This window comes from Notechis scutatus, chromosome 15, assembly GCF_049901735.1.
Source record: "Notechis scutatus isolate UNSWTSFEM ecotype Mainland chromosome 15, rNotScu1.2, whole genome shotgun sequence".
Taxonomy (NCBI): Eukaryota; Metazoa; Chordata; class Lepidosauria; order Squamata; family Elapidae; genus Notechis; species Notechis scutatus.
Window position 1 is genome coordinate 7,472,775 of NC_142023.1, and position 60,948 is coordinate 7,533,722.

Below are 60,948 nucleotides of genomic sequence, written 5' to 3' on the forward strand. Positions count from 1 at the left end.
ACAAAACTGAGTTTCTGGACCTTGGTTGATTTGCACATTCTAAAGGGTCATCTTCTAACCACATGTGAACCAAAATTAATTTTCCCTGAAAAATTCAGATTTTTACAAATATTGCAAATTAGTTTGGCATTATTTTTTTATAATTAGCACAATTTCAGTTAAAAATGTTTATGTCCTTGAAAATAATGAAAAATGCTTTCTGTTATGGGTAAACATTTGACTGCAAAATGGGCAGCATATAAATTTAATAAGCAAACAAATTATGGAAACAAAACGGTATTCTTATGTTTGAAAAAATGAAGACAAAAATATAAATTGTAAAGCAAACATTAAAAAAACTTCAGTCAAATGTGTCAATTTATGGACACGGAAAGCTAAGAAAAAAAACAAAACCCTGATATAATCTCAAAAGGTAAAAATGAGAAGAAATTAAGATCAGCATTTTTATACATTTCTAATAAATACACCTAATTTTATCTAAACTACTAAACTAATGTTACTGGTTATACCAAATTATTCAAGGCTGTAAAATGACAACAGCCAATTCAAACTCTGGTTTGAATGTCCAGAGTTGTGAGTTGTGAGTATCAGCCAATCAACCATTTTAGTTTCACATCTACCGGGAAAGAGTGCGAATTAAGTAGAAAAAGGATCTTGATATAATAGTGAAGAAAGTGAAAATGTAATCAGTGCCTGCTTTTTGTAAAGTGTGCTTGGGAAATTGCTTTCAAAGGAGAAGAGGATTTTTATTGATGTGGGGTGTCTTTGCACTATGATAGGGACGCGGTAACCAAAACGTGTGCCAGACTGAACAACTCTAGTGGGTATAAATGTGAAACAAACATCAACAGCAGAAAATAAAATTAGCATTGCACGTTTACACATCAGGATATACCTGCACCTACAAAGATCAGAAAATTCTGCAAGCGGTGGCTTTCTGTGTGACAGTCTGTGGATGTGAATGTTGGACTTTTGAAGAGCTAGGATGAGAAGCATGCTGAAGCCTTTGAACTTTGGGGTCCCATGAACCACCAAGAAATAAAAGAAATGGATCAGGACCAATCAATTCAGAGTCCTCACTCAAGGCACAAATGACCAGGCTCAAATCATCCTACTTAAAGACACATGATGCAAAGAGACCTACACAGCTCTCTGGAGGAGATACCAAGAAAGGTAGAAGAAGGAGAAGAAGACAACCATCAGCAAGATGGATGGACTTTGTTGTACCAATGATGAAGGTACTGTTGGAAGAGCTGAAGGATCAGGTTGGAGACAGATCATAATGGAGAAAACGGTGTGGTCATTAAGAGTTGACCCTAGTTTCATAGTATACAATCCATCCATCTACCCACCTACTTACTCACCCATCTACATATCCATCCATCCATCCATCAATCCACCCATTTCCTTAAGTCATTCACCTACTCTCCCACCCAATCCATCCATCCATCCATCCATCCCCCACCTACCCAATCCATCCATGCATCTACCCACCCACCCACCCAATCCATCCATCCATCCATCCCCCACCTACCCAATCCATCCATGCATCTACCCACCCACCTACCCAGTCCATCCATCCATCCATCCATCCATCCACCCATTTCCTTAAGTCCTCCACCTACTCTCCCACTCAATCCATCCATCCATCCATCCATCCATCCCCCACCTACCCAATTCATCCATGCATCCATTTCTATCTGGGGAAGCCATACAATTTCTAAATATGTCCATGTTTAGGTGGAAGGAAAGAGAAGAAGAGGATGACCAGCTCTAAGATGGATGGACTCAGTTGTAGCAGTGATGGGGGGGCAGGACCAGACTGGGGACAGCTCCTCCTGAAGGAAATTTATCTAGGTGCTCACTGACACCGTCTCCAGGGAATATAATCTGTCATAATGAATTCTCTTCCACCTCCAATGCTGGTCAGAAGCTTCAAGAGAAGATTGGAAATAAATTTGCCAGGCACCTTGCAGAAGAGAAAGGGAGAAAAAAAAAAGAGAATAGGGACCAGTGGGTAATGTTTCAAATTAGGAAACTAAGACTAGGAGTTTGGAGAAAGGCAATGCAGTGAATTTCACACACAAACACATAACCATATATTTTTCTGCTTGGAAATAAATGTTGAATGCAAAACCCCTTTCATTAAAAAGAAATGGCTGCTAGGAAAGAAATGCAGGGTAATTTTTCTGCCTGGCAACATTTCCACCCCGTTCCTTCCTTTCTGTCGGACCGTCATGCACCCTATTATTAGCTGCCCTGTGGCTGAATGCGGATCTAGCCACAACGAAGTCTGTTTGGGGCTCAGAAGTACCAGCTTGCGTGGCTAAATTCTGTATCCATCTCTTTCCTTTTCTGTTGTTCCTCAGACGAATGGTGCCATTTTCTAGCTAGAACAGGACTGGGCAATTAATTAGGGACTACATGAGAAATTGGGACTGTGGTGGAGGGCTGAACCAGCAGGGCTGTGAAGGCACAGAGGGACAAAACGCAGTCGAGTAGGAAGGTTGAAAAAAAAATACAGGTAGTCCTTGACTTACAACAGTTCATTTACTGACCGTTAGGCACTGAAAAAAACAGACATGACCATTTTTCACACCACCACAAGCAAAGTCAATGGGTTTGCTTAATGACCTACTATGATTCGCTTCGCCCACAGTGGGCAAAGCAAATCCTAGCATCAGATGTCCACTCGTTTAACAACTGCCTTGCTTAGCCATGGAAATTTTGATCCCCGATTTGCGGTCGTAAGTCAAGGACTCTGTGTAACTAACGCTCCGCGTAACGTGTGAATGCGGATGTTAGGTCCTTCCTGGACTCCGTTGAAGGCATAATGTCTGAACGCCAGCCAGGATGGTTGGGTCCTGCTTGCAGTTGAGGAAGGGAGCCGATGAACAGGGGGGCGGGGAGAGAGGAAAAATTCAGGCTAGGAGGTTCGGTTCTGCTCCGGGGCTCGCAAATCCATGCTCAGGAAGATGGGCACGGAGGAAGGACTCCATCGGCCTGGCGTTTGCAGCAGGACTGGCATTCACACCCGCGATCAGCAGCCTCTGCAGTGCCTGTTTGGGAAGGGAAAAAAGGGAGCAGAGAAAATGGGGGGAGGAGGGAGGAGGGAGGGGAGGGGGTGGGGTGGAAGGGGAGCGAGTGGCAATGACAGACTAATCCCCCTTGAGTGCCAAGCCTCATGAATATTAATAAGGTGGTAATTAAAATGCAGGGACATAGCAAGACAAATGCAGGCGCTGCCTTTGGTGCGCTGGGAATGGAGAGGACTCTGGCAGGGAGACAGGCAGGCGCTTCTTCTTCTTCGTCCTCCTTTCTCTCTCCCTCTCTCTCTCTCTCCCTCTGCTCTCCTTCTTCCTCCACCCTCTTCTTCCTCCCCTGATTCTGTTTTCACCCTCCTTCTCCTCTTTCTCCTTCTGCCTCTCCCTTCTCCATCCTTTCATCTTTCCCCTTCCCTTCCCTTCTTTATCCACTTGCTCCCTTCCCCTTCCTTTTTCATTTCCCCTTCCTCCTTCTCTTTCATCTCTTCCCTCCTCCCTTCCCTCCTCTCTCTTTCTTCCTAGGAGCCTCCTTTCATTTCTCTCTTTCCATTTTCCTTCCCCTCTGACTCCTCCTTCCTCCTCCTCTTTTTTCCTCCCTCTTTCCCTCTTCCTCCCCGTTTTCTCTTCCTTCTTTTCTGCTTCCCCTTTGCCTTCCTTTCCTCCCTTTTTTCCCCCTTTCCCTCCTCCAAGTAGAAGAAGGATTCTACTTCCAAAGGGGCGAGGGTCTCTTTTGCTCTTTTCTCCCCCCGCCCCTCAAATCTTTGGAGCTGCAAGCTACATATTTCCCCCTTTCACCCCCTGCTCCTTACAAGAGACCCTCTCAGCTGCATAAAACCCAGTAGGTGGTGGCTGAATTGGAGGTTAGGGAAGACCCAGGGGACACAGCATGACAGAGTTGGAAGGGACCTCGGAGGTTCTCTAGCCCAACCCCCTCCCCAAGACAGGAGTCCTTATACCACCCTGAACAAATGGCTGTCCAATCTCTTCTTAAAAACCTCCGTTGATGGAGCCCCCACAACCTCTAGAGGGAAGCCGTTCTATTGATTAATTGTTGGGAAATTTCTCCTTAGTCCCAGGTTGCTTCTCTCCTTGTTCAGTTTCCATCCATAATTCCTTGTCTGGCCTTCGGGTGCTTTAGAAAATAGATAGACTCCTTCCTCTCTGTGGCAGCCCCTCAAATATTGGAAGGCTGCTATCTTGTCACCCTTGGTCCTTCTCTTCACCAGGCTAGACATTCCCAATTCCTGCAACTCATGGCTGGGTTTGTCTTTGTCTGACCTTCTGAATCCTTTCGGAAGAAGCATGTTGTGGGGCACGCTCACAAAATGGCAGCATGAACTATTAGACAAGTAGCTGCAGAATTCAAGTATTTCTGATGGAATAATTGCACCCGCGAAGTCTATGGATTAGCAGAATGCCCCGTGAAAATGTAATCTTTCGTACGAATGCAGGAAAATAGGGGCACGGCTAGTCACAATTTCTATTTCTTGCTGACGGCATAAAAAATAGGCCAGCGATGCAGGCTGGCTGGGGAATTCTGGGAGTTGAACTCCACCCATCTTAATGTTTGAAAAGCGCCAGTCTTAGATGCTCCTTATTTTCCAGATGTTGATTAGCATGTATTTATTGCTGCTTGTATGCCATATCTATGGTGTGATTCGTTATAGGGGCATGAAAAATGAATTTACTATTCGTTCTACCGTTATGTACCTGGAGGGCAGGCACCACACAGCATCATTCCTCCATTCAGCGATACTTAAAAATGTAAAGATGACTTATTCTACCGACTGGCAAATTTCTTTCTTTACTTCTGTTCCTAATCATATTTCCTCATATAGCTCGCTGCTTGACTTAACTATTCATTTCGTGACCATTCAAAGTTACAACAGCCTTAAAAAAGGGACTTACGACCAGTTCTTACACTTAACGACCACTGAAGCATGCCCACAGTCACGGGATCAAAATGTGAGTAACTTGTGAGTATTTATGATGGTTCCCGGGGTCGCCATTTGCTACTTTCCCAGCTGGCTTCCGACAAGCCAAGTCAATGAGGGAAGCTGGTTTCACTTAATGACCACATGACCTACAGTGGTTTCCCAAACAACCTTAACCAAAAAGATCATGACATCAAGTGCCACTCACTTTATACAGGTAGTCTTCGACTTAGGACCACAATTGAGCCCAACATTTCTTGTTATTAAGCGAGAACATTTGCCAAGTGAGTTTTGAGCCCGTTTTACGACCTTTTCTTGCCACAGTTGTTAAGTGGAACCACTGCAGTTGATAAGTTAGCAACCAGGTTGTGAAATGAATTTGGCTTCCCCCGTTGCTGGTCAGAAGGTGGCAAAAGTGACTCCAGGACTCCACTGTGACCATCATAAATATGAGTCAGTTGTCTGAATTTTGATCACGCATCCACGGGGGAAGACTGCAATGTTTGTAAGTGTGAGAAACCATCGTAAGTCCCTTTTTTTTTCAGGGCGGCTGTAACTTTGAATGGTCACAAAACAAACTGTTGTAAGTCGAGGACGACCTATAACCGCCTTGCTTAGCAACAGACATTCGATTTCCCAACTGTGGTCATAAAATGAGGACCACCTGTACTTGTTAAATTGCATAACCAGCGTTCTGATGTTCATTGCAAGATGTGGATTTTATCTGGGGTGAGCAGAAGATGGCTTTTCCTCTCTCGAAGCAGCGTGAGCTAACTCTGTCATGTAAAAGAAAGAAAGAAAGAAGGAAGGGAGGGAGGGAGGAAGGAAGGAAGGAAAGAAAGAAAGAAAGAAAGAAAGAAGGAAAGGAAGAAAGAAAGAAAGAAAGAAAGAAAGAAAGAAAGAAAGAAGAAAGAAAGAAAGAAAGAAAGAAAGAAAGAAAGAAAGAAAGAAAGAAAGAAGGAAAGGAAGAAGGAAAGGAAGGAAGGAAGGGAAGGAAAGGGAAAAGGAAAAGGAGGAAAGAAAGGGAAAAAAAGAAAGGAAAGAAAGAAAGAAGGAAAGAAAGAATGGAAAGAAAAAAGAAAAGAAAGAAAGAAAGAAAGAAAGAAAGAAAGAAAGAAAGAAAGAAAGAAAGAAAGAAAGAAAGAAAGAAAGAAAGAAAGAAAGAAAGAAAGAAAGAAAGAAACAAAAGGATTGCTTTTCCCCTGACTGGACTTCTATGACTCACTTCCTGCCAGAGAATTAGTCTGTTCCTCAACCTTCTCATGACGTCTCAGTCTCACAGTCCTATTTTCCAGAAAGCAGGACAGTTTTATCCTTTTTTTTTTTTTTTTAAAGCCCAGTCTCTGAGATCTGAAGCTGTCTGCACCACAAGCCTCCATGGTGGGAAAAAAAAAATCCCACTCCCTCTCCTTCAGCATCACTCAGGCCTCCTCTGGACCTCTTGAACTTTGGAAATGTTATCTTCGTGATTTGGAAAGGGCTGGGAACTTAAAATCTGTAGCATTGAAAGAAAACATGAGCTTATTTTCCTTGAAGTTCTCACTTGGTTTGGGGCAAATGACCTAGAACTAAGAAGAAACTTCCTGACAGTGAGAACAATTCACCAGTGGAACAACTTGCCTCCAGAAGTTGTGAAAGCTCCAACACTGGAGGCTTTTAAGAAGAGATTGGATAACCATTTGTCTGAAATGTTAGTTTTCCTGCCTGAGCAGGGGGTTGGACTAGAAGACCTCCAAGCTCCCTTCCAACTGTTATTCCGTTCTTTTAATTCTGTTCTATCCTTGTGATGGATGGCACCGTAACTTCTCTCCCCAATTTCTCCGCCTGGAATTTGGAGGCAGAATTTCACAAGCGCTTTTGTGTTTTGCCGAGGAGAAAACCAGCAAAGTTTTTTTTTTTTTTCAGCCCCGAATGTTCTTCAGATGACATCGAGCCAATTTTTTTTTCTCCTCTTCGCTTATTCGCAGCAACCAACATCCCTGGAGTTCTTAGGGAGGAAAAAAAAGAAAAAAGCAGAATCTAAATGTAATCAACCAACCAACTGACCTTTAGAAAGCAGAGAAGTCAACTCAAGAGTTGGGTTCGGACAACGTTGTTTTTTAAACCGTGGTTCTCCAAACAAGCCACGGGAACCGAATTCACGTATAACGTTAATCCTGGTTTTAAAAACTACAGTGTCTTGAGACATGCGACCTGTTCTTAAATGAAAAGTAAAGAAATAATATTGTGGTTTAAGGAATTTGGGATCGAAGCTTGGAGCTTTCCTTACAAATCGGGATATGGGGATAACCTCCTCCCTCTTCTCCCACAGACAACTCTTCCCCCTTGGATCCCAACTGGGGAGGAGAGGGGCAAACCCCATCCAAGGGAGCCCCCAATGGATATCGATCGATAGCATATGCTGACAGCCAAAGCCAATTGCAGGAACTCCGAGATTTCTTCATCCCCTGACTTGCTTCACTATCCAGCCCACCGTGCGTCATGAGCTGCTCCTTCCAAACGAAACCTCGGTCCCTTTTTGGTGACTCATCAGCCTCTCTGCTTGCAAGACCTTCTGGTTCTCGCACACACTTGCACCAACTACACGGTGGGGAAGAAAGAAAAAAAAAACAGGGTTGTGTGCAGTTTCACACACAGGAGGTAGGGAGGGTGTAGACACCCATAACTTTGCTCGAGAGTCACTTCTGAGCCTGCTGAAGCACCGTGGTGGGGCCTCTTGGAGAATGGTGGGACCGAGAAGAAGGTCATTCAACATTTAAGACTGAAAATCTGAATCTGGAATGGAGGGGGGAGGCTCGGAGTGGCAGGCTCCAGATGTCTCACTTTTCAGCTTCGATCGGAGCGGCTGAAAATTAAGGACAGATGTTTAGCCCAACGCCATCCATCCAGTTGGAGGTCTAAAGAGATGCTGAGATGTTTTCCCACAAATGTCGGTTCTTTCCAGGCGTTATGAAAGCTGACTTGTTCTGCAACTCCTTTCCCCACCTGATCTCCGAAAGCTAAACCTTGTCAGTATGTGAATGGGAGACCACAAGGAGATGCCAAGATCATAGTTACCTTGCGAAGGAAGTAAAGAAAAGGAAGGAAGGAAGGAAGGAAGGAAGGAGGAAAGAAAGAAGAAAGAAAGAAAGAAAGAAAGAAAGGAAAGAAGAAAAGAGAAAGAAGAAGAAGAGAAAAGAAAAGAAAGAAAGAAAGAAGAAAGAAAGAAAGAAAAGAAAGAAAAGAAAGAAAGAAAGAAAGAAAGAAAGAAAGAAAGAAAAGAAAGAAAGAAAGAAAGAAAGAAAGAAGTTATAACAATCATATTATTGCCAAGATTTGCTTGGTGCCATTTTGAGGCTGGAACCCCACTACCCATGGTCACACGACCAAATTTTGGGCACTTGGCAACTGGCATGTACTTATGACAGTTGCAGCATCCCTGAGTCACCTGATCGTCATGTGCGATCTTCGCAGCCTGCTCCCAAATTCAATGGAGAAGCCGAATTCGCTTAATGACCGCATGATTCAATTAACATTTGCAGGGATATGCTTAACAATCCCGGCAAAAAAAGAAAGAAAGTCATAAAATCAGTGTGACTCACTGAACAACCCCCTTGCTTAGAGCCACGGTGGCACAGTGGTTCAAATGCAGTCCTGGCAGGCTACTTCTGCTGACTGCCAGCTGCCGGCAGTTCGGCAGTTCGATCCCCACAGGTTCAAGGCTGACTCAGCCTTCCAGTCCTTCCGAGGAGGAGCTGTATTGCTGGGGGCAAGAGGGTGACATTGTAAACTGCTTAGAGAGGGCTTTAAAGTGGTATATAAGTCCAAGTACTATTGCTATTGCTTAGCAAAGGAAATTCTGACCCCAGTTCTTGTCGTAAGTCGAGAACTGGCTGTGTGATGCATAATGGAGGCTCAGGGAGAACAGATTAGGCCAGGGGGAGAAGGTCCAACCAAGAGGGGGGCTCCAACTGACCCCGACAGTCCAGCCAGGGGGACAAAGCCAGAGCTTGGCCCCTTGACCAAAAGGACGCCTGAATCAGCACCTTGGAGAGCTCCACCAGCCCAGAGATGGGGCTCCCTTGTTGTCTCAGCAAGGACCCTCAGCCCAGTGAAACACCCCCTCAATTGGCAGAGAGGCCCTGTGGTGGCTTAGCTCCACCCCCATGGATGGGTGAGGGGGCCCTTAAAGGGCCATGGCCTTATTTCCCCATTCGGATCGTGACATCATTCAGCCAAGCTCTCCGCCTGACCAACCTTGCAGGCTTGTGGCTACGAACCTCCGAAGCTGCCCTTCTTCTCGGAGGAGCTTCCCTTTCTTCCCCTATTTAATTCCTTCAGGTACCTTTCTCTCCTCGTTGTTCTTGCCCCCCACCCCCCTGTGGAAGGCCGTGGACCTGTGGTTGAAATGAAGCCAATGGCTGTTAGGCGTTCACGCCAATGAACTGGTTTCGAGTCGCCTTGGATGAATCCTATCAACTGCTCCCTAATCCTTACCAGTGCTGAGCTGTGCCCTGGGCATGGCCTGGCTTCCCCCAGCCATGGGGCAGAGGAGATGACTCCCCATCCAAAGCTCTTTCGAACCTGCCCTGCTCTGGGCAAGAGTGTCAAAGCAAAAGTTGGAGCTCTTGGAGGGAGGAAAGTGGCCTTGGACGGAAGAGCCAGGCTGTGTTCCACAAATATCAGTGTCTTGCTCAGCGTCAGGCTGCAATTCAGCCACAAGACAGAGGAATGGGGGCGGTTGAAATGCAGGCAGCGCTCAGCCTGCAGGATGGAGGTTTCTAAGAGAGGTCCGGTTTTGGGGCCCGTCAGACCAGCCAACCATCCCGCCTGGCGGGGAAAGGGTTAAATTCCTTCCCTGGTTGAACAGGGCTAGCCAAGAAGCCTGAGCATCTGAGCTGGCTGGGAGGGAGGGAAGAGGAGGAGGGGGGAGGGAGGGAGGGAGGGGGAGAGAGAGGGAGGGAGTCGAGACAGAGGAAGGGCTGGGGGTTGAAGGCAGCAGAGTTTATTCTCAGGGGCTCTTCTGAAGGGAGGGAGGGAGGGGGAATGAAACCGCTTCCCAGAAACTTGCAGTTTATTTTTAACCCAAGGAAAGGAGGGAGGGAAGCTGGAAAGAGAAAGGAGGTTGCTGGCACAGGGTGTGCAGTTATGGAGAAAAAGCATCCACTGGTAGCGGGAGAGAGGGAGAGGCTGGGGAGGGGGGAAACAGGGGCTTCAGGCATTACCAATATTAACAAAATAACAAAGTTAGAAGGGACCTGGGAGGTCTTCTAGTCCAACCCCCTGCTTATAACCATTCCAGACAAATGGCTATCCAGCCTCTCAACAGAAGCTTCAAGCCTGGCCAACATTCTCCAGGGTCTTTGGAGCACATGGCCTCCCATCCCCCTACTCAATATTTCTAAAAGGTCTGAAATTCCCAGGAGATGGAAGGGAGAGTCGACGAACGGAAGGTCACCGAAATCTATAATGATCAGGGTTCCAAGGAGAATCATATAGAATTCAACGCAAGTCGAAATGAGAGGGGTACCGAAGCACCAACATGATCAAAGGGGGCTGCGTGAATCTCCATATTTTTTTTTGGTTTATCTCCGAAAGTGGTTGGGGGCATCGGGTTAATTTGCTTTCTCCCTCTCTCCGAAAAAGGCAATGAAGACAAGAGGCTTTTATTTATTTGCACTCAAAGCAAGCAAGAATCCCAATGGCTAATTCCTCAAAGGCTTCAGAAGTTGCAAAAAGGGGGGCGGAGAATGGCCCTAAGCATGGTGGCTGCAGCCAATCCGTGCTTGGGAGGCATGCCCTAGTTGGCCAAGTCAAGGTGGTAAGTTCTGTCTCTCTATCTCTTTTGCTTGGAGGACTAGGTGGGCCATTGATTGGAATTAGAGGATTCCAGACCTGATGGGCAAAGATCCCTGAGCATGACTGGGTCTGTTTAGGGCTAAATCTTGACCTCCTAAGGGAAACCTGATGAGGTCCACTTGCCCCCTTTGGTCTCCCCACAATGCATTAATCCACTCGTTGACTCAGTTTGACATCTTGTGGGAACAAGATGGGAGCTGTCATGCCCCTGTCAGAATTTGATTTGGAGTGGGAGGCCAAACAGATGACAGGGAGTGAGAGTGTGGCTCCATTGGCTGTGGGACAAACTGGGGAAGGGCAAAGTCCAGCTGGGCAGAGCCGGGGAGAAGTAGAGCAAGGGAGAGGGAATTCAGAGGAAGACCCAGGCCCACCCCCTCTTCATACTAGGGCACGCAGGGAGGAACGGAGAAGGGAACAACGTGAGTTGCATGGCTTACGAGGGAGGAAAGGGCCCTGATTCCCTTCATTAGCTGCAGCTGGGAACACAGTGTTTAAAAAGGGAAGCTGCGTGCAGCAAAATTATTGGGAGCAAATAGTGAATTTATCTGGTCTCATCGTGGCTTATCTGTGTTCCCTGCATCTTCCCAACTGTGTGAGTTTTGCCATGCTTTCAAGTCTGAAATTCCTTCTCCTGCCCTGTCAAACTGATGACTGCAGCTTGTATTGTTTGGATTTTTAGTTACAGTTTGTATGCACCTTGTTTTGGACTGAATTTCCTCCACTTAAAGACTGTTTCTGGGAGAGTTTTTTCTCCAGCCAAAGGTAACCTGGACATTGGGGGCAAAGTTGGAGATAATAAAGGGACTCTTCTTGCTTATTTGACTGGGTTGCCTTTGGGCCACGCCCCTTTGGGTCATCACAGGAGCCTATTCTCCAAAGCACCTGAAGGCAGGACAAGAAGCAACGGATGGAAACTAATCAAGGAGAGAAACAACTTAGAACTAAGGAGAAACTTCCCAACAGAGAGGACAATTAACCGGTGGAACTCCTTGCCACCAGAAGTTGTGGGTGCTTCATCACTGGAGGTTTCCAAAAAGAGACTGGCCAGCCATTTGTCCGGAATGGTATACAATTTTCTTCTTGGGGGGGCTCCAAAGTCCCTTCCAACTCTATTATTCTATGTTTTAGCTCTACATTGGCACCAGAGAAGGGTCAACAAAGTTCACAAGGGGTTGGGCTTGGATCATTTGTGGCAACATAACAATTCTAAGCTGAAGATGTGCTTAATGCCTCCTCCCTCCAGCTCTGCTCCTACATTTAATATCTTTAGAGAGCTTGTTTTAACAGCAACATCAAAGCCTTCAGCAATTATATTCGACGAATATTCAGAGATTTAAAATTGTCCTTCAGGTTCCCAACCCTAATAATTGGAAATGTTCCATTTCATTCCTCCTTCCCCTGTAAGTTCTCCTAAATTTTCAATCAGGTTTTTTTCCCCCCCTCCAAGCTCAACTCTCTGTGACCTATTATTTTTGTTCTTTTTTCATCGGGATGCAAAACAAGAAAAATCCAGTAGGTGGTGCATAAAATATGAGTAGCTTAGCAAAAAAATAAAATAAAAAAATAAAAATTCCAAAGCTTTCTGAGCACCGAATCCCTCTTGTGCCTTGACTGTAGATTAGGCTGAGCGTGAACGCGAAGCTTCTCCATCAAAACCTGATCTTGAAATTTCTTGGCCTTCTTAAACCATTTGATGAGTCTTAAATGTAATTTGGCGAGGATTGTTGAAGTGACTGACCATGGAATGATATTGGTTTCCAGTAAATTTTATATCAGGATATTTATTTATTCAACAAGGTAGGGGACGCAAATATCGCAGGAATGAAGGTTAGCTGAGAAGGTTGGGCTGAAGTTTGAGAGGATCACCTCAAATTGGATGTAGGAGATAGCCAGGCTCAGACCGTGGGAGGCATCAAATGCATTATGAGTCTCGAGTACTTCGCGTCCACAAGAGATCTAATCCCAACCCACTTTGAATTGCACTGACTCTTATTTACCACCAGTTTGCTTCGCCCGTTAGTAGTTGAGATTCTTTGAGAGAGGATGAATAAATCTTTGCAATAAATCTTTGTCGTCGTTTGAACTACCTGGATCTCCTGATTTCTTTGGCGCTCGATGTCACCGGAGAATATGGCAGACTCTCTCTCGTGTCTTAAATTTTTAGAACATAGAATAATAGGATGGGATCTTGGAGGTCTTCTAGCCCAACCCTCTGCTCAAGCAGGAGACCCTAGACCAGGGGTGTCAAACTCGCAGCCCACGGCCAGATGCGTCATATGCTGGCCCCGCCCCCCACCCAGTTTATTGAAGGGGGGGGAGTCCCAATGCATCACGTGACATCACCATGACAACGCAAGTTTGACACCCCTGCCCTAGACTATCTTGGTCAAATGGCTGTCCGAAACTGCCCTTCCTCCCTTCTCCTTCTTTTCTTTCTTTCTCTTTCTTTCTTTTCTTTTCTTCCTTCCTTCCCTCCCTCCCTTCTTTTTTCTCTTTCTTTCATTCATTCTCTCTCTCTTTCTTTTTTTCTTTCTTTCTTTTTTTCTTTCTTTTTTTTTTCTTTCTTTCTTTCTTTCTTTCTTTCTTTCTCTCTCTCTCTCTTTCTCTCTCTCTCTTTCTTTCTTTCTCTCTCTCTCTCTCTCTCTCTCTCTTCTTTCTTTCTTTCTTTCTTTCTTTCTTTCTTCTTTCTTTCTTTCTTTCTTTCTTTCTTTCTTTCTTTCTTTCCTTTCTTTCCTTTCTTTCCTTTCTTTCCCAGCCAAAATGGCAGGCCGGCCCTGGGTGTTTGGAGCTGCTGACAATAATCACTGGAGTCTAGACAGTGTCTGGAATGAGGTACACAAAAATCTTCGCGGTCTCCTCTCTCTGCAGCTGAATTCCAGGCATAGTCCTATGGTCAATTCCTCCTCCTCCTCTGGTGCGTTCATGGATTTTGCCTGCATTTATCTTCCCTGTTTCCTGCTTCTTTCTTGGTCTCCCCCTGACATTTTTCCTTTGGGAATTGATGGGGGCTTGTGCAGGGCCCACCCCTGCCTTCCCTTTCTTTCTCCTCTGCTCCCTCTTGGTCCAATTTCAAGTTTTTTCTTTTCTTTTGGAAAAAGCCTCAAAATTTAACTCTCAGTTGGGCAGGAAGTAGCCTGTTTGGGGAATTCAGAGCCACGCAGCACATTTTCCTCATAGCTGAGTTTACCAGGCAGTCAGCAATAAAGAGGTCACCTTTGCTTGAAAAGGGAAGATAATGAAGAGACATTAGAATAGAATAGAATAGAATAGAATAGAATAGAATAGAATAGAATAGAATAGAATGAAGACGAAATAGAACAGAATATCGAATAGAATGAAGAGTGAATGGAATGAAATGGAATAGAATTGAACAGAACAGAACAGAACAGAACAGGACAGGACAGAAACTTAGCCACTGCAATGATTTGCTTAACAACTGACAAGAAAGGTTGTAAAAATGGGGCAAAACTCACTTAACAACTGTCTTGATTAGCAGTAGAAATTTTGGGCTCGATTGTGGTCATAAGTTGAGGACCACTTGGGGGCAAAACTAGAAAAATGTAAACTATGGAGATGAAGGCAAAAAAAAAGCAATCCGACACAGCCACGGTCCAGCAAAATGTGTGTGCATCATTTTATCAGCTGTGCAAGAGTTTGTGCAAAGATGCATGTGTTAATCAATCTTTTAATTAATGTTAAAACACTTTTCCGGCTTGAATTTTTTATTTTGGTTTTTTTTTAAAAAAAAAACCCTGCAAAACATCAGTTGAATAAAAGGGTGTTATTTCACTCTGGCTCTGTAACCAAGTTTTTTTAAACAAAAATAGCTGAGGAAAAAGCTGGATTCTTCCCCTAACCCAGCAATGCAAGTTAACATGCTTTAAACTAGAGTACCTCCAATTCCCTCCCTTCCAGTGGAACCCCAGGAGACTGGTGGAAGATGGGATGAATTCAACTACACAAGGATAGCTTCCTCAGGATCACACCCAGTCCTTCCCTGCCCCGTGGATAGCTTTTACATTTGCTGAAACACCACATCAGGGTGGGGAAAGGAATTTGAGGAAGGGAAGGGAAGAGAAGGGAAGGGAAGGGAAGGGAAGGGAAGGAAAGGGACACTCAACAATAGTCTCGAGAGTTGGGGAAGATGGTGGGAGAGGAAGAGGAAGGAAGGAAGGAAGGAAGGAAGGAAGGAAGGAAGGAAGGAAGGAAGGAAGGAAGGAAGGAAGGAAGGAAGGAGATACTCAACAATAGTCTCAAGAGTTGGGGAAGAAGAAAGATGAGGAGGAGGAAGAGGAAGGAAGGAAGGAAGGAAGGAAGGAAGGAAGGAAGGAAGGAAGGAAGGAAGGAAGGAAGGAAGGAAGGAAGGAAGGAAGGAAGGAAAGTGTAGTGTGAAGATGAAGAAGGAAGGAAGGGAAGGAAGGAAGGAAAAGGAAGGAAAGAAGGAAGGAGATACTCAACAATAGTCTCAAGAGTTGGGGAAGAAGAGAAGGAGGGGGACTGATGCTCTCTGAGCATGATTGTTTTCTTGCAAACATTTCATTACCAAACTAGGTAGTATCATCAGTGCTAGGAGGTAGGGGGATTTGGTAGGAGGAGGAGAACTTATGATCAGTCCTCGCGCTTAGCAACTAGCTCCTATTTACAACAGTTGCATGGCAAAATCCACGGGGGAAGCCAGTTTTGCTTAACGGCCACTCAATTCACTTAACAACCACCGCAATTCCCTGAATAACCATGGCAAAAGAGGCATAAAACCGGGCCCAACACCTGCTTTGCCATGGCAACTCTGCTCCCCACGGTGGTCGTAATTCAAGGACTCCCTACCGAAGCTTTCTGCACCCCTAGCCGGGCAGAACGGTCAAGAAGAAGGGCGGTGGTGCTTTCTCTCCTCCTCCTTTCTATTCCTCTCCTCCCTTCCCCCCCCTCCAATTCTCTACCTTTCCCCTCTTGGAGTTTGAAATTAGCCAGGAATCAGAGCTGGCCCTGAAATGAAGGCTCGTGTCACGGGTTGCAGAGAAATCCAGGTTAGTTTGGAGGGTTGGGCCGCCTCCCTACTGCAGAGTGAAAATCCAGAGGTTTCTTTGGACAAAAACAGCTGGCTGAATAAGACCCGGTCCTTTTTCCCCTGTTTTATCCAAGCCTCCCTCCACCCCGTGGCTTTTGGAAGTTAAAAAAAAAACAGCCTTTCAAAATTCGGAAGCCGAAATATAAGCCAGCCTCCACTTTTCTTAGATCGTCAGAAATCGGTTCAGCGAAGGTCTATTTGGGGTAGCGGTGAGCCTCATGTGGGGCAGAGATAATCCGGAGGGCACCCAGGGCCTTCAGGGAAAGCTGTTCGCGTTCACCCCTCGTCTCTTCAGCTTCTTCGGCTGCCGGAGAACCTGCCTCTCTGGAGAGTTAATTAAAAAAAGCAAAATAAAAAGCAACACACACACACACACACAATCTTTATATATCCATCATCTGCATCTTGAAAGATGCTTGGTGACTTGAACATCTCTTGAGCATTGATTTTATTTAAAAAACAACAACACACAGACACACATTACAAAAAAAAAGAAAAGCTATTTTTTTAAACGTATAACTTGCATTAGGGTTCTTGTTTTCCCCAATGCAGTAACTTTATTTAAAACACACACACACACACACACACACACACACAACCCTCTTTGCAGGTAAAAGTCTTTGACTTACGACCACAACTGAGCCCAACATTTCTGTTTCCTAAGCGAGACAGGTGTTCGGTGAGTTCTGCCCCGTTTTACGACCGTTTCTTGCTCCCGTTGCTAAGCGAATCGCTGTCGCTTTTTTTCGTGGTTCATGGGCGGGGTGGCTTGCTTTCAGAAGGGGCGGGCGCTCCCTCCGTCGCTGGAGGTCTTCAAAACTGGTCAAGACTGGTCAACCATTTGGCTGTAAGGTCTCCTGCCTTGAGAAGGGGGGGTGGATTGGAAGACCTCCGAGGTCCCCTCCAGCCCTTCTATGTTTCAAAGACTCAGATGAGGGAACAGTCAGATCTAAGGAGAAAACGACCCCAAAAGTAGAGCAGATTCCAGGATCCCGTCGCCTTGGGCTGTGCTTCGTGTGTGTGTGTGTGTGTGTGTGTGTGTGTGTGTGTGTGTGTGTGTGTGTGTAAATGTAACACAAGCTCCTGTGAGATGCCTTCCCAAAGAGGGGACCCTCCATGGGGAAGGGCTGGACTGGGGTCTAAACGTGGGGTGAGAGCTCATTTAAAAGCTGCTTTCCATGGGCCAGACGGCCTCCCTCCTCTCCCCCCACACCCCCATCTGCCTTCTCCCCCACCTCTATTCCCCCCCCACCAACACACACACACACACACACACACACACACGTCTTCCCAAAGGCTCTTTTTGTTGAGGTCTGGGAAGAGAAAAGAGGCGGCAGCTGAATAGAGAGAGTCTCCGGCTCTTTGCCTTGCAAATCATGCCCCGAATTGAGATCCCCCTATTGAGATGCTTGGCTTCTGCCAAGAAAAGGACTACAGATCCCATCTGCTGGACTGCCAGAAGGGGTGGGGTGGGGGGAGGAAAATGGGAGGAAGAGTGCCTCCCAGAGGGGGGGTGGTGCTGCAAATGGTCCTCAACTTACGGCCACAACTGAGCCCGTCATTCCCACACGCTAAGCGAGCCAGTCGTTAAATGAGCTTGGCCTCATCTTTACGACCTTCCTTGCCACGGTTGTTAAGCGAATCCCTGCAGTTGGTAACGGGGTTGTTCGGCACATCTGGCTTCCCGGTTGACTTTGCTTGTCCGATGGTCGCCAAAGGGAATCATGTGACTTTGGGACACTGCAACTGTTCATAAGTACATGCCAGTGGCCAAGCTTTTGAACTTTGATCACATGACCGTGGGAAAAAACTACCATAATTCACTTTTTTCAACATTCTAGCTGTTCGTTGCGGACTACCTGTAATTTTATTTTAAGCTCCGTCCTGCTGACTTTGATTGGGCTGCCCTAATTTGTTGCCTGCTTCTAACTAAGCTTGGATGTTCCTTAAAAAAATAACTCAGCTAAACCTGGTTGATAGTTGGAGGGAGAAAGCGGGATGGACACAAAGGAGAAGTTATAAAAGAATAGGACAGAATGGAAAGTCTATCAATGCCAAGAAAAATTCACAGGCGGTCCTATAGATTCAGAAATCTTGCAGGGGGTCCTTGGCTTATGACCACAATTGGGATGGAAATTTTGGTCACTAAGCAATGCAGTCATTATGCCAGCCATCACATGACCAGGTCTGTTTTTTTTAAATTAGTATTATCATTTACGTTCTTTTGAACTAAAATTGGGAAGATAATATGAAAGACAAGGATAACTGGGATAAAATAACTCATCGGCGGAACAATGATAATTATTAATAATTTCTCCTTGTTAATTGGGACATGATTGATTGATTGATTGGTTGATCAACTCTTTGATTATATGCTGTCCAGTTGGTGTTGATTCTTTGCAGCCACACAGATTTTTTAATCAATCTGTCTCCAATATGGCCCTTCTAAAAGTAATTGGTAATGATAAGGAAGGAAGGAAAGATAGGGGACTGAGAGGGAGGGAGGGAGGAAAGTGGAGAGGGAGAAAAGAAGGAAGGAAGGAAGGAAGGAAGGAAGGAAGGAAGGAAGGAAGGAAGGAAGGAAGGAAGGAAGGAAGGAAGGATAGGGGACTGAGATGGAGGGAGGAAGAGGAGAGGGAGAAAAAGGAAGGAAGGATAGGAGACTGAGAGGGAGGGAGGAAAGAGAAGAGGGAGAAGGAAGGAAGGAAGGAAGGATAAGGGACAGAGGGAGGGAGGAAAGAGGAGAGGGAGAAAAAAGGAAGGAAGGAAGGGAGAGAGAGAGAAGGAGGGAGAGACTATTAAGACTTGCAGAAGAGATTACATTGTCCAAAGATTGAAGGACATGTGAGGAAGAAACTCAAACTAATATCCCACCCATATTTGTTTTGTGCAAGACAAGACAGAGATTTTGATCTGCTATTTGGGATTAAGAGCCAGTTTGGTTCGCCAGGCTAGAACCCAGCAGAAGGTGAGTTCTGGTTCCACCTTAGGCAGAAAAGCCGGCTAGGGCCAGTCTCTCACTCTCCATGCAACCTGCCTCACAGGGTTGTTGTTGTGGAGAAAACAGGAGGAGAAAAGGAGGATTGGATATGGTTGCTATCTATGGTTATTTATAAAAATAATAAAGGTAAGGGATGGAGAGAGTGACAGGGAGAGAAACAGATGGTAGATAGATAGATATAAATACAGTTGATAGTAGGTAGAGATAAATCGATGATAGAGAAGATAGACATAGATAGATATAAATATAAGATGATAGTAGACAGAGATAAATAGATGATAGATAGATAGATAGATAGATAGATAGATAGATAGATAGATAGATGATAGTAGAGATAAATAGATGATAGATAGGATAGATAGATATAAATATAGAAGATAGAGTTAAATAGATGATAGGTAAGAGAGATAAAAATAAATAGATAGAAATATAGAAATATAGATAGATGATAGTAGAGATAGATAGATAGATAGATAGATAGATAGATAGATAGATAGATAGATGATGATAGATAGATAGATAGATAGATAGATAGATAGATAGATAGATAGATAGATAGATAGATAGATAGATAGATAGATAGATAAGATAGATAGATAGATGATAGATAGATAGATAGATAGATAGATAGATGATAGTAGAGATAAATAGATGATAGATAGGATAGATAGATATAAATATAGAAGATAGAGTTAAATAGATGATAGGTAAGAGAGATAAAAATAAATAGATAGAAATATAGAAATATAGATAGATGATAGTAGAGATAGATAGATGATAGTAGAGATAGATAGATAGATAGATAGATAGATAGATAGATAGACCAATTGATTGATTGATTGATTCCAGGCCCTTTTGGCGAGCGGAGAGTAGCCTTCCTTCTGAATCCCAAAGAAGGGAGGGTCTCCAGCTTCACCCCCAACCCACCCACCCCATCCTGTTGCAACAAAGGGGGGTGAGCCAGGGAGGCAGGTGGGCACCTGAGGGCTTTGGGGTGGGGGGGGTGGGGGCTTTCTTTGGAAAGAGGCTGAGCAGCCCAGAGACTCCCCGGCAGGAGAGCAGGGAGGCAGCGGCGCCTCGTCACCCAGACAAAAGATCAATAAGTAATTTCAGCACAGCAGCCAAACAGGTTTTTTCCCGATAATTGTAAGGCAGCGAGTGGGGAACGAAGCCGGCTGCTCGCTAAACTGCACCCGATCAATCCCCTCCACCACTGGGGCATCCAGAAAATTCATTTTTTCTCCTTCCCCTTTCGCTCCCTCTCTTCCAGGCACACACGCAGACACAAACACACGAATGCACGCACGCACGCACACCAGAGGCCCCAGTATATTCCCACAACCGGTGCACGCGGAGAAAGGGCTCCTGGCTTGGGTGTGTGTGTGTGTTGGGAAAACGTCTGCAAATACACACAAATACACAACCGGTCCCAGGAACAGAGAGCAAATGGTTCTCCGGAGATCTACTGACTGCCTGTCTGCATCTCAGGCAGGGTGGAAGGTTTACAGAATACAGAATAACAGGGCCCGGAGGGACCTTGGAGGTCTTCTAGTCCAACCCCGTGCTCAAGCAGGAGACCCTATGCTATCCTGGTCAAATGGCTGTCCAGTTCTCTTCTTGAAACTCTCCTGTGATGGAGCACAGGACAACTTCCGGAGCCAAGCCCTTCCACTGATGGCTACTGGGTCTCTCTTGGATCATCTCCCCTTCCCCCATTACTTCTTGTCCAGAAGAGAACACAGCATAATAGAATTGGAAGGGACCCTGGAGGTCTTCTAACCCAACCATTCCTGCTCAAGCAAGAGACCCTACATCAGGGGTCGCCAACCTTTTGGACCTCAGGGACCACCGAACTCATCATTTTAAATCCCAGACACCCTGGGAAAATCCCCCAAAAAGTCTGCAGGAAAATTCCCCACCCCGTTTTCCTACCGGTCGATCCTTCTTTATTGGGGATCGCAGGATACCATCTCCAGCTCCGTTCTCAGGGGGGGAGAGAGAGACTTTTGGCTTCATGCAAGGAAAGCAGCAGAAACAGCAGAAGTCTTTCTTTCTCTCCCCCAAACTCTGCCAGGAATGAGTCTTTGCCGGCGCAGCCTCTTGGAGCAGGAGGCCTTGCAGGGTCCCAAAGACTCATTCCAGATAAAACCTCCCTTGTTGGAGCACCCATAATTTCTGGAGGTAAGCCATTCCAGGCTGCAGTTTAGGAGTGAATAGGAACTGTTTATTGGCATTTTGACTCTTTCTGACCCTCCACTCGCATGCATCTAATGTAGGTAATCCAGGACTTGCTAACTATTCATTTAGACACCGTTCAAAGTTACAAGAGCACAGAAGAAGAAAAGCGACTTATGACGGTTCCATCGTGGCATCCCCACGGCCACGTGTTCAAAATTGGCAACTGGCATGCATTTATGATGGTTGCAACATCCCCGGGGTGTGTGTGTGTGTGTGTGTGTCACGCATTCACTATTTGCAACCTTCCCAGCCAGCTTCCAATAAGTCAAAGGGGGGTGGGTGGGAATTCTGGGAATAGAAGTCCGTACCTCTTACCTGGCTGAGAAAGAGTGGTTTATGTTCTAAAGAAAGGCATCCTTTCTCTTTCAAAAGTTGCAATTGACTAGACCTCTGGAATTGACACCGATTAACCCCAGCGGCTCTTACAAAGACAAGGGGATATTTTATATAAGACCATATCGCGTTCTGGCCCTGAGAGGTAAATTGATTAGATTAAAAGGTGGATTTCATTCCACTGAGTCTTGGCCCAAGGTGACCTCTTCAGTGGGTCAATAGATCTCCCCTTTTGCTCTAGTTTTGAAACATTTGGATGGGTCGATCCTTCCCTCCCCTATTCCCCTACCTAGTCCTCCAAGAAAAATAGAGGCTGAGAAAGAGCAGCTAAACGGACAAACCTCTCTAGGGATACAACTCAGTGTCAAGGCGCCCCTCTCAACCACTCTACTATATTATTGTATCAGAAAAGGGGGGGAATGTTCTTTCAGATTTTCTTGTCATATTACATAGAATCATAGAGTTGGAAGGGACCTTGGAGGTCTTCTAGCCCAACCCCCTGCCCATGTATCTTTCTTTCAACATAGTTCCAAGCTGCATAAACGGATAGAATCAAGATCACGTGAAGTGTTAATACTACTTTATAATGGAATACTGGATCCAGTTCTGGTCGCCACAATTTTAAAAAGATGTTGAGACTCTGGAAAGAGTGCAGAGAAGAGCAACAAAGAGGATTAGGGGGCTGGAGGCTAAAACATATGAAGAACAGTTGCAGGAACTGGGTATGTCTAGTCTGATGAAAAGAAGGACTAGGGGTGACATGATAGCAGTCTTCCAATATTTGAGGGGCTGCCCCAAAGAAGAGGGAGTCAAGCTATTCTCCAAAGCACTAAAGGCAGGACAAGAAGCAATGGGTGAAAACTAATCAAGGAGAGAAACAACTTAGAATTAAGGAGGAATTTCCTGACAGTTAGAACAATTAATCAGTGAAACAACTTGCCTCCAGAGTTGTGAATGCTCCAACACTGGAAGTTTTTAAAAAGATGTTGAATAACCATTTGTGGTGTAGGGTATCCCGCCTAGGCAGGGGGTTGGACTAGAAGACCTCCAAGATCCCTTCCAACTCGGTTATTCTATTCTATTCTACTCTATTCTATTCTATTCTATTCTATTCTATTCTATTCTATTCTATTCTATTCTATTCTCTAGTCTAGTCTACTCTATTAATTTTGGTTCTACTGTATTCTCTATGTCTAGTCTATTAATTTTGTATTTTATATATGTGTATATATGTATATATATATACATACACACACACACATACATACATATATACACACACATATATACACACACACACATACAGTTATATACAAATATATAAATATATAAAAACAAATATATACAATTTATATATACATATACATACATATTATTTATTTATTTGGGGAGTGATATATATATATTTGGAGAGTGGTCCTTGCTGGCATGCATGTCAAGAAAAATAAAATGCCATCCAATGCGGTGACTAATCGTTTCTCCCCTCTGTATTGGCACCTTTAACTTCGACGCTTTGGGATGTGACCAGGTCCTGCAGCCGCCGACAGAGCTGAGCGGCCCTCGGAGATGAATCGCTTCACCTGCAGTTCAAAAGTTCAACTCAGATACCGAACCAAGACAAAGTGTCTCCCTTCTAGGGCTCCTTGGATGAAAAATAGCCTTCCGGCTCAATCCTGGGACCGAAACGAGGCTTAATCAATATAATCTCGAGCAACTAATATCTTAGCTTGGAGTAAGCCATAGTTCTTCCTGGTGACAAGCCCTTGAACACCGTCTGGTGGAATAAAGCAGTGACCTCTGTTTTGTCCCCAAACTGCCACCTGCTCCAATATTTCTGATCAAACAATTACTGGGAAAAGACTTCGACAATAATGCACAACGCACAAGCATTTTCTCCTCCGCCTTCAGAAAACAGACCAGGCAGGTGGAATTCAGAATAACAGAGTCGGGAGGGACCTTGGAGGTCCTCTAGTCCAGCTGCCTGCTTGAGTAGGAGATCCTATATCCTTCTGGACATGTCTCTTTGAAAGACTCCAGGAATGGAGCACCCACAACTTCTGCAGGCAAGGCAGCCACTCTGATTCATTGTTCTCACCATCCAGAAACTTCTCCTTAATTCTAGGCTGGATCCACTCTTTGTTAAGTTTCCATCTGTTGCTCCTTCTCCTTGCCCTCAGGTGTTTTGGAGAAGAGGCTGATGCCTTCTTCTCTGTTACAGCCTCTCAAATATTGGAAGGCTGCTGTCATGTCAGAAAACGAATAGCGTTAACAGAACAACGGAAGGAACCTCGGAGGTCTTCTAGCCCAGCCCACTGCAGGGGAATCTATATCTTTTCAGACAAAAGATTGTCCCATTTCTTCTTATAAAACCTCCAGTGTTGGAGCATTTACAACTTCTGGTGGCAAGTTGTTCCACCGATTAATTGTTCTCACTATCAGGAAATTCCTCCTAAGTTGTTTCTCTCCTTGATCAGTTTCCATCCGTTGCTTCTTGTCCTGCCTTTTAGTGCTTTGGAGAATGGCTTGACTCCCTCTTCTTTGGGGGCAGCCCCTCAAATATTGGAAGATGCTGCCACGTCTCCCCTAGTCCTTTTTTTCTCTAGACTGACCAAACCCAATTCCTGCAGCAGTTCTTCATATGTTTTATCCTCCAGTCCCCTAATCCTCCTTGCCGTTCTTCTCTGTACTCTTTCCAGAGTCTCAGCATCTTTTTTTTGATATCGTAGCAACCAAAACTGGAGGCAGAATTCTTCCTTACCAAGGCCGTATAAAGCGGTCTTAACACTTCCCGTGATCTTGATTCCATACCTCTGGTGGCCAAGGCAAGAATTTGATTTGATTTTTTTTAAATAATGATTTTTTTTTTTTAAAAAAAAGAAAAACGGGGTTCAGATGGAGGTCGTCCTTGACAAAGAGAACCGAGCCACATCTGTATGCATTATTTGAACACCGATTCCTAATCCATTTTGGTCAAAAGAGACTTGCAACCTGGCTCTATGGTGGAGAACAAATTGAGAGTGGGGGCTGCCATAAATCTCCCTGCTCCTTCCTTGGCTCGACCCCCCCCCACCCCCGTCAATAGGTTGTATATCTCTGCCACCGGTCCACAAGAGCCCAGCCAGAGTCTCTCCCTGGAGTGCCAACACCTTCCCATCCTTTCTCTGTCTCTCTCTCGCGCGCTCTCTTTTTTTGCAAATCTGGGTTCCCAGTATGATGCAAAAGAGGGACCATCCCAATTATGGAGAGCAGAGCAGGAGACATTGGAGAGGAGAAGGTGGGGAATTAAGACAACCATTTCTCCCCTCCTCTTCCCTCCCCACCCCGCCTCGAAACCCACCATAATAAGGAACCGAGGCTGTCAGCAAAGCCAAAGACTGCAGCCTCAGCACAAATTTTATCGGGTCAGCCAAGCAAAGTCATATTCGTTTGCTTCCCTTCAGCAATAAAGGAGCCGTTCGGAGGAGGAACACAAGAGATGGGGAGGCTTCAAAGAAAGGCTTCCTCCACCACCACCACCCCAAAAAACCCCACACACATACCCCTCCCCGTTCCTTCCCTATCAAATGAGGCTAATCGACAAACCAGCAAATGAGCATCTTAGTTAAGGAGCGAAATTTCTCCAGAGAGCCATCCCCAAGGGGATTTTGGGCTAGCTAACGGCAAGGGGGAAGCCCCACGAGGTTGGCCAAAGTGAGGAGAAGCAATCAAGAGCAACCATGGCTTTGTATTAAGGGACCCTAGAGATCTTCTAGTCCAACCCTCCGTTCGAAATCCATGCCAGACGATCTCTTCTTGAAAACCGCCAGCGATGGAGCCTCTCCCACAACTTCTGGAGGCAGGTTCTACTCATCACAGGTTAACAATCCTTTGTTTAGTGCCTGACGTTAACAACGGCTCTGAAGAAAGTGACTTACGACTGTTTTTCACGGTTAAGTAAGGCCACACCTAGAGTACTACTGCATCAAGTTTTGGTCACCACATTATAAAAAAGACGTTGAGGCTCTAGAAAAAGTGCAGAGAAGAGCAACCAGGATGATGAGGGGACTGGAGGATAAAACATACGAAGAACAGTTGCAGGAACTGGGTCTGGCTAGTCTAGTGAAGAGAAGGACCAGGGGAGACATGAGAGCAGTCTTCCAATATTTGAGGGGTTGGCACAGGGAGGAAGGGGTCAAACTGTTTTCCAAAGCACCTGAAGGCCATACAAGGAACAAATGGATGGAAACTGAACAAGGAGAGATTTAACCTGGAAACAAGGAAAAACTTTCTGACAGTGAGAACAATCAACCAATGGAACAGAAGTTGTGGGAGCGCCATCACTTGAGACTTTCAAGAAGAGACTGGACTGCCGTCTGTCAGAAATGGTGTAGGGTCTCCCGCTTGGGTGAGGGGTTGGACTAGATGACCCATAAGGTACTTTCCAACTCTGATTATCTGTTATCTGAAGGAAGCCAGATTCACGTTTAACAACCACATGACTAACTTACCAACTGCAGGGATTCACTTAACTGTGGTGAGAAAATGTTGTAAGACGAGGACTGCCTGGAGCGATCAGAGAGTCCAGTTAGTTTTCTTCTGGGGTAAAGGCAGAACAATTGCATCCCATTTTAAACCCAGTTTTAAAAAGTTATGAAAACTGAAATTAAAACAAAAACAAAAACCAGGGTGAGTTTTCGGGAAGGGCATTAAGTTTCTTTCAACAATGGTACAAGTTTCCAGTCCCTGGTGAAGTTGAAAGAGAATGGAAATAATAAACTTGATCTTTTCCAGTGTGAAGTGCAAAATTTGAGTTGTTTTGTCATATTTCAGCATGTGTTAATGAATAACAAGGAGTGGGGGGGAAAGGATCTAAATTCTTAGTTTGTGGCAGTCTTATCTTATGTTCAGACATGTTAATTAATAGATGTGTTAAAATATGACAAGGAAAAAAAAAGAATTAAGACTTTGCCTTTTGTGACAATGCCTTATTTTAGAGCAGGGTTTTTGTTTAAAAAAAATATTGGTGTTTTGAAGAGGAGTTGAGACAAGGCATTTCAGAATTCTTTGCTGGCTGGGCATGATGGGGTTTGTAGTCAGGCCCCGTCGTCATACAGGGGAGACAATTGGCTTAAAGGTGTTCACGATTTCAAGAACCCCCCAAAATTCACTAGCCTGGGCTCTTCTTCTCTACAGCTGGTCCTCGACTTACAACAGTGGCCATTCAAAGTTACACGGGCACTGAAAAAACTGAGGACCGTTTTTCAAACTTAAGACTGCTTAACCGCTGTGACGAAGAAGGTTGTAAAACGGGGCAACGCTCATTTAATAACACCCTCATGTAGCAACAGAAATTTTGAGCTTGTAAGTTGAGGACTACCTATGAAAACATAAACTACACAGAACTTAACATCAGCAGTAAAGATTCCCGAAGTATTCGGCTTCCTTAAAATTGTAAAATAATTCCAGCTCAAATCTTGCTAGGAACAGATCTGGGAACTTGGGTGTGAACTGAACCATGAAAAGACAATTGGTAGCAAAACTGAACTTTAATGAAATGCATCCCTTTCCAGGTGTGTGTGTGTGTGTGTGTGGAAACCCCACTACCTAAAATATTTTTTTCTTTTCACTGCAAAAATATAGCCACAGCTATGATAGCAGTATTCCAATATTTGAGGGGCAAGACAAGAAACAATGGATAGAAACCAATCAAAGAGAGGAGAACCTTGGAATGAAGGAGAAACTTCTGAACAGTGAAGACAATTAACCAGCAGAACGGCTTATTATTTGTGCAAGATAACTGGTTTTTTTTTAAAGAAAAGACTGGACGGCCAACTTGTCTGAAATGTTTGACCAGGCGGTTGGCCTAGGAGATCTCCAAGGGACCCTCCAGTTCTATTTTAATTAAAGGAGGAAGAGGAAGAGGAGGAGCAGGAGGAGGAAGAAGAAGAATAGGAGGAAGAGGAAGGAATGGCTGGAGAGGAGGAGGAAGAAGAAGGAGAAGGAGAAGGAGAAGGAGAAGAAGAGAAGAAGAAGAAGAAGAGGAGGAAGAAGAAGAAGAAGAGAAGAAGGAATGGAAGAAGAAGAAGGAGGAGAAGAGAAGAAGAAGAGAGAGGAGGAGGAGGGAGGAGGAAGAAGAAGAAGAAGAGGAAGGAATGGCTGAAGAGGAGGAGGAGGAGAAGAAGAAGAGGAGGAGGAGGAGGAGGAGGAGGAAGAGGAGGAGGAGGAAGAAGAAGAGGAGGAGGAAGAGGAAGGAATGGTTGGAGAGAAGGACTTCATCCAAGCTACCACAGCCTTTTCAGGGAAATGAAGGCTCCACAATTAATTGCTAGCCCGGAGGCTTCGTTAGCCACGGCCTTCTCTTGTGCCTCCAATATTTTGCACGCTGCCACTGTTGTTCCCCCCCCCCCAAAACCCTGGGCTCCCTTGCCTTGTCATGCAGAAAAGGAACTGGGGGGTGCACATCAAGGCAAGGGGGGGGCGCAGGCATAGAGGAGGCTGACCCATTTGTCTCGGCTGCAGGCCAGCGGTGGGGAGGCAGGCGAGGCCAGGGCTCAGCTGGGAAACTGCCTGTGGCTCTCTCTGCCAGCCAAGGTGCCTGTGCCTCTGTGTGTGTGTGTGTGTGTGTGGTTTGGAAATAGCTGTATTTGTTGGGGACTGGATTGTGTGCAGGAAGCAGACGGGCATCACATGACAAGGCCAGTGCTGTAAACAAGACAAGCTGGATTAACCCTTTTTCCATGTGGTTTCTCTCTCTCTCTCTCTCTCTCTCTCTCTCTCAGAGCTCCAGAAGGTTAGAGGAAGAGCTGGGTGCAAGAGGAAGGAAGGGAGAGAGGAAGGAAAGAAGGGAACAAGGAAAAAGGGAAGAGGGAAGGAAAGAGGGAAAAGGAAGAAGAGGGAAGGATGGATGGATGGATGGATGGATGATGAGAAAGGAAGAAAAGATGAGGGAGAGAGGGAGGGAGGGAGGAAGGGAGAGAGGAAGGAAGGAAGGGAACAAGGAAAAAGGAAGAGGAAGAGGGAAGGAAGGAGGGAAAAGGAAAAAGAGGGAAGGAAGGAAGGATGGATGATGAGAAAGGAAGAAAAGATGAGGGAGAGAGGGAGAGAGGAAGGAAGGGAGAGAGGAAGGAAAGAAGGGAACAAGGAAAAAGGAAGAGGAAGAGGGAAGGAAGGAGGGAAAAGGAAAAAGAGGGAAGGAAGGAAGGATGGATGATGAGAAAGGAAGAAAAGATGAGGGAGGGAGAGAGGAAGGAAGGGAGAGAGGAAGGAAAGAAGGGAACAAGGAAAAAGGAAGAGGAAGAGGGAAGGAAGGAGGGAAAAGGAAAAAGAGGGAAGGAAGGAAGGAAGGAAGGATGATGAGAAAGGAAGAAAAGATGAGGGAGGAGAGAGGGAGGGAGGAAGGAAGGAAGGAAGGAAGGAAGGAAGGAAGGAAGGAAGGAAGGAAGGAAGGAAGGAAGAGAAAAAGTGAACAAGTGTGGAGAAACACTTCCCTAAGCTCTGAATAAGCAATGTTTAGTTCCTACCTCTAGGGTTAAAACTTAAAATTGCATTTTTTCCCCTCCCTTATTTGGAGAAGAGGCGAAAGCTGGAACTAGAAACAAGCGGGAAGTTTTGTCAATGCTTCTTTGTCGTGTGGTGCTGCTGCTGCTGTTGCACTCTTCCCTGCACGGATCATCGTTCGAGAGGACCCGTGCATTCATCTGAATCCTTTGCACTTTGCACATTTGGATGGCCATGGTCCCCACAGGCTGCCCAAAACAACCAGGCATTCGTTTGCATGAAAACAAGAGGTGCTCCTGCATAAAAATAGATTTCAAGCACACACACACACCCCGTGCATTTTTTAAACTGGAGTGGCCTGCATTGTAATGGTTTTAATTTCAAACAACCCAATGAGCAAGCAAGAGAGAGGGAGGGAGGGAGGGAGAAGGAGGGAGGGAGGGGAGAGAGAGAGAGAGAATTTTTGTCTTGCACAACCAAAGCTGAATCTGCCCCTGCCTCCCAAACTCGTGCTCCGCTGTCCACAAACATGGGTGGGAGGGAGCAAAATGGCTGAAATGCACCAGAAATTTGTTTCGGACTAGATCTTGATCGTGATGTTCGTGACCCAGCGAGACAGAGGGATAATAAGACCAGGGATTCTAAAACCCAGCAGCTCCCAGAATCCCCCAGTGAGCACAAGTTGGACTTCAGCTCCCAGAATTCAGCGGTCAGCATGCAGCAGGAGGGCTGGGGAATTCTGGGAGTTCAAGGGCACACAACGCAAAGTTGTTAAGATTGAGAAGCACTCGTGTGCTAGACCGATAAATCATTCAAAGTTGTATTTCCTTCCTTCGTTCCTCTCTCCCTCCCTCTTCCTTTTCCTTCCTTGCCTTTGCCTCCTTCCTTCCCTCCCCCCTTCCTCTTTTTCCTTTTTCTTTCCTTCCTTCTTCCTTTTTCCTTGCTCCCTTCGTTCCTTCCTTCCTCACTGTCTCTGTTCTTCCTTCCTTCCATCCTTCCTTCCTCATTGTCTCTGTCCTTCCTTCCTTCCTTCCTTCCTTCCTTCCTTCCTTCCTTCCTTCCTTCCTTCCTTCCTTCCTTCCTTCCTTCCTTCCTTCCTTCTTGTCTCTGTCCTTCCTTCCTTCCTTCCTTCTCTGTCCTTCCTTACTTCCTTGTCTCTGTCCTTCCTTCCTTGTCTCTGTCCTTCCTTCCTTCCTTCCTTCCTTCCTCACTCTCACTCTCTCTCTGTCTGTCCTTCCTTCCTTCCTTCCTTCCTTCCTTCCTTCCTTCCTTCCTTCCTTCCTTCCTTCCTTCCTCACTCTCACTCCTCACTCTCACTCTCACTCTCTCTCACTGTCTCTGTCTGTCCTTCCTTCCTTCCTTCCTTCCTTCCTTCCTTCCTTCCTTCCTTCCTTCCTTCCTTCCTTCCTTCCTTCCTTCCTTCCTTCCTTCCTTCCTTCCTTCCTTCCTCTGTCTCTGTCCTTCCCTCTCCTTTCTTTCCCTCTTCCTTTTCCCATCTTGCCTTCCTTTCCTCGCTCTGTCTCTCTCCTCCCTCCCTCCCTCCCTCCTCCCAGCCTGCCTGCCTGCCTGCCTCTACACACTTTATCCTAAAATATAATTGCTTGCCAAACTTTAGGCAACCTATTTCCCCCAAACTCCCCCTCCCAGCCTGACATTTCTGCAAGGGATTAAAGGCAGGAAAGGCTGCAAAAAGCAGGGCCGCTTCTGGCTCTCCCGTTTCTATAGCTGCGAGCAGAAAGCAGGCTGGAACAGCCGCAGGAATAAGCTGGGGACAAAAGCTGGTTTGTGCTCACGGCTGCCGTTAATCTCGGCTGCAACACAACTTCACACGGTCTGATGCAAAGCCTGGACGGCGCCGAAGTGCGCTTGGAGCAGGCCTGGCTTGTGCCAAGGCTGAGTTCCCCCCCTCCCTTCCTCCCTTTTTGCAGCCAGGGTCTTCAGTCCTTGCCTTGGCCGTTTTTTGCATCCCCCCCCCGCCACCTCTTTTTAATAACAAGACGTTTGACTGGACGTCCCAGGGATACCTGCAAACACCTGCCTGCTTCCTGGCTTCTTGAGAGCTGGAGGCTCATCCAACAAGCCAGCTGGTTGGTCCAGTCCAGGTTTTGTGGCTTTTTTCCCCTTTAAGAACCTGACATTGCTGAAGGAGCTTTTTACCTACCTGACATCAATGCGCTGGCTGACTCCTTCCGCCAAGCCCAATTCACCTGGGAGAACTCACCGGTTGGGTTTCTGCCCTCCCTGGGAATGGATGGTGCACCTGGCTTGCATTGCTTGGGAGGGGAAGGGAGGGGGAAACGGGGATTTCAACAAGAAAAGCGACAAGAGAAAAACGGTTGTGTGAACCCGGCCAGCAAGCGTGTTGCACATGGATGGCAGCTAGGAGGTGGGAGAGGATTGGGGTTGGAAGGGACCCTGAGATGTCCGGCAAACCATATTTTTCACCTGAGTAATTTGCAAAAATATGTGGACTTCAACTCCCAGAATCCCCCAGCCAGCATGCTGAAGTCTTCCCTTCTCCAGGCCACATACCTTTCCACTATTCCTCCTCCTATTTCATTCTACACCAATGTTTTCCAAACATGGTAATTGTGTGGATGTGTGGACTTCAACTCCCAGAATCCCTGGCTGGGGAATTCTGGGAGTTGAAGCCCACCCATCTTGACGTTGCCATGGTTTCTAGATCTTCTCTTCTTTTCTGGATGCGTTCCTGGTGATCACTGTCCTTCTTCATATTCCCTTGAAGCCACCATCACCTGTGAGATACACAAAGTCCTAGGTTGGGTGTGTCGTAGGAAACCAGCCTGACCATTATCAAACCAGGTTAGGTCTAAGAACCTAACCACAAGTGCTTCCTAACAAGGGTGGGATCCCAACATTACCTGGTTAATCTTTCAGAGCCGTGTTTCTCAACTTTCTTGACTTTTAAGACAGGAGGACTCCAACTCCTAGAATTCCTCAGCCATCACCATGCTTGGACTTCAACTCCCAGAATCCCCCATCCTTAAGATGTGCAGACTTCAACTCCCAGCATTCCACATCCACCACGCTGCCTGGGAAATTCTGGGAGTTGAAGTCCACACATCCTAAAAATAAAAATAAAAATAAAAAACAACCCCAAGGTTGAAGAAACCCAGATTTAGAGGTACCCTAGAGGGAGAAGTGGTCTTGAATCCAACTCAACGGGGCCACGACAGACCACGTCCACGCCTGGAAAGCCCAGGGCCCTCCCTACCATCCCAACAGGGGTGGGTGGAAGGCCCCCAGGGCTGCTGAGAAGCAGATGGGCACCAAAAGGGAGCAGGGCAGATTGGACAGGATGGAGGACGTGCTGGGAAGAAGGTGGTGTCCGTCCCAGTCCTGTTTCCCCCCATCGCCACCACCATCAGGGGGGAGAAGAAAGCTCTGCCTCCGGACACAAAAACAGGCAGCTGTCTCGGTGTTCCGGATCACAGCGGCCTCCTCCGTTTCGGTCGGCCCGCAGCCCAGGCAGGCTCCCGGTTTTCCGAGGGAGCGAAAAAGGAAAATTGGCCATAGGCCAGCCATTAGCAATGGAAATTTCTTTTCCCACCCCCCCCACCCCGTCGGCAGATTTAGCCAGAGTTTCTCTCTCGCTCTCTTTCTTTCTCTTTTTCCCCTCTCTCTTTTTCCCTCTGTCTCTTTCTGTTTTTCTCTTTCTATCTGTTTCTTTCTGACTTTCTTTCTCTCTCTTTCTCTTTCTGTATGCCTGTCTCTCTCTCTCTTTCTTTCTTTCTCTTTCTGTTTTTCTCTCTTGTTCTTTTTCCTCTGTCTTTTTCTCCTTCCTTCTTTCTTTTCTTTCTTTCTTTCTTTCTTTCTTTCTTTCTTTCTTTCTTTCTTTCTTCTTTCTTCTTTCTTTTCTTTTTCTTTGTTTCTTTCTCTTTCTTTCTCTTTCTTTCTGCCTCTCTCTCTCTCTTTCTCTCTGTCTGTCTGTTTTTCTTTCTCTTTCTATCTGTTTCTTTCTGTCTTTCTTTCTGTCTCTTTCTTTCTATATGCCTGTCTCTTCTCTCTCTCTCTCTCTTTTTTCTCTTTTTCTTTTTCCCTCTGCCTTTCTCTTTGTTTTTCTCTTTCTTTCTTTCTGACTTTCTTTTTCTTTGTTTCTTTCTCTTTCTTTCTGCCTCTCTCTCTCGCTTTCCCTCTGTCTTTGTCTGTCTGTTTTTCTTTCTCTTTCTATGTTTCTTTCTGACTTTCTTTCTGTCTCTTTCTATATGCCTGTCTCTTTCTCTCTCTCTCTCTCTCTTTTTTCTCTTTTTCTTTTTCCCTCTGCCTTTCTCTTTGTTTTTCTCTTTCTTTCTTTCTGACTTTTTCTTTGTTTCTTTCTCTTTCTTTCTGCCTCTCTCTCTCTCTCTCTCCCTCTGTCTTTGTCTGTCTGTTTTTCTTTCTCTTTCTATCTGTTTCTTTCTGACTTTCTTTCTGTCTCTTTCTTTCTCTCTCTCTGTTTTTTCTCTTTTTCTTTTTCCCTCTGCCTTTCTCTTTCTCTCTGTTTCTTTTGCTTTCTTTCTGCCGCTCTATCTGTCTCTCCCCCTCCCCCGTGTGTGTGTGTGTTTGTGTGTGTTTGTGTGTCCCCTACCCAAGCCACATCTTACTCCTCAAAACCTTGCTTGGAAAATGCCAGACTTTCCCTCTTTTTTTCCTCTTTTTTTTCCTGCCTCTGCCTCTCTGTTTGCCAGCAGATGGGGACATGGGAGACAGGCTGTGAAAATAACAAGCCTAGTTTAATTGAGGTTTCTTCCCCTGTTGATCCAGCGGCCAGAACGAGCCTTTTTAAAAGAAGACATAAAAGAAATACTTTTACTTAATTCTGGAGGTCCCCAATTGTGATGCAGAGTCTGGCGGTAGGAGTGGGGTGTTTTTTTGTGTGTGTGTCCCTTACTGGGTGGGGAGAATGTTTAATTATGTAAAGGGGGATAGAGAAAAGAAATCAAATCTTCTTCCTTCTCACCTGTTGAAAAGACCTGTTTGGGAAAGAGAGGTGAGGAAACAGAAGACGGCACCATCAACCGAGGGTTCAAGGGTTTTAATCAGCTCATTGCCAGCAGAAGATGCTTACAGTTCTTCTAATTGATTTTGTAAATAAGCCTGCAGAAAAGAAACAATAGTAATGAGTTTACTTTATGTATCAGTGGTCATCCATCCATGTCTGATGGTCACATCTATCTATCTATCTATCTATCTATCTATCTATCTATCTATCTATCTATCTATCTATCTATCTATCTATCTATCATCTATCTATCTATCTATCTATCTGTATGTATGTATGTATCTATCTATCTATCTATCTATCTATCTATCTATCTATCTATCTATCATCTATCTATCTATCTATCTATCTATCTATCTATCTATCTATCTATCTATCATGTATCTCTCTGTCTATCATCCATCTATCTGTCTATCATGTATGTATGTATCTATCTATCTATCGATCTATCAATCATGTATCTATCTATCATGTATCTATCTATCATCATTCTATCTATCATCTATCTGTCTATCTATCTATCTATCTATCTATCTATCTATCTATCTATCTATCTATCTATCTATCTATCTATCTATCTATCTATCTATCTATCTATATCTACTCTATACCTATTACTATATCTATCTATCTACTCTATATCTATCTATATCTATCTATCTATCATCTATCTATCTATCTATCTATCATCTATCTATCTATCTATCTATCTATCTATCTATCTATCTATCTATCTATCTATTATCTATCTATCTATTATCTATCTATCTATCTATCTATCTATCTATCTACCTACCTATCTCATCTTCTTCCTCAACATGTGTCCAGTTTCTTAGCGATTATAATCTAGTGAAAAGAAGGACTATGGGTGACATGATGGTGCTCTTCCAATATTTGAGGGGCTGCCCCAAATATTCTCCAAAGCCCCTGAAGGCAGGACAAGAAGCAACAGATGGAAACTAATGAAGGAGAGATGCAACCTAGAACTAAGGAGGAATTTCCAGACAGGGAGGATAATTAACCTGGAATGAAGTTGTGGGGCTGCATCGCTGGAGGTTTTAAGGAGAGCCTGGATATCCATTTGTCTGAAATGTTATAGGGTCTCTTCTGCTCAAGCAGAGGGTTAGACTAGAAGATCTCTACGGTCCCTTCCAACTTTGTTGTTCTGTTATTGATGGTGAGACCGGACTCTTTAAAAGAATTTGCTTCCCAATACCTCCAAAGATTTTACTTAACCATTATCAACAAGATCATCCTGACAAAGCTTCGAATAAAACTCCTCTAATGTCGTTAGGGCTGGTTTTCCTCTCTGCTACCATAGAAATGAAAATTCAAACCATCTCTGGACAAGGGAAAGTGGTCAGGTCCAAAAGAAAAAAAGAAAGCGGAGAACAAGAATTAAGAACAAGAATCAAGATGAGCTTTTAAAAAAATCCTTCCATCATTTTTTCACCATCAAGAACCTGGAGTGACATGATAGCAGTCATCTGTTATTTGAGGGGGGGTCACAGCGAAGGCAAGAAGTAACAGAAGCCCCTTCCAACTCTTGTTATTCTGTATTCTGTATTTCTGGAGTGGCTCAGTTTCTAGGACGACTTCATTACGATTGCAAAATTCAAAATAACCAGCAGAGGTCAGCAAAGAGGCACCCGAAATCTAATTCTTGGCTGCCATCCAGTGGCTGCCTGTAATTTTACAGCTGTGATATGAGAGCCTTTTAGATCCCACAAGGGAACCTGGAGTATCTGTTGGACCACCCCCAAATCTCTGCAGAGATTCCAGATAATCATTGAGGCCGTTTCCTCCAGCCAGCCTCCTAACCTCCTAGATCAATTGCTAAGCGCCTGCCCCATCGTGGGGAGGGACAAGACAGGGCAGGGAGAGAAAAATTTGCCTACCTCGTGGTTCTCCTAATCTTCCTCTAGCTGGAGAAACACCACAACTGTTTTGTATTTATCTGGTTGCTGGGGATTCACATGGGGTGTGTTTGCCGATAGGTTTGGATGATTTGTGTGAAAAGCATGCGCCAAAAAACCCGAAGCAAATCTACCAAGACGTATTGGAGGTTGCCCCACTCCACCCCAGAGTTAATTTGGGGGCAGTCCTTCATCTGCTGGATGCTGGGTCTTTTCCCACCCCAAACACACACACACACAAACTTTGTTATTTTCTTCTTCTTTTCCTTTCAATCAGAAAATCAGAATGGTCGATGCTACAGGCTTCAGCACAGGGATTCGGTCTTGCTGGCGCTTCGGCCCGCCCTTGGAGTGTGAGGAAGGGAAGGGAGGGAAGGAAGAGAATTGGAAGCCAGAGGACCAAAAATAACAACCTGGCATGGATGGCTGAGACCGGGGATGGCTGATGGTTCTCTCGGAGAGGAAGCGGAGCAGGGTGTGCATTCCCCCGTCAAAAGACCCTGTGAAACAACAGAGGATGGGAGGGAACGGCAGTGTGTGTGTGTGTAGGGGGGTGTGTGTGTGTGTGATTATAGTGTTATTATTTTTACAATTGTCACATTTGGTGTTCAAGTTTTGCCCAGCCTGTTGGTTTTGGCTGGGGAGAGGAGAACAGGAAAAAGGGGCCGGGGAGAGTGGAGGGTTTGGGGGCTCAGGCCAAGCTGGAGGAGAAGTGAATTTGAGGAAGGGGTCAAGCATATGGTGGGAAGGTGGCCAGAGAGCAGGAAGGCAGGGCAAAGGTCATCTATACCCCCCCCCTGCACTCTGGGTGAGGGAAACTCCTGGTGTTGACTAAAGGCAAGGGAGATGGGCGGCTGTCTTAAATCCTCCCTTTTCTTTCTTTCCTTCCTCTTTCACCTAGTGAATTTGAGTTTAGCCTTAGGGATACAACACAACCTATCTCCTGCCCACAACACAGTCTTTCCAGCCGTTCCAAGAAGGGTCCCCATCCATTTGCACGATTCAGATGACCCCGAGGGGACAGATAAACCTCCAAGCGGCCTCAACGACTCACAGAAAGAGTACTAATGACCAGAGGACTGCAAGGAATATAAATCCTTCCAACTTTCCACCATTCCACCAGAACTGAAGAAGCTTCTTGGATGAGAAGCGAAACTCCTTCAAGGGAAAAATGAAGTCCAATGGCCTTTTGTGGGGGGGAAATCTTCGGGAGAACTGCAGGGATTCTCTTAGCAACTGTGCCAAGAACATTTGTAAAACGGGGCAAGACTCACTTAACAGCTGTCTTGCTTAGTGACAGAAATTTTTTTGGGGGGGCTCAATTGTGATCGTAATTCAAGGACTACCTCTACTCACAACTCCTGGAGCTCCATCGCTGGAGGTTTTCAAGAAAAGATTGGATGTCCATTTGTCTGGGACTGAATAAGTTCTCGTATCTTGGACTAGATCTCCAAGCTCCAACTAATCTCTCCTTGATTAGTTTCCATCCATTTTTTCCTTGTCCTGCCTTCTGGTGCTTTGGAAAATAAGGTGACCCCTTCCTCTTTGTGGCAGCCCCTCAAGTATTGGAAGACTGCTACCATGGCACCCCTCATCCTACTTTTCTGTAGACTAGCCAAACCCAAATCCTGCCAACCGTTTTAGTCTCCAGGTCTTTAATCATCCTAGTTGCTCTTCTTTGCACTTTTTTTTCCAAAGTCTCAACCTCTTTTTTTGGGTCATTTGTGGTGACCAAAACTGGATGCAGTATTTCAGCGTGGTCTTACCCAGGCGGTAGTAATACTTCATGCGATTTTGATTCTATGCCTCTGTTTATACAAACAAGGATCGTATCAGCTTTTCATCAGTTGAAGTTGGAGAACTTGGCCCACAGCATGCTTACGCCAGAGACCCAACCCAGGCCCAGCGTTCGGGCGTTGTGTGAAGCCAACTCAAATCAAGGAAAAGCCAACTGGAGTTTCCTTCCTTCCATCCTTGCTGGCTCCCTCGTGTTGGAATGGAGAGTTGAAAGCAAGCCCAGCCAAAACCATTGCAACACTGCCCCCTTGTGGCCAAAGGCCGATACTGCATGATCCACGGGTACCGCATTTTATCCAAACTTAACAAGCTTGGCTGGGTTCACGCAACCTATTTCCCCACCCAACCCTCCCCACCAAAGTCCCATAATCCACAGAGCCTAGAATGCCCTCCCTCTTGGACATCCATCTCTCTTCCTTTTGATTGGCTAGCATCTTTACGGGCAAGTTCCATGACCGGTATTTTGCCAACCGATTTCCGTTTACGCAGCAACAACACTTTCACCTCCCCTTATTAATACGAAGGTAAACATGTTTTTACTTCCTATTATTTCGACCCCAGGCAAACAGGTTCTCGTCCCAGAAGGGCTGCGTTCAGACAACCACTTTGGTCCACATACAGCAAACCTTTCAGGTCCTCCTTGCAAGAGACAATTTCTCAACTTACTGCTGAAACTATGGTTTTACACTGTTTTTTAATTGATATATTCACATCCTTTTACAACTCAGGTGTGTTTCATCTTCCTATTTCTCCCATCCCACCACCCTGTAAAGTAGACTGGGTGGAGAGAGACTGTCCCAAAGTCACCATGTTATAGGGTCTTCTGCTTGAGCAGGGGTTGGGCTAGAAGACCTCTAAGGCCCCTTCCAACTGTTATTCTGCAATTCTGTTTAAACCCTAAGTCTGTTCAGGCATATCAAAAAGTCCTTTTCTGAAGTTACCTGCATGCAACCTCCAGAACCCAGGTTCTGAATTATCTTGTACTATTATTATTATTATTATTATTATTATTATTATTATTATTATTATTATTATTATTATTATTATTATTATTATTATTATTATTATTATTATTATTATTATTATTATTATTATTATTATTATTATTATTATTATTTATTGATTAGTCTATAGGCCATATCAACATACAAGGTTCAAACACGTTATTACCAATAAAACCCTATACAAACAATTTAAATAAAGAGTAGGGTAAAATACAGGATAAAAAACAATAGTTTAATACATAAATAGGTAAAATAGAATAAAATAACATAAAATTATATTTCTGTATTTGTCAAATAAATGACTGTAAACCATCAACCAGTCCTGGGCTAGTTTGGTAGCAAGTGCTCAGCTAATACACCCGCTCCACACCTCCTTTATCCAGATTTAATAATATTTAAAAGTTGAGCTAGATTTCGATCAGTGTTTCTCAAACTTGATTACTGTAAAACATGTGGACTTCAACTCCCAGAATACCCCAGCCAGTGTGGGGTGGACTTCTATAAAGGAGGGGGGAAATGAGCAGAATGAGGAATTCTGGGAGTTGAAGTCCACATGTCTTAAAGAGGCAAAGTTTGAGAAACACTGAATCTAAATGTTAACACTTTTAATTAATACAGTTTCTGCAAACGGCACTTATTAATCTATTTTTCTTTCTGACTGATTTTATTATCACTGGGATATTTGAAGTTGTACTTTATCCTACCTTCTAATTATTGTACCCCTCCAATTTCTATTACTGTTGCTGATGTGTCTAAAGCCCTTTAAACAAAACCCAGTGCCCATGTTTGAACAATTTTCTCTGTTCAATCCAATAATATTAAGCTCAGCTAACCTATCATTCCCGGCTTGGTTTTAGTTGGCTGCATAGGGCAAACCCACCTCCCCAAAACACCCACCTGGATCCAGATGTTGCACCCACACAGGTGCGGTTTTGCTGGTTTGCCTAATTCATTTGCAACAACTTTTATTTTCCTCAATATTTGCCTGACTCCCTTGCAACAATTTTTGTTCGATAAACACCCGACCAATTCACTTGTAGCATTTTTTTTAAAACATCATTCTTTTATGAAAAAAGTTCCACTTTTTTTTTTTAAACACACACACAAAACCTTTTTTTTATTTGCCAGGCCTAGGTTAGCTCAACGAAGAACCCCCTCAAAAGGCTCTCTCTCACCATCCTGATTCAGAATGGCAGAGTAACAGGGTGGGAAGGGCCCTTGGAGGTCAGCTAGCCCAACCCCCTGCTCAATCAAGGAGACCTATAACCATCCCGATTTGCTAAGAAGTTCCCCTCCTCCGGCTTGCGCTAAACCCGGGTTCCCGATGCCCAAAGCAGGGCTGACCTTCTTGGCATCCCGCGCTTGGAAGAAGGCAACCCCCGCCTTCCTCCCTTTGCCCAGCCGAGCGCGCTCCGGGCACCCAGGCAAAGGATGCGCTTCCCGGAGCGCCTCGGCGCGCTCTGCGCTGCCCGGACCCCGGTGGCGCAGTCCTTTGTGATGGCAAGGCTGTTGCGCACGGCCAGTCCGCGCGATCCTTGCGCTGGGTAGCTTCCTTCCTTCCTCCTCCTCCTCCCGGGCAACGAAGGAAATTGCGTGCCGCGGAGGAGGAGACTTGGCCGGTCCAATGCGCAGCGCCGGGTCCCCGCAGGCGGAGCGTCGGCCGGAGGAGGCGCCGTGTGCCAAGCGGCCAGGGCAGCACGGAGGGGCGGACCTGCTTCCCGCAGCTGCCCCGGCCGCTCTCCGGGCGGTGAGTTCCCACGGGAAAGGGGCGGTTAGGAAGCGGAGCGACTCCGGAGCAGGAGAAGAGGAACCGGGAGCTCCGAGGCAGCTTTGCTTGCCTTTCCACGTGGCTGGCTCTGGCGCTGGGAGGGGGCGCGCGGGTGGGGTGTCTCCTCCGTTGTCCTGCAGGGGGAGGAAAGACCCCCTCCCTTCTCCGCAGCTTGCCATCCCCCTTCTCTTCTCCCCTCCCCTTTGCGCTTCTAAACTGGGGTCCGACTGAATCCATGCGCCCCAGTTTGGCAAAGCCACGCTGCTGGTAGTTGGTCTGGTTTTTGCTATGCCTGGGTTTAAAGGCCGGCCTGGGGAAGGGGTTTGGTCGTTACCCGCTTTGCCTTGCCAGGCACCCCCGCCCTTCCTTGCCCTCCCCCCCGTCGCGTCGACCCGCCCCCAACACGACGACAGAGCAGCCGCCGGACCGAGTTCACACGTTATGTCTTCACGCGGGAGCCTGGCACAGCCTCAGATACCGCGTTGCGCTCCATCTTTGGGTTGGTACGGTATGATAGGCGGTGCTTATGCAGCCCCTTCTCCGTCTTGGGGCTGACCCACCGGCTACCCCAGCCCCATTTCCCCCTGGTCCCAGCCTTGTTAAGTCGGCCATTTTTGTTAATACAATACTAGGCCAGGATCTTTAACCAGGGTTTGTTTGAATAAAGGATAAGCCTAGTACTAAGAAACAGTTAAATCTCAAACGTGGCAATGGGTTATAGGAGACCATTTGAATTTGGTCTGAAATAGTATAGGATCTCCTGCTTGACCAGGGTGGTGGGCTAGACAACCTCCAAGATCCCTCCCTCCTCTATTCTGATTCTCCTTCATTTGCTCTGTTGCAGAGAAAAAGAGTACAGGGTAGGTTAGGATTCGAACTAAAACCAGGGTTATGTTAAACCGCATCCAGGCCTAGTGCGAATTCCTTGGCCAGCAACAAACGACTGTTTTATACATGGTGTTAAAAGCATTACATCTCTTTAACTTGAATTTACCCATGGTGCGAACACGTCGGTTGTGCTGGCTCAACCCTACTTTAGAGTTTTGTGTTGAACGCGGCTTTTAAATAATCACACCATGGGAGAAGCTGCCAAGCCTTGAGCATCTCCGGGCTCATTCGCACAACCATGCCTTGCTCAAGAAGCAGACTTACGGAAGAAAGGAACCCCTTGACTAGCATTAAACCCGGCTCCATTCGCACCCTTGGGGTAATTGTGGCTCAGAACCCAGACAGGTAAAACTTAGTTAACAAACCTGGCACTGTGGGAGACACGCACCCAACCATTGTGGCTTAGCTTGGGGTACACACTGGGTTGCTTGGCAAACCCTGGTTGAAAACCCCCTGGTTTAGTGTTTGGTGTGAATGCTGCTAACCTGGCTTGTTAATGCTTGCTTTGCAGGGCTGTTAATTCAGTATGGGCTTGCAGGGGGAGGACACTGGCATGGCCCTCAGCCTGTTTTCATAATTGGGCATGGAATGGCATCTCTCCCAAGGAATGTATATATTTAGTCCCCAAGGCCCGTCCATCTTGGTCGCACATATTTTGGCGGTTACAAACACAGCCTGCATTCTACACCTGTCGGTTTTGTACACAGTGCACAGCCCATAAGCCCCAGCCTTCACACACCCCTTCTGTCCAAAATTCCCCTAATAGAGCTTATGCGGAGATCTAGATCATTAGAAACGAAATGTGATTTCGAGAGCTTTGGTTCCATTGCATTCGGCCCTAATGGTTTTAAAAAGCAGATTAAATTCCTTGGGGAACAGAACATAACCCGCGGTTATGAAGAAGGGCACGGTTTATTTCAGCTATTCCTACCTAACGGGCTTGCTAATCAATTAAAAACTTAAAAAAAAAAAAAACAGCTTGGAAAGTTACCGCACTCAAAGAAAGTCAGAAGGGGAAGATAGAGGAAAAACCACAGATCATTGTCATTTTGTTTTAATATTTAGAATTTAGAATAACAGAGTTGGAAGGGACCAGTGGTGGGATTCAATTTTTTTTTTTTTTTACTACCGGTTCTGTGGGCGTGGTGTGACTTGGTAGGCGTGGCTTGGTGGGCGTGGCAGGGGAAAGAAACTGTAAAATCTCCATTCCCTCCCCACCCCACTAACCTGATTTCCAGCTCCTTTCTCCTGTGCAGGGCAACCAAAGGAGACCCAGCCAGTCACCTGGGACTCAATGGGAGGCAGAGAATAGAGTGGGGTTGGCAGGGCCAGTCAGAGGTGGGATTGGCTGGTTCTCCGAACTCTTCAAAATTTCCGCTACCGGTTCCTCTAGAACAGGTCAGAACCTGCTGAATAGCACCTCTGGAAGGGACCTTTGAGGTCTTCTAGTCCAACCCCTCGGCAGGAAACCCTACACCACAAATGATATCACTGAATATCAGCTGTTGGGGGAGGTAGAGGGGAGAAGGGGAAGGGAGAAGCATTGGATTTGGACCAAGGTTGGATAAAATTAGGGGATCCCCAGCTTTTCAGGGGCCAAAAAACCGCAGCTAAATTGCTTTGCAAGACAAGAGATATATATGTAGGAACTGCTGGCAAGAATGAGAGGGTTCGGCCCATAACCTAAACCAAATGGGGACTGGGCACCCCAACTCAGCTCTGCTACTTGATGACCCGTCACAAAGATTTGGTTGACTGGAGTGACCTCCCCTAAACTCGACACCTTGGGACATGGGTGCGAATCCTGTGGCTGGGTTTTTTTTTAAGGGGGGGGAATGTTTCGCACCTAAAACAGGAGGAAGTTGCATTTTACCCGACTTTAGAATTAATTGGGCTGTTTTTGTTGTTGTTTTTTTTTAACCTCTTCTGCTTCTCTTCCCTTTTTTTAAAAAAGGGGAAAACTCAAACCAGCAGCAGAAAGCTTTTTTTGGAGGAAAACCAAAACCACAACCATGGCCAGCGACGTGGTGGAAGATGAGCTAGAATTCTATTCCAAGGCCGAAAAATATTGGAGGGACGTCCCCCCCACCGTGGATGGGATGCTTGGGGGCTATGGGCATATTTCAAGTATCGACATTAGCAGCTCCAGGAAATTTTTACACCGTTTTTTGAGGGTGAGAAGATTTTGCCTAAGGGGGGAGGACCCCCTGTGCCCTCCATTTCTATTTCTCTTTTTCCATCATTCTCTTATTTCTATTTCCTCTGTCTTTTTCTCTCGTTTCTATTTCTCTTTCTCTCTCTCTCTCTCTCTCTCTCTCTCTATCTTCCTCTTATTTCTATTTCTTCTCTCTTTCCTTTTCTCTCACACAAACACACAGTATTTTGCAAGGAAGATTGTCGCTGTTGTGCAGTGCTCCAGAGAAGTGTCTCTCCCCCCTCCCCCCCCTTAGCAAAAGGGCCTTTATTCCAGTTATTTCTCAGCCTTGGCAACTTTTTAGATGGACGGACGACCGGAAGGGTAAAAACGTAGCTTGCTTTTGAGGGTCATGTTTCTAGCCCTCATGGACGTTTTTGTGTGTGTGTGTCTAGGACGGGCCAAACAGGACCGGCACAGCCTTGGCCTTAGACTGTGGCGCTGGCATCGGACGGATCACGAAGCGTCTGTTACTGCCTCTTTTCAAATCTGTGGACATGGTAGACGTGACAGAAGATTTCTTGAACAAAGCCAAGACGTACCTCGGGACTGAAGGCCAACGGGTCCGAAATTACTTCTGTTGTGGGTTGCAAGACTTCAGCCCCGAGCCTAACACTTACGACGTTATTTGGATTCAGTGGGTAATCGGTACGTGTCGCTCACAGGAGCAATCACAGTTTCCAATTTCGTAAGGGCGAAATTCTGTTGATGCAGCTTTTAGAGAACAGTCCGATAAGAGGCGGCACAGCCCTGAGCTGCATAAGGGATAAAGAAAGAGACCCACCCTAATTTCTCAGTCTGTAAAGGAGACGGTGGGCGATTTGTACCTTCAGACTTCCAAGATTCTGTCAATGTAGCCTCGCCAATAAAATAGAATTATGTTTGCCAGGGACTCTACCTGGCAAGACTTGGATCCCACAAGGCTCTCACGCGGCCCTGTTTCTCCTTCCCCAACAGGACACCTGACGGACGAGCACCTCTTACACTTCCTGCAACGGTGTCGCCTGGGGCTCCGCCCCAACGGCATCATCGTCATTAAGGACAACATGGCCCAAGAAGGGGTCATCATGGATGAAGTGGACAGTAGCGTCTGCCGGGACCTGGAGGTGGTTTGTAAGATCATCCGCCGTGCCGGGCTGAGCCTTCTGGCCCAAGAGAAGCAGGAGAATTTTCCAGACGAGATCTATCACGTCTATACCTTAGCCATGAGGTGAAGGAGATCCAGGAAGCCGTCCCATGGTGCTCCGGGACAAACCATGGTTTCCAGCGGTCCAGGAGGAAAGGGCAAAGAGGCGAGATCAGCTGGGGGAGGGGTCTCAAGAGGTGGGGAGCAGGGAGGGAAAATAAGGTGGTTGTGTCCCTGGGCAGTAAAACGGACTGGGACAGGGGAAGTAAAGGTAAGCCCAATTGTAGTGTCCTATGTTGGTTTGTTATGATGGTTGGAAAAAAGAAAAAAAAGATCAGAAGAATACACCTTGTACGGTGCAGGCAAGTTGCCGAATTGAATCTCTAGAATCTGCCGTCATGGCTTGTTTGAGTTTCTTTTGCTCCCATCTTTCAGCAAAAATGACCACCCCCCAAAAAATATTTCCCCAGATGGGTTTAAGAACAATCCCGCATTTCCAAGCAATCCAAAATGACCCAAGAGGAAAGCAGGATGGGAAGGGGAAGAGGAAAAAACGAGCAGGCTGCATTTTTTGCTTTGCAATTTTTTTAAAAAAATGGTTTTTCTTAAAATTCACGGTCAATTAAAATGATAGAACAGCTGCCTTGGATGTAAAGAAGTGCTGCAGTTTGAAGATCCTGAATTGAGCATCTTAAATTGGGTATGTTTGTCTCAGTTAGCAACATAAATTTGGGGGCCAATTGTTAGTCAGGGACTACCTGTTTGTAAAGTCAATGGGGAAGACAGCGGGATGTCGAAAATGTACGATCACATAACGGTGGGATGCTATGATTTGGCTAACCACGGCAACTAGGATTTCTGGAACTACAAGTGTAAGTTGCTCAACTCGTATGATGTCACGTGGTGTGACTCGCTTAGCAGCGAAGACTTCCCAGTCCCAATTACCTTCAGTAAGCAAGGACTACCTGTAATAAGGTTTATCACAAAGTGGAACAATGTTTTTATCCATAGCACGACAATACGTGAAGAGCGTAGGCACGTTCTTTTAATCGGCATTCCTGTCTTGACCATGGATGGCTCAGTAGGGCTCCTACATAAGCCTAGACAACCTCACAATCCTTTGGCACAAGAGGGAGAAATTCTTCCTTCTGCTGGTTACACAAGTCCAGAAAGGATTTTCCTCGCCGGTTCAGCTGCTGTGGGGATGTGATTCTGTTGCAACATCTAGCTGCCCCCCACCCACGCCCGCTCCCACATACCCACCACTGCAAAGTGCTGCTGCAGACACGGTATATACACCACGTCGTTGGGTGTCGAACATTGATCGGAGACCTTGCCGTTTGTGTGCTGGTCCACTAAGCAACGAGGAGACCCAGGATGCCAAATATCCGAGGTCCGCTTCTCCTTCCAGGAGGTCACACCTGCTCCAGAGACGCGCTCGGATCTATGAGGAGGTATCTCTTCAAGCGGTTGGGCAGAGGGAGGGCCTTCACCTTGACGTCTACGGGCCAAGGTTGGAGAAACTGCCGCAGGTAGACTCGGCACAGGTGCTTCAAGGTAGGCGGGCTGTTCTCCAGCTGCTTCAGCTTCCCGAAAAGCGCCTGGATCTTGTCTTGGTGGTAGCGGCAGTGGCTCAGGTCGATCTGGAAGTTGCTGGGCAGCTTGACCACCGGGCCGCTGGCCATCATCAGCTCCAGGGCAGTCTCGGCTTTCTGCAGCAAGTCGATGGAGAAGCTGTCGTCCTCGGACTCGCTGAGATGGGAGCAGAGGCTCTCAAAGATGATGTCGAAGCCAGACCAGCATGTAGGTCCGTGGAGGGAGCAGCTGTGTGAAGCCCCGGACTCCAGCAGGAAACGCAGCAGCGGGAAATGCAGCCGGAAGCTCTTCAGGCAGAGGTGGGTGAGGGACTCGTAAGGCGGGCACTCGCTGGGGTTGGCGCCGTGGGCCATGAGCAGCCGCGTGGCCTGGAAGCAGAAGCGGTGGATCATCTTGGCCTCTTCGGCGTCGCTGCCCACTGTCTCGCCCAGCAAGAAGATGATGAAGGTGAAAACGGTGTCGCCATCTTTGGTTGTCGCTTTGACGTCTGCGCCTGGAGAGGCAGAGGGGAGGTTTAGAAGAAGACTGGCAGAGTTTGCAAATTAAACATTTCTCAATCTCTTTTAAGGTTTGGGACAACTTACTAGTATATTCGAGGGGCTCTTAAGGTTTTAGAGACCTTACTAGTATATTTGAGGGCTCTTAAGTTTTTGGACAGCTTACTAGTATGTTTGCTACTATACAAAGAAGAGTCGTCGTCAAGCTATTCTCCAAAGCACCTGAAGGCAGGACAAGAAGCAACGGATGGAAACTAATCAAGCAGAGAAGCAACCTGGAACTAAACAGGAATTTCCTGACAGTTGAGAACAATTATTCAGTGGGACAGCTTGCCTCATGAAGTTGTGGGTGCTCCAACACTGGAGTTGTGCTCTTGTTACCTAGTTGGGTAATGAAACATCTGCAAACAAAACTGTTTGCCTCCAGAAGTTGTGGGTGCTTCATTACGGGGGGGTTTTAAGAAGAGATTGGACAGCTGTTGGTCCAGAAGGGTCTAAGTCTCCTGCCTGAGCAAGGGGATTGGACTAGAAGACCTCCAAGGTCCCTTCCAACCCTATTATTCTCTTATTTGTTTAGCCACAGGCGTTCTGGTCCAATTGTGGCCTTAAGTCTACCTGTCCTCCTTCACCCTCCCGTCACTAAACTGGGGCAATTCTCTCCATCTTTGAATGAGATTTCAGAAGCAAATTCTTATCCTCCAGGTTGAGAACCGGCAAAAGGAAAAAAAAATAACTTTTTCTGCATTGCAGAAAATCCTTTCCCCCTTGCAGCCGAACCTGGAAATTCCTCAAAGCTCTGCTTGAAAACGGGGTAGAATTTGGGTTTCTCCCCCAAAAAATAGCCTTGATGAAGGATGGATGGGAAGCAACTCACCTCCTTCCAACAAGAGGCGAATGTTTTCGATGTTGTGGATTTGAACCCCGTCGCTGCTGGCCAGCGCATGTAGCAAAGCGGTCTTCCCTGAAGGGAAGGAGAGAGGGATGAGAGGAAGAGCGGAAGAGGAGGGAAGAGGAAAGGAAGGACAAGCCAAGAAGCCCAATTCCACGTTTCCTCAGATCTTCAGGGCGTCCTTCAAGTCCCTGAATTCTTAATCAGTATCTCAAGGCCAGGTGGGGAATTCTGGGAGATGAATCCCTGGCGTTTGAAGGAAGGATTCCCGAAGAAGCTAGAATTGAACTGCTGTGGTTTAAGGCAGTGGTCGACCACCAGTGGGCCGGGGACCACTGGTGGTCCATGAGAACATTTTGGTGGTCTGCAGAGAAATATCCCCCCCATAGCAATTAATCCAGGCTGTGGGAACACAAGGCTTGTGTTGCTTGCATTGAGAACAACATGAGGTAGTGAGAGGAGGGGGGAATGGGCGGAGGGGGGGGAACTTGCCCCACGCGCCTGGCCTGGCCACCGGAGCTGCTGCTTTCTGCTTCTTTCTTCTTCTGCTTTTGGCTGCATGCAAGGGAAGCAGCAAAAGTCTTTCTTTCTCTCCCCCAAACTCCACCAGAAATGAGTCTTTGGGGCCCTGCAAGGCCTCCTGCTCCAAGAGGCTGTGCCAGCAAAGACTCATTTCTGGCAGAGTTTGGGGGAGAGAAAGAAAGACTTCTGCTGCTTCTGCTGCTTTCCTTGCATGAAGCCAAAAGTCTCTCCCTCTGAGAACATAGCTGGAGATGGTATCTTGCAATCCCAAATAAAGAACGATCGATCGGTAGGAATTTTCCTGCAGACTTTTTTTTGGGGGATTTTCCCAGGGTCTCCGGTCCGCGGAATTTAAAATGATGAGTTTGGTGGTCCCTGAGATCCAAAAGGTTGGCGACCCCTGGGTTTAAGGAAACCAGCGGGGGGGAAAAAAGTAGAACCACTAACCATGTTTATCAGCAGCGTTGATATTGGCCCCGAGTTCTAGGAGACGCCGCAGACAAGGCAGGCGCTCTGGCTCTTCGCTGGCTAGATCCAGAGGGCTGCTTTCGTGGATCTAAGAAGAATTCGAGAGAGGGGAGGAATATTAAAAGAGTCCTGTTCCTTTCGACCTGAAATCGATGCTTTTCCATTACATTTAACTCCTGTCTAAAATTATCCCCATGCAGACACATCCAATTAAAACCCTGGAAGGAATGCATTGAGCTGACTTTGCCCCCGGCCTTCTAACAAGGTGACCCCCAAGCCAGCTGAGTCACCAGTTGTGCATTCACACAACCTCTTTAAACCTGTTTAATGAATCCATGGCAGGAAACGTCATAAAACGGGGGCTAAACTCCCTTAACTATTGTCTTGGTTAGCAGCAGAAACGTTGGGCTCCTTGTAAGTCGAGGACTATCTCTCCTACCCATACTTAAGAATCTGGTCAACCAATGGTTAAAGCCAAATTGGCACCAGATAAAGAGCGAAAGGGAATTCAAGGAAGGTCTGTCTTGGCTCTCTTGTGGCTGCACATTGAGTCCAAGCTGATGACACATTTAACTCCGCCCTCCAACTCAGTTCGGTCATCTCCTACTCTTCCCCCAGTTACCCCCACTCGGCTTAGGGGGAGGGTGTCACTCCCTAAGTGGCTCCATTTGGGGAACTGATTTGACTTGTATTAAGGGGACCCCAAGTCCCCATACAAAAGCACCTCATTTGCACGAGAGGTTTTGCTGATTTTGCACTGTTGCTCCAGGGACGAAAATTACAGAGTGTTGCAGCCATGTATCGTCTCTTCCCCTTTCTTCTCCCCCACCACCTCAAATGTGTGTGTGTGTGGGGGGTTTGCACCCACCCACCCCATTGTTTTTTCCTCCATTGATATGAAGTGGGGTACTGACAAGGAGAACTGGGACCCCAATCTTTTTAATCCATCCTCTCGGCCATGTCTGCATGGTTTAGTATTGCAAAACCTCAGAACCGTCAAAAAAAAAAAAGTTTTAAGACACACACACACACCAGATTTAGCTGGCTACAAACCCTGTCTCTACGGTTGATATCTGCGCCACGCTGCACCAGGAGTTCAACCATATCCGGCTGGTTTCGTAGCACCGCGATGTGCAAGGCTGTGTAATAGGTGACCGGATCTATAAAAAGTAGAACATGTTCATCAGAAAACAATCAGTGCAAAAACCCCAAACAGAGTTTTCTCCTTGTTAAGGAGGTTTTTAATCTCTGAATTCTCTGCTTTGGGCAAAAAGGAAAAAAAAAAAAGCTATTTTTTTGAGTAGAATCCTTGGTGGTTTTCTTGCAGACGTTTCCTGACCCAACTAGGTAACATCCTCAGGGCTAGAAGGAAACCCCACTCGCTTCCAGCCCTGAGGATGTTACTTAGTTGGGTCAGGAAAAGTCTGCAAGAAAACCCAAGTTCAGAGCTGCTATATTTAAACAGGGAGCAGGCCACACTCATTAGTCCTGATGATATAACCTCGTTGGGTCGTGAAATGTCCGCAAGAAGAAAAAAAAAAAACAACCTCAGAGAGGCCTCCTCCTCTCTGCACACCCTCCACCCTTCTAGCACTGATGACATTACCTAGCTGGGTAATAAAATGCCTGCTGGAAAACAACCAAGCTCAGAAAGATATTCTCTTCTACGTTTTTAGTCTTTTAAAAAAGCCTTTTTAAAAAAGCTATTCTTTTATAAAAGGCCAGCAGGAAAAAAAAAAATACGTGAAGGATATTCCTTTATTTTGGGGTATTCCTTCCCAATCCGCATCTGAACAGCTGTCCATTTTCTATTTAATTTTTTTATGTTCTGCCTTGGATTGAGGAGACCGGCTGCACTCCCCTCCCCTTGTTTCCCCCCTCCACAACAACCCTGCAAGGTAGGCTGATCCGAAAGTCCAATTTCGAGGGTGGACAGTGGATTAGAACCTGAATTTTCTTCCCATCCTCTCCGCCCAAGTCCAAAATCTTAAATCGTGGACATCTCCTGGCACAACTTGAAACCAAACTGATCTGCGGTCCAGGTGCCCTCCAGCTTTGGCTCAAGGGCTGACCGTGGCCCCTCGAGCCCCCTCCCAATTTCTAAAACATCTGCTGTCCTACCCTACAAGGCTGGCGTTGCAAGAGCTGGCAGGAAGAAAACCTACCGTTCAGTACCGTCCCCCCGCAATAGGAAAGCCAGCAGGGGAAGAAGCAGCCGGCTCCCCGCTTCCTCCCCATCGCCCCCCCACCCCACCCCAAATCAAAGACCCTTGAAAAGATCAGACAGACAGCCTCGCCGGGAAGCCGCCATGTTGCTCCGGAGACGGTTGCCAGGCACGACATCATCTGTAGGAGGAGCTTGGAACTCAGGAGGCGGAGCCTGAGGCTCGCCTTGCCATTCTTAGCAGTGCATACCAACTAAGGGGCGGGGCCTGTGGACAAAGGGGGGAGCTAGAGGCCAGGAGGAGAAAATACAGGCGATACAGACTTGTGACCCAATTTTCAGACTTAGCGACCGGGATCAAAATTCGGACGGCCACTTTACTCCCATTTACGACGACCTCAGTGTCCCGGGAGTCACGTGATTCTACCAAATGTACCAAAAGTCCTCAACTTACGACTGTAATGAGGCCTGACTATTATGGTCATAAGTCATGACAGTCCCCCGTGAAACCAACGCGATCTGATCACCCCCCTCTTTTCCAACGGTTGTTGAATGAACGCCGTGGTCATTAAGTGAACCAATGTTTGCTAGGGGGCATTTTTGCAACCATGCGGCTGCAGTAAATACGGGCCAAGATGCAATCACAGGAGGGGGCTGGCACCAAGTAATTAAGTACCTTTGGGGGGGAAAGGGGGGGGAAGACGTAACTTGACCCAGTCGTAAGTCTGAGGATTACCTACACCGATCTTATCCCGTAAAATGAGAACAGTAGCACAGCGACATCTACTGGTGAGAAACAGGCAATGCAATGATGAACGGTACTTGTTCCAAAGCAGCAGGTTGCAACTTTGAATTACAACCCGCTTTAGTGGCAGGGCTGGGGTACACAACTAAAGGAAGCCGCCCGCCCCTTCCCCTTCCAGGTCAAACACCTCCGGAAGTTTTCCCTCTCCCCTAAAACGAAACCAAGGCGAAAGAGGGGAGGCTGGCAAGCCCGACCTTCGAAGGTGATGTCTGCCCCATTGTGCAAAAGGACTTCAGCCGCTCGAACCAGCCCGAGCTCCGAGACCTTCAGCAGCGTGTAGCTCACGCCTTCTTGGTAAAAAGCCGAATGGGATTCGCTTTCCAGAAGCTTCTGGAGAACCAGAAATGTGCTGTGGTCTTCGGCCGCAGACCTGGAGCTTTTCAAAAATAGAGAAAAGACTGGGTGAAATCAAGGGCAGCTTCACAATCTTCCTGTTACACAAATGAAGAGCCCGTTTTGGAAAACGTGGACAAGAGGTAGGTAGGTAGGTAGGCAGGCAGGTAGATAGATGAGAGAGAGAGAGAAGAGAGAGAGAGAGAGAGATGATAGATAGATAGAGATAGAGATAGATAGATAGATAGATAGATAGATAGATAGATAGATGATAGATAGAGATAGATAGATGATAGATAGATAGATAGATAGATAGATAGATAGATAGATAGATAGAGATAGATAGGTAGATAGATGATAGATAGATAGATAGATAGATAGATAGATAGATAGATAGATAGATAGATAGATAGATAGATGATAAATAGATAGATAGATAGATAGATAGATAGATAGATAGATAGATGGATAGATAGATAGATAGATAGATAGAGATAGATAGATAGATAGATAGATAGATAGATAGATAGATAGATAGATAGATAGAGATAGATAGATAGATAGAGATAGATAGATAGAGATAGATAGATAGATAGATGATAGATGATAGATAGATAGATAGATAGATAGATAAGCAGACAGATGGAGATCTGTGAGCACAGAAGAATGTTTGTTAGCTTTTATATGAGGAAGTACAAAATCTAGCTTGGATGTAGCATGACAGCTAGTTTAGTTTAATGGTAAAGCTGTTGGCTTTGAAACCAGGAGCTGTGAGTTCTAGTCCTACCTCAGCCATGAAAGCTGGCTGGGACTGACTTTGAGCCAGTCACACACACTCAGCCAAATCCACCTTCCTGTTGTAGAAGGGAGGAATATTAAGTATGCTCACCATCTTAAAAGTAATAAAGATGAGAAATAAATAAGCAAAAAAACCAACAACATGTTTGTCTTAGGACGGTGGAGAAAGAATCCTTTTTTCCCCAATTCTTTGTCGTTAAAAGCCGCTTTACCTCTCCGGCAACTCCTGATTTTCGGGGTCTTGTAGTCCCAGAGACTCCAAGATCGCATCTACTAAAGGCTGATATTCGAAGATGATTCTACGGAAGCCATGAAGAAACGGCATTCTTTTCAATAACCATCCAGAAAGGATTCCTTCACGCCCAGCCCAATAGTCGCTTCACTCCAGCTTCTTCTCGGCCTGTTTCAAAAGAAAAGCACATTGATTTTTATTCATCCAATCAATAAGAATCAGCTAAGGAAGCTACTGAAACCATGACCGGATGCCAAGGGAAAGGCTTCAAGTTTGACTTTAGGGCCATGTTTTACCTCTTGCCAATGCAAGAAAGGAAGAGGAGGAGGAGGAGAGGAAGAGGAGATGGAGAAAGAGAAAAAGAAGGAAGAGGAAGAGGAGGAAGAGTGGTGATGGAGGAAGAGGAGGAGATGGCAGAAGACAAGATGAAAGAGGAGAAGTGGTGGAGGAGAAGGAGCCACACCCCTTCCCCTTTATGGCAGCCTGTTTTCTTAAAGTCATTTAAAATTATGATCGATGGCCACGAGATTTTGGCCATCTCTCCGCAGCTCCCATAAGATTCCAAGCAAGAATGCTGAAATCCTGCAAGATTTTGGGCGAGGACCCACGAAATTTCAGGAAGGAGACGGCCAGATCTCATCAACGTTTGCCAGTTAACTTTGGCAGGTAAAAAACCACCTTCCGATGGTGTAGCATTTGGGGAGCGTTTTTTGTAAGGCAAGCTGGGAACCGATCCCCTCCCTCCCAGACTCAAAACCATCCAAGAAAGATGGACAAAAGTGGGTTCAGAAACACAACCTAGTCGTTCCTCCAAGGTTCATCCTGAAGACCTTTCAACCAAGGATGGAGATCCTACCATCCAGTTTCCAGCAGGAAGTCTTGGAAGGAGGCCCTGGAGATGTCATCTATGCAGGAGGACCCAAGATCGTATCAATATGGGTTTTGGACCCTAACATCTCCTAGCCCTGGAGGTCAAAACGTTGACCAGATTTATGGCGTTAGAAGGTCATAGTTATCCTTCATGTTCCTAGTGGCTGCCCCCCCCCCCCCCCAAGAATTCTTTGATTCAACTGCCACCTCCAGAATCTGAGGCTGGTTTTGCTGGGACAGACCAAAATTTCAGGCAGGGAGGGGTGTGAGCCATATGCGTGGCATATGCTTGCGGTGGGACTACAACTCCCTGTCTCCTGGTGAGTGGCCCAAAGTCCCCCAGCTGGCTCTTATGCCTAAGGCATAACTATAACTCCCTGTCTCCTGGTGAGTGGCCACCAGCTGGCTTTCACGCCGAAGACGGGACTAGAACTCACCATCTGCTGGACTAAGATACCTTTTCTGCTCTGGTTCTCCTGTCTCCCCATATGAGGATTAGAGGTCTGGAGGCTGCAGGAATTATGTCTGGCTAGTCTAATAGAAAGAAGGGCCAGAAGAGAAGGTGACAGCAGTCTAAGAAGAGAGTGGACATTCATTCGTCTGAAATGCTCGAGCAGCGGGTTGGGCTAGATGACCGCCAAGGTCTCTCCCAACTCCGTTACTACTGTCCTGCAGTCCTGTAACATCTCAAGAACATGTCCAGAGACCCAGAAGTTGGACCTTGGTAAATCGTGGCTTATATTTTCTTTCGTTTTAAAAAGAGGATCTTGTAACCCACCTACCCAAAAGGAAGTCAAAATAACAACGGAGGAAACGTAAGGCAACTGTTTGCAACAAGGGAGATAGATTCGTGGAAGCCCCATTATTTATTTATTTTTTAAAAAAAGAAAACTTAGCAAAATAAGATTATCTTTGCATGCAGAAGGAGGGTGGAGAGAGAGGCTAATCGAAAAAGCCAGTTGCTTTTTAAGAGGCAGGGCAGGGGCCTCACCCTCACACAAACCAACCTCAGTCCCCCTTATTTTATTTTGTAGAAATCCCCTTGGAGATGGCCTTAGGTGGTTGGTGAAGCTGTCAAAAGAATAAATTAAATTAACCCAGTGGCAAGCAACCAGGAATGGATGAAGTGGAAACAAAGCAAATTGCAACAACCCCAAGAAAACAAATCCTATTTTCGGGAATGAATAAATAAAACCGAATGGCAACTCCAAGAGTAAATAAACTTAATTTGTAGCAAGGATAAAAGACTTGGGGAGAATAAATTTTCTGCCTCTTTTTATCTTTGGAGCAGGCCGTTTCTACCTTCCCCTTCTTACGCAATATTGTTAATTGTTATTGATATTATTTCTTGATCAATACAGACGATTAAAAAAAGCATAAAAACACTTCCTGGGAAGTAACCGAGATTAATATATTAAAATTCTAACTTTCTCCTTTTTACACGGCTATTTTTTTTTTTTCAAGATCACGCACTCGCCCGATTTACGACGGCTTTTAAAAGCTGCTTACTCGAGAGTAACCAGCCACGGGTACCCTAAAAAGCTTTTATTTTTCTCGTTTCCTCCTTTGCAAACGTTTCTCTCAATCTCTCTCTCTCTCTCTAGCGCTTCCTCCTCCGTTTTTTTACGCACCGTCTCGGATCAAAATCTCCGCAATTACGTTTGCACTTCCCAAAGCCAACCATTCACACGGGTTTCTCTTCTTTTTTTCTCCCTTTTTTTTCGCATCCGGGAAAATGCAGGAAGCGGAAGGGAGGAAAAAAACATGCAAGCCCAGCTTTCGGTTGCAAAATTGCAGAAAGAAGCTCGGTCCTGTTTTATAATGTTTTTTTCTTCCTCTTTTGCCCTCTGCAGGTTGGAAAGAGATTTCTGGCTGCTGAAAAACACCCGAGTTTCAGGTTCAAACGACCTCTAGAGGGAGCGCTTGGCTGGGAATATTCTTTTTTTTTTTTTTTTAAGATGCATTTTTAAATTTTTAAAAAGAATTATCTATCTGGAGGGACATGATAGCCGTCTTCCTTTGGCTGCCCCAAAGAAGAGGGCGGCAAGCTATTTTCCAAAGCACCTGAAGGCCAGACAAGGAACAAGGGATGGAAACTAATCAAGGAGAGAAGCAACCTAGAACCAAGGAGAAATTTCTTGACAGTTAGAACAATTCATCAGTGGAACAACTTCCCTCTCTGTGGATGCTCCATCCCTGGAGGTTTTCAAAGAAGAGACTGGACAGTCATTTTGTCCAGAATGGTAGAGGGTCTCTTGCTTGAGTGGAGGTTGGACTAGAAGACCTCCAAGGTCCCTTGTAGCTCTATTCTAATCGAGAACAGGGTTGTCGTTGTGAGGAAAACAGGAGAAGGAAGCTATCTTGGATATACGTATGTGCCTTGAGTTATTTGTAAAATGAAAATAAAGGTGACCTGCAGATAAATCAATAGATGAACAGATAACAGATCATCAGAGTTGGAAGGGACCTTATAGGTCATCTAGTCCAACCCCCCCGCCCAAGCGAGAGACCCTACACCACTTCTGACAAATGGCAGTCCAGATTTCTGGGCGTCTCCTCTTTTCTCCTGATTTAGATTTGGCATTGAAAAATCTTTCCACAATCAGAAGTGGGGCCGAGTTTAGCAACCTTGAAAAACCGGGCAAAGGAAACGCTTGGGAGATTTTTCTGAGCAACGTTGACTGTTGAATGATTGCAATGCTTTTTTGGGGGGTGGAGTAGGGGGAAGGGGTACCTTTGGGGATACTCAATACTCCCCTTCCCACTTAGCAGTTTCTTATCTTTGAGAAATTAATCTGCCCTTTGACACAGCGTGCAAAAGTTTTTCCCCTTTCGGAAAAAAAAAACCTCACTCTTATTCTGGGCCATCTGTTTGCAATTTATAAATTCTAGTCGGAGTTGACTTTATTAGCTTTCCTCTAGCAGACGGGGGTTCGTCCTCCTCCCCCCCTCCCGTCCCCAGCCCCCCTTTGATCCCTTGTGCCTGGCTCTGCAAAAATTTGCCAAATTCCCAAGGACCAATCTTTCCTTCTTCTCTCTCCCGTCTTCCTCCACGTTCACCATGTAACAGGCCTAATTCTTAAAATTATATATGATTAGCATGCATGATGATTGCTGCTAAATGAAAAGGTTTTTTTTTTAATTGATAGAAACATAGTCAACGGGCAGCAGAAAAAGTCCCAGTGGTCTGTCGCGTCTGCCCTTTGAGGTTTTGTTAATAGAATAATAGAGTTGGAAGGGACCTTGGAGGTCCTGTAGTCCAACCTTCAGCTCGCGCAGGAGACCCTATCCCATCCTGCACAAATGGCTGTCCAGTCAAACTCCTCCAGTGTCGGAGCGTCCACAGCTTCTGAAGGGAAGCCATTCCACTGATTAATTGTTCTCACCAACAGGAAATTCCTCCGTAGTTCTAGGTTGGATCTCTCCTTGATTAGTTTCCATCCGTTGCTTCTTGTCCTGCCTTCTGAAGGTGCTTTGGAGAATAGCTTGACCCCTTCCTCTTCTTTGGGGCAGCCCCTCAAATATTGGAAGACTGATATCCTGTCTCCCCTAGTCCTTCTTTTCATCAAACTAGACGTGCCCAATTCCAGCAACCGTTCTTTGTATGTTTTAACCTCCGATCCCCTAAGCATCTTAGTTGCCCATTTTATGACCTTTGTTGTTAAGAGCTGTTAAGTGAATCATTGTAGTGGTTGAGTTACTAACATGGTTGTTAAGTGAATCTGGCCTCCCCGTTGAGTTTGATTCCCCTCCCCCTCTGCTCTGCCCTATCCATCCATCCATCCATCCATGCATCTTTCCCTTCCCTTCCCTTCCCTATCCCTTCCTTTCTCTCCCCCATCCACCCATCCATCCATCCATCCATCCATCTCTCCCTTCCTTTCTGTCCCCATCCATCCATCCATCTATCTCTCCCTTCCCTTCCTTTCTGTCCCCCATCCATCTATCCATCCATCCATCTCTCCCTTCCTTTCTGTCCCCATCCATCCATCCATCCATCCATCCATCCATCCATCCATCCATCCATCTCTCCCTTCCCTTCCTTTCTGTCCCCATCCATCCATCCATCCATCCATCCATCTATCTCTCTATCTCTCCCTTCCCTTCCTTTCTGTCCCCCATCCATCTATCCATCCATCCATCTCTCCCTTCCTTTCTGTCCCCATCCATCCATCCATCCATCCATCTATCCATCTCTCCCTTCCCTTCCTTTCTGTCCCCCATCCATCATATCCTTTCTGTCCCCATCCATCCATCCATCCATCCATCCATCTATCATCTCTCCTTCCTTTCTTCTTCCCCCATCCATCTATCCATCCATCCATCTCTCCCTTCCTTTCTGTCCATCCATCCATCCATCCATCCATCCATCCATCCATCCATCCATCTCTCCCTTCCTTTCTGTCCCCATCCATCCATCCATCCATCTATCTCTCCTTCCCTTCCTTTCTATCCCCCATCCATCTATCCATCCATCCATCTCTCCCCTTCCTTTCTGTCCCCATCCATCCATCCATCCATTCATCCATCTCTCCCTTCCCTTCCTTTCTGTCCCCATCCATCCATCCATCCTCCATCCATCCTTCCATCTCTCCCTATCTCTCCTTTCCCTTCCCTTCCCTTCCTTACCCAAAGAGAATCAGAGGCTGGGGTTGGCCCTTGGTTAACATTGATTGGACCTGGAGGGGAGCCACCACCTATCCAGCAGGGAGGCAAGGAGCGGAGGGGGCATTTTAGGAAGCGGTCCAGAGAAATTTGATCATTAAGAACCCCTCCTGGCTGTCTGGGGGAAATTTAATTAAATTGCTGGAAGGCCTGTGTGCAGAAGAACACATCTGGATTCAATATGTGCAACTTTGATACACACAGGCACACAGACACACACATAAGTGTGTGTGTGGGGGGGGTGAATATATGTGTGTGGAGGGAGAGGGGGTAGCAACAGAGAAAAGGGGAGGTGGCTGAAACAATTTTGGATGTATAGGAAGCTCCTAGGAGTGGAAGGAAATCTACTTACTGAAACATCTGAAAAATGAACGTGTTGAATCAGACACTTAGAGATCCTCCAGCCCATCCGTCCTGCCCATGGCAGGGACCCTCAGACCACCCAAGGCTGCCCAAACCTTGCTTCAAACCCTCCTGGGATGGAGACCCAGGAGGTGGGCCAGAACACGGCTTTTGGGACTTCATTCCAAACACCTCAGAATTAGTTCATGCACGGTGTATGGCGTAAATATCTTTTCTTCTCCTTCCTGCCTCTCCTGATTTTGATAGAAGACGGACCCACCGAATAGCCTTCTCGCTCTGAGAAGAATCAACCACTGGGGGAGAGAGGGAGAGGGAGGGAGGGAGGGAGAGAGATGTCCTACGGACACTGTGATGACCCAAAGGGGTGTGGCACAAAGGCAACACAGTCAGATAACCAGCAGGAGTCCCTTTATTAGCTCCAACTTTGCCCCCAATGTCCTGGTTACTTTCTGGGCTGGAGAAAAACTCTCCCAGGAACAGCCATTGGCTGCAGAGAATCAAGTCCAAAACATGGTCAACAAAAACTGTAACTATAAGTCCAATCAAGGCAAAATGAGGTAATTAATCCAACAGGGCAGGAGCAAGAATTCCAGATGTGAAGGAACAAGATAAACTCACATTTGTTCCCAGCAGCTGCCACACTCAGCGTGCATTTCTTTTCAACTCTTTTCCCAGCTGCAGCTAATGAAGGGAATCAGGGCCCTTTCCTCCCCCGTAAGCCACGCAACTCATGTTGCTCCCTTCTCCGTTCCTCCCTGCGTACCCTAGGATGAAGAGGGGGTGGGCCTGGGTCTTCCTCTGAATTCCCTCTCCCTTGCTCTACCTCTCCCCTGTTCTGTCCAGCCTTCCCCAGTTTCTTCATAGCCAATGGACTCCGACAGGGGCATGACAAATACCCTCCTTTAACCTCTAGCGTAAATAAAGCAAATTTATTGCTTTGACCTTTCGGATCATCTCCGGGATGGACTTTGAGCGAATGAAAGAGGAGAGGCCAAAAGGGTAACCGGCTGGAGGCCGTTGAGGGCGGCATGGGGACTCAGGAAAGGAAGCGAAGGACCAGCTTGTGCCACTCAAGGCCCAAAGAGCCAGCGAGCAGTGGGAGGGGCCTCCCTTGCAGGCCTTTCTTGATGTCAAGAGTGGAGAAGACCCAAAGAGGTCCGTCAAGTTTTAGGTGCCCAGGAAACAGTTTCCTAGTCTTGTTTGCCAGGAGGTTGCAGTGATCCTGGGATCTCCAGGGGGAAGCCCAGACCCACTTAACAATTATATGACTAACTTAACAACTGCAGTGATCCACTTCAAGGCTATGGCACGAAGGGTCATAAAATGAGGCAAAATCCACTTAACAACTGTCTTGCTCAGCAACAGGAACATAAAGTTTGGCTTCTGACAAGCAGTGGAGATAGATAGATAGATAGATAGATAGATAGATAGATAGATAGATAGATAGATAGATAGATAGATAGATAGATGGATAGATGATAGATGATAGATGAGAGATAGATAGATAGATAGATAGATAGATAGATAGATAGATAGATAGATAGATAGATAGATAGATAGATAGATAGATAGATAGATAGATAGATAGATAGATAGATAGATGATAGATAGATAGATAGATAGATAGATAGATAGATAATCACACGTAATAGGCCCTTCCAACCACCTCCCACCTGTAATTCACCTTTTTGCTTCAGTCATGTCAGTCAAAGCCTTATCTCTTGTTGTTGGTTCCTCCCTTGTCAGACCCAGCCTGGAATGCTTGTTTCTATGGGGTGATGTTAACCTGCTAGCTATTGCAATTTGTTGCTTTGCTCGGCAACCCATATGTGTGTGTGTGTGTGCGTGTGTGTGTATACATACAAACACACACACATATATATACACGTATACACACACACACACACACACACATATTTCTTTCAGTAGAAGTGAAAGTGATAAGCTTGTTAGCAGCTCCTTATGCCTTGTCTGCAAATTTACTGATGGAAAACTGATACTTTCCTTCATCCATGGAAGGAAACCGACCAGCAGAGATAAAAGCACCTGATCCTATTTAATTGTGAACAGGCGAAGCCCTCCGCCAGGCACACACTCATCCTTATAACTGGGACCTCTTAAA

At 46.1% G+C, this 60,948-nt stretch overlaps 2 protein-coding genes and 2 long non-coding RNA genes across 7 annotated transcripts; 1 reads left to right on the forward strand and 3 right to left on the reverse strand.

Moving 5' to 3' along the window:
• Positions 1-22,809: 22,809 nt before the first annotated feature.
• LOC148129468 (uncharacterized) lies at positions 22,810-25,995 on the reverse strand. Its single transcript, XR_015745438.1, has 2 exons — positions 25,941-25,995; positions 22,810-24,263 (listed from the first exon to the last, which is right to left on the reverse strand). It is a non-coding gene; the product is annotated as an uncharacterized LOC148129468 (long non-coding RNA).
• Positions 25,996-31,461: 5,466 nt separating this feature from the next.
• LOC148129469 (uncharacterized) lies at positions 31,462-40,222 on the reverse strand. Its single transcript, XR_015745437.1, has 3 exons — positions 39,993-40,222; positions 33,890-34,026; positions 31,462-31,685 (listed from the first exon to the last, which is right to left on the reverse strand). It is a non-coding gene; the product is annotated as an uncharacterized LOC148129469 (long non-coding RNA).
• A 38-nt stretch (positions 40,223-40,260) lies between these two features.
• NTMT1 (N-terminal Xaa-Pro-Lys N-methyltransferase 1) lies at positions 40,261-44,999 on the forward strand. Of its 3 annotated transcripts, none has more exons than XM_026688481.2 (4): positions 40,261-40,395; positions 43,259-43,478; positions 43,894-44,146; positions 44,456-44,999. In XM_026688481.2, the coding sequence occupies exons 2-4, from the start codon at positions 43,317-43,319 to the stop codon at positions 44,710-44,712; spliced, it is 672 nt and encodes a 223-aa protein (XP_026544266.1). In that variant the 5' UTR covers positions 40,261-40,395; positions 43,259-43,316; the 3' UTR covers positions 44,713-44,999. The 3 variants fall into 3 exon arrangements, with proteins under 3 accessions (XP_026544266.1, XP_087800326.1, XP_087800327.1); XM_087944200.1 differs by having other exon boundaries at positions 40,330-41,649; XM_087944201.1 differs by having other exon boundaries at positions 40,331-40,919.
• Positions 45,000-45,647: 648 nt separating this feature from the next.
• Positions 45,648-55,593, reverse strand: ASB6 (ankyrin repeat and SOCS box containing 6). Of its 2 annotated transcripts, none has more exons than XM_026688479.2 (7): positions 55,430-55,593; positions 52,909-53,096; positions 51,760-51,941; positions 49,650-49,756; positions 48,576-48,684; positions 47,592-47,678; positions 45,648-46,713 (listed from the first exon to the last, which is right to left on the reverse strand). In XM_026688479.2, the coding sequence occupies exons 2-7, from the start codon at positions 53,019-53,021 to the stop codon at positions 46,040-46,042; spliced, it is 1,272 nt and encodes a 423-aa protein (XP_026544264.2). In that variant the 5' UTR covers positions 53,022-53,096; positions 55,430-55,593; the 3' UTR covers positions 45,648-46,039. The 2 variants fall into 2 exon arrangements, with proteins under 2 accessions (XP_026544264.2, XP_087800322.1); XM_087944196.1 differs by having other exon boundaries at positions 55,308-55,549.
• Between the last annotated feature and the right edge of the window lie 5,355 nt (positions 55,594-60,948).

Excerpts from the sequence above, each read along its gene's own strand:
- NTMT1 (XM_087944201.1), top strand. The coding sequence starts at position 40,705 with ATGCCTGGGTTTAAAGGCCGGCCTGGGGAAGGGGTTTGGTCGTTACCC. Across the intron at positions 43,479-43,893 it reads TTTTACACCGTTTTTTGAGG|GACGGGCCAAACAGGACCGG; the intron begins GTGAGAAGATTT and ends GTGTGTGTCTAG. Across the intron at positions 44,147-44,455 it reads TTGGATTCAGTGGGTAATCG|GACACCTGACGGACGAGCAC; the intron begins GTACGTGTCGCT and ends CTTCCCCAACAG.
- ASB6 (XM_026688479.2), bottom strand. The coding sequence starts at position 53,021 with ATGCCGTTTCTTCATGGCTTCCGTAGAATCATCTTCGAATATCAGCCT. Across the intron at positions 51,942-52,908 it reads AATCAGGAGTTGCCGGAGAG|CTCCAGGTCTGCGGCCGAAG; the intron begins GTAAAGCGGCTT and ends ATTTTTGAAAAG. Across the intron at positions 48,685-49,649 it reads ATATCAACCGTAGAGACAGG|ATCCACGAAAGCAGCCCTCT; the intron begins GTTTGTAGCCAG and ends AATTCTTCTTAG.